The sequence below is a fragment of the Narcine bancroftii genome, chromosome 1 (assembly GCF_036971445.1).
Source record: "Narcine bancroftii isolate sNarBan1 chromosome 1, sNarBan1.hap1, whole genome shotgun sequence".
In the NCBI taxonomy this organism is placed as follows: domain Eukaryota; kingdom Metazoa; phylum Chordata; class Chondrichthyes; order Torpediniformes; family Narcinidae; genus Narcine; species Narcine bancroftii.
The window spans coordinates 311,350,502-311,422,590 of NC_091469.1; positions in this window are offsets into that span (position 1 = coordinate 311,350,502).

Below are 72,089 nucleotides of genomic sequence, written 5' to 3' on the forward strand. Positions count from 1 at the left end.
TCTGATTTCCAGCCTCTGATTCCCGGCCTCTCATTCCCGGCCTCTGATACCCGGCCACTGATTCCCGGCCTCTGATACCCCGCCTCTGATTCCCCGCCTCTGATTCCCTGCCTCTGATTCCCCTTCTCTGATTCTGCACATCTGATTCCATGCCTCTGATTCCCCGCCTCTGATTCCCCGCCTCTGATTCCCTGCCTCTGACTCCCAACCTCTGATTCCCCACCTCTGATTCCCCATATCTGATTCCCCGCCTCCGTTTCCCCGCCTCTGATTCCCCGCCTCTGTTTCCCCATATCCGATTCCACGCCTCTGATTCCCCAACTCTGATTCCCCGCCTCTGATTCCCCAGCTCTGATTCCCCGCCTCTGATTCCCCGTGTTTGTTTCCCTGCCTCTGATTCCCCGCCTCTGATTCCCCATCTCTGATTCACAACCTTTGATTCGCCACCTCTGATTCCCCATATCTGATTCCCTGCCTCTGATTCCGCGCCTCTGATTCCCCGCCTCTGATTCCCTGCCTGTGATTCCCCATCTCTGATACCGCACATCTGATTCCGTGCCTCTTATTCCCCACCTCTGATTCCCGGCCTCTGATTTCCAGCCTCTGATTCCCGGCCTCTCATTCCCGGCCTCTGATTCCCGGCCTCTGATTCAGCGCCTTTGATTCGCCACCTCTGATTCCCCATATCTGATTCCCCGCCTCTGATTCCCCGCCTCTGATTCCCCATCTCTGATTCAACGCCTTTGATTCGCCATCTCTGATTCCCCATATCTGATTCTCCGCCTCTGTTTCCCTGCCTCTGATTCCCCGCCTCTGATTCCCAATATCTCATTCCCCGCCTCTGATTCCCCATCTCTGATTCCCGGACTCTGTTTCCCCACCTCTGATTCCCGTCCACTTATTCCCCGCTTCTGATTCTGATTCTCTGCCTCTGATTCCCCATCTCTGATTCCGCACATCTGATTCCCTGCCTCTGATTCCCCACCTCTGATTCCCCATATCTGATTCCCCGCCTATGATTCCCGGCCTCTGATTCCCTGCCTCTGATTCCCCGCCTCTGATTCCCTTCCTCTGATTCCCCATCTCTGATTCCGCATATCTGATTCCCTGCCACTCATTCCCCGCCTCTGATGCCCCGCCTCTGATTCCCTGCCTCTGATTCGCAACCTCTGATTCCCCACCTCTGATTCCCTATATCTGATTCCCCGCCTCTGTTTCCCCGCCTCTGATTCCCCGCCTCTGTTTCCCCAATATCTGAGTCCCCGCCTCTGATTCCCCAACTCTGATTCCCCACCTCTGATTCCCTGTGTTTGATTCCCTGCCTCTGATTCCCCGCCTCTGATTCCCCATCTCTGATTCAGCGCCTTTGATTCGCCACCTCTGATTCCCCATATCTGATTCCCCGCCTCTGATTCCCCGCCTCTGATTCCCCATATCTCATTCCCCGCCTCTGATTTCCCATTTGTGATTCCCGGACTCAGATTCCCCACCTCTGATTCCCGGCCTCTTATTCGCGGCATCTGATTCCCGGCCTCTGATTCCCGGCCTCTGATTCTCCGCTTCTGATTCTGATTCCATGCCTCTGATACCCCATCTCTGATTCCGCACATCTGATTCCCTGCCTCTGATTCCCCACCTCTGATTCCCCATATCTGATTCCCCGCCTCTGTTTCCCCGCCTCTGATGCCCCGCATGTTTCCCCATATCTGATTCCCCTCCTCTGATAACCCAACTCAGATTCCCCGCCTCTGATTCCCCAGCTCTGATACCCCGCCTCTGCTTCCCTGCCACTTATTCCCCACCTCTGATTCCCCATATCTGATTCCACGCCTCTGTTTCCCCGCCTCTGATTCCCCTCCTCTGTTTCCCCATATCTAATTCCCTGCCTCTGATTCCCCAAATCTGATTCCCCGCCTCTGATTCCCCAGCTCTGATTCCCCGCCTCTGATTCCCCGCATCTGATTCCCCATCTCTGATTCAGCGCCTTTGATTCGCCACCTCTGATTCCCCATATCTGATTCCCAGCATCTGTTTCCCCACCTCTGATTCCCCACCTCTGATTCCCCATATCTCTTTCCCCGCCTCTGATTCCCCATCTCTGATTCCCGGACTCTGATTCCCCATCTCTGATTCCGCACATCTGATTCCCTGCCTCTGATTCCCCGCCTCTGATTCCCCATATCTCATTCCCCGCCTCTGATTCCCCATCTCTGATTCCCGGACTCTGATTCCCCATATCTGATTCCGCACATCTGATTCCCAACCTCTGATTCCCCATATCTGATTCCCTGCCTCTGATTCCCAACCACTGATTCCCCACCTCTGATTCCCCATATCTGATTCCCCGCCTCTGTTTCCCCGCCTCTGATTCCCCGCCTCTGTTTCCCCATATCTGATTCCCCACCTCTGATTCCCCATATCTGATTCCCCGCCTCTGTTTCCCCGCCTCTGATTTCCCGCCTCTGTTTCCCCATATCTGATTCACCGCCTCTGATTCCCCAACTCTGATTCCCCGCCTCTGATTCCCCAGCTATGATTCCCCGTCTCTCATTCCCCGTGTTTGATTCCCTGCCTCTGATTCCCCACCTCTGATTCCCCATCTCTGATTCACCGCCTTTGATTCGCCACCTCTGATTCCCCATATCTGATTCCCCGCCTCTGTTTCCCCGCCTCTGATTCCCCGCCTCTAATTCCCCATATCTCATTCCCCGCCTCTGATTCCCGGACTCTGATTACCCACCTCTGATTCCCGGCCTCTTATTCCCGGCCTCTGATTCCCCGCCTCTAATTCCCCGCCTCTGTTTCCCCATATCTAATTCCCTGCCTCTGATTCCCCAACTCTGATTCCCTGCCTCTGATGCCTCGCCTCTGAATCCCCACCTCTTATTCCCCGCATCTGATTCCCTGCATCTGAATCCCAACCTCTGAGTCCCTGCCTCTGATTCCCAACCTCTGATTCCCCTCCTCTGATTCCACATATCTGATTCCCCGCCTCTGTTTCCCTGCCTCTGATTCCCCGCCTCTGTTTCCCCATATCTGACTCCCCGCCTCTGATTCCCCAACTCTGATTCCCCACCTCTGATTCCCCAGCTCTGATTCCCCACCTCTGATTCCCCGTGTCTGATTCCCAGCCTCTCATTCCCCATGTCTGATTTCCTGCCTCTGATTCCCCGCCTCTGATTCACCATCTCTGATTCAGCACCTCTGATTCCCCACCTCTGATTCCCCATATCTGATTCCCCACCTAGGTTTCCCCGCCTCTGATTCCCCGCCTCTAATTCCCCATCTCTGATTCCCGGCCTCTGATTCCCGGCCTCTGATTCCCCGCCTCTGATTCCCCGCCTCTGATTCCCTGCCTCTGATTCCCCTTCTCTGATCCTGCACATCTGATTCCCTGCCTCTGATTCCCCGCCTCTGATTCCCCGCCTCTGATTCCCTGCCTCTGACTCCCAACCTCTGATTCCCCACCTCTGATTCCCCATATCTGATTCCCCGCCTCTGTTTCCCCGCCTCTGATTCCCCGCCTCTGTTTCCCCATATCTGATTCCACGCCTCTGATTCCCCAACTCTGATTCCCCGACTCTGATTCCCCAGCTCTGATTCCCCGCCTCTGATTCCCCGTGTTTGTTTCCCTGCCTCTGATTCCCCGCCTCTGATTCCCCATCTCTGATTCACAACCTTTGATTCGCCACCTCTGATTCCCCATTTCTGATTCCCCGCCTCTGTTTCCCCGCCTCTGATTCCCCGCCTCTGATTCCCCATCTCTCATTTCCCGCCTCTGATTCCCCATTTCTGATTCCCGGACTCAGATTCCCCACCTCTGATTCCCGGCCTCTTATTCCCGGCATCTGATTCCCGGCCTCTGATTCCCGGCCTCTGATTCTCCGCTTCTGATTCTGATTCCATGCCTCTGATACCCCATCTCTGATTCCGCACATCTGATTCCCTGCCTCTGATTCCCCACCTCTGATTCCCCATATCTGATTCCACGCCTCTGTTTCCCCGCCTCTGATACCCCGCCTCTGATTCCCCGCCTCTGATTCCCTGCCTCTGATTCCCCTTCTCTGATTCTGCACATCTGATTCCATGCCTCTGATTCCCCGCCTCTGATTCCCCGCCTCTGATTCCCTGCCTCTGACTCCCAACCTCTGATTCCCCACCTCTGATTCCCCATATCTGATTCCCCGCCTCCGTTTCCCCGCCTCTGATTCCCCGCCTCTGTTTCCCCATATCCGATTCCACGCCTCTGATTCCCCAACTCTGATTCCCCGCCTCTGATTCCCCAGCTCTGATTCCCCGCCTCTGATTCCCCGTGTTTGTTTCCCTGCCTCTGATTCCCCGCCTCTGATTCCCCATCTCTGATTCACAACCTTTGATTCGCCACCTCTGATTCCCCATATCTGATTCCCTGCCTCTGATTCCGCGCCTCTGATTCCCCGCCTCTGATTCCCTGCCTGTGATTCCCCATCTCTGATACCGCACATCTGATTCCGTGCCTCTTATTCCCCACCTCTGATTCCCGGCCTCTGATTTCCAGCCTCTGATTCCCGGCCTCTCATTCCCGGCCTCTGATTCCCGGCCTCTGATTCAGCGCCTTTGATTCGCCACCTCTGATTCCCCATATCTGATTCCCCGCCTCTGATTCCCCGCCTCTGATTCCCCATCTCTGATTCAACGCCTTTGATTCGCCATCTCTGATTCCCCATATCTGATTCTCCGCCTCTGTTTCCCTGCCTCTGATTCCCCGCCTCTGATTCCCAATATCTCATTCCCCGCCTCTGATTCCCCATCTCTGATTCCCGGACTCTGTTTCCCCACCTCTGATTCCCGTCCACTTATTCCCCGCTTCTGATTCTGATTCTCTGCCTCTGATTCCCCATCTCTGATTCCGCACATCTGATTCCCTGCCTCTGATTCCCCACCTCTGATTCCCCATATCTGATTCCCCGCCTATGATTCCCGGCCTCTGATTCCCTGCCTCTGATTCCCCGCCTCTGATTCCCTTCCTCTGATTCCCCATCTCTGATTCCGCATATCTGATTCCCTGCCACTCATTCCCCGCCTCTGATGCCCCGCCTCTGATTCCCTGCCTCTGATTCGCAACCTCTGATTCCCCACCTCTGATTCCCTATATCTGATTCCCCGCCTCTGTTTCCCCGCCTCTGATTCCCCGCCTCTGTTTCCCCAATATCTGAGTCCCCGCCTCTGATTCCCCAACTCTGATTCCCCACCTCTGATTCCCTGTGTTTGATTCCCTGCCTCTGATTCCCCGCCTCTGATTCCCCATCTCTGATTCAGCGCCTTTGATTCGCCACCTCTGATTCCCCATATCTGATTCCCCGCCTCTGATTCCCCGCCTCTGATTCCCCATATCTCATTCCCCGCCTCTGATTTCCCATTTGTGATTCCCGGACTCAGATTCCCCACCTCTGATTCCCGGCCTCTTATTCGCGGCATCTGATTCCCGGCCTCTGATTCCCGGCCTCTGATTCTCCGCTTCTGATTCTGATTCCATGCCTCTGATACCCCATCTCTGATTCCGCACATCTGATTCCCTGCCTCTGATTCCCCACCTCTGATTCCCCATATCTGATTCCCCGCCTCTGTTTCCCCGCCTCTGATGCCCCGCATGTTTCCCCATATCTGATTCCCCTCCTCTGATAACCCAACTCAGATTCCCCGCCTCTGATTCCCCAGCTCTGATACCCCGCCTCTGCTTCCCTGCCACTTATTCCCCACCTCTGATTCCCCATATCTGATTCCACGCCTCTGTTTCCCCGCCTCTGATTCCCCTCCTCTGTTTCCCCATATCTAATTCCCTGCCTCTGATTCCCCAAATCTGATTCCCCGCCTCTGATTCCCCAGCTCTGATTCCCCGCCTCTGATTCCCCGCATCTGATTCCCCATCTCTGATTCAGCGCCTTTGATTCGCCACCTCTGATTCCCCATATCTGATTCCCAGCATCTGTTTCCCCACCTCTGATTCCCCACCTCTGATTCCCCATATCTCTTTCCCCGCCGCTGATTCCCCATCTCTGATTCCCGGACTCTGATTCCCCATCTCTGATTCCGCACATCTGATTCCCTGCCTCTGATTCCCCGCCTCTGATTCCCCATATCTCATTCCCCGCCTCTGATTCCCCATCTCTGATTCCCGGACTCTGATTCCCCATATCTGATTCCGCACATCTGATTCCCAACCTCTGATTCCCCATATCTGATTCCCTGCCTCTGATTCCCAACCACTGATTCCCCACCTCTGATTCCCCATATCTGATTCCCCGCCTCTGTTTCCCCGCCTCTGATTCCCCGCCTCTGTTTCCCCATATCTGATTCCCCACCTCTGATTCCCCATATCTGATTCCCCGCCTCTGTTTCCCCGCCTCTGATTTCCCGCCTCTGTTTCCCCATATCTGATTCACCGCCTCTGATTCCCCAACTCTGATTCCCCGCCTCTGATTCCCCAGCTATGATTCCCCGTCTCTCATTCCCCGTGTTTGATTCCCTGCCTCTGATTCCCCACCTCTGATTCCCCATCTCTGATTCACCGCCTTTGATTCGCCACCTCTGATTCCCCATATCTGATTCCCCGCCTCTGTTTCCCCGCCTCTGATTCCCCGCCTCTAATTCCCCATATCTCATTCCCCGCCTCTGATTCCCGGACTCTGATTACCCACCTCTGATTCCCGGCCTCTTATTCCCGGCCTCTGATTCCCCGCCTCTAATTCCCCGCCTCTGTTTCCCCATATCTAATTCCCTGCCTCTGATTCCCCAACTCTGATTCCCTGCCTCTGATGCCTCGCCTCTGAATCCCCACCTCTTATTCCCCGCATCTGATTCCCTGCATCTGAATCCCAACCTCTGAGTCCCTGCCTCTGATTCCCAACCTCTGATTCCCCTCCTCTGATTCCACATATCTGATTCCCCGCCTCTGTTTCCCTGCCTCTGATTCCCCGCCTCTGTTTCCCCATATCTGACTCCCCGCCTCTGATTCCCCAACTCTGATTCCCCACCTCTGATTCCCCAGCTCTGATTCCCCACCTCTGATTCCCCGTGTCTGATTCCCAGCCTCTCATTCCCCATGTCTGATTTCCTGCCTCTGATTCCCCGCCTCTGATTCACCATCTCTGATTCAGCACCTCTGATTCCCCACCTCTGATTCCCCATATCTGATTCCCCACCTAGGTTTCCCCGCCTCTGATTCCCCGCCTCTAATTCCCCATCTCTGATTCCCGGCCTCTGATTCCCGGCCTCTGATTCCCCGCCTCTGATTCCCCGCCTCTGATTCCCTGCCTCTGATTCCCCTTCTCTGATCCTGCACATCTGATTCCCTGCCTCTGATTCCCCGCCTCTGATTCCCCGCCTCTGATTCCCTGCCTCTGACTCCCAACCTCTGATTCCCCACCTCTGATTCCCCATATCTGATTCCCCGCCTCTGTTTCCCCGCCTCTGATTCCCCGCCTCTGTTTCCCCATATCTGATTCCACGCCTCTGATTCCCCAACTCTGATTCCCCGACTCTGATTCCCCAGCTCTGATTCCCCGCCTCTGATTCCCCGTGTTTGTTTCCCTGCCTCTGATTCCCCGCCTCTGATTCCCCATCTCTGATTCACAACCTTTGATTCGCCACCTCTGATTCCCCATTTCTGATTCCCCGCCTCTGTTTCCCCGCCTCTGATTCCCCGCCTCTGATTCCCCATCTCTCATTTCCCGCCTCTGATTCCCCATTTCTGATTCCCGGACTCAGATTCCCCACCTCTGATTCCCGGCCTCTTATTCCCGGCATCTGATTCCCGGCCTCTGATTCCCGGCCTCTGATTCTCCGCTTCTGATTCTGATTCCATGCCTCTGATACCCCATCTCTGATTCCGCACATCTGATTCCCTGCCTCTGATTCCCCACCTCTGATTCCCCATATCTGATTCCACGCCTCTGTTTCCCCGCCTCTGATTCCCCTCCTCTGTTTCCCCATATCTAATACCCTGCCTCTGATTCCCCAAATCTGATTCCCCGCCTCTGATTCCCCAGCTCTGATTCCCCGCCTCTGATTCCCCGCATCTGATTCCCAGCCTCTGATTCCCCACTTCTGATTCCCTGCCTCTGATTCCCAACCTCTGATTCCCCATATCTGATTCCCCGCCTCTGTTTCCCTGCCTCTGATTCCCCGCCTCTGATTCCCAATATCTCATTCCCCGCCTCTGATTCCCCATCTCTGATTCCCAGACTCTGATTCCCCACCTCTGATTCCCGGCCTCTTATTCACCGCTTCTGATTCTGATTCTCTGCCTCTGACTCCCCATCTCTGATTCCGCACATCTGATACCCTGCCTCTGATTCCCCACCTCTGATTCCCCATATCTGATTCCCCGCCTCTGATTCCCGGCCTCTGATTCCCTGCCTCTGATTCCCCGCCTCTGATTCCCTGCCTCTGATTCCCCATCTCTGATTCCGCACATCTGATTCCCTGCCTCTCATTCCCCGCCTCTGATTCCCCGCCTCTGATTCACTGCCTCTGATTCGTAACATCTGATTCCCCACCTCTGATTCCCCATATCTGATTCCCCGCCTCTGTTTCCCCGCCTCTGATTCCCCGCCTCTGATTCCCCAACTCTGATTCCCCGCCTCTGATTCCCCGTGTTTGATTCCCTGCCTCTGATTCCCCGCCTCTGATTCCCCATCTCTGATTCAGCGCCTTTGATTCGCCACCTCTGATTCCCCATATCTGATTCCCGGCCTCTGATTCCCTGCCTCTGATTCCCCGCCTCTGATTCCCTTCCTCTGATTCCCCATCTCTGATTCCGCATATCTGATTCCCTGCCACTCATTCCCCGCCTCTGATTCCCCGCCTCTGTTTCCCCGCCTCTGATTCCCTGCCTCTGTTTCCCCAATATCTGAGTCCCCGCCTCTGATTCCCCAACTCTGATTCCCCACCTCTGATTCCCTGTGTTTGATTCCCTGCCTCTGATTCCCCGCCTCTGATTCCCCATCTCTGATTCAGCGCCTTTGATTCGCCACCTCTGATTCCCCATATCTGATTCCCCGCCTCTGTTTCCCCGCCTCTGATTCCCCGCCTCTGATTCCCCATATCTCATTCCCCGCCTCTGATTCCCCATTTCTGATTCCCGGACTCAGATTCCCCACCTCTGATTCCCGGCCTCTTATTCCCGGCATCTGATTCCCGGCCTCTGATTCCCGGCCTCTGATTCTCCGCTTCTGATTCTGATTCCATGCCTCTGATACCCCATCTCTGATTCCGCACATCTGATTCCCTGCCTCTGATTCCCCACCTCTAATTCCCCATATCTGATTCCCCGCCTCTGTTTCCCCGCCTCTGATGCCCCGCATGTTTCCCCATATCTGATTCCCCTCCTCTGATAACCCAACTCAGATTCCCCGCCTCTGATTCCCCAGCTCTGATACCCCGCCTCTGCTTCCCTGCCACTTATTCCCCACCTCTGATTCCCCATATCTGATTCCACGCCTCTGTTTCCCCGCCTCTGATTCCCCTCCTCTGTTTCCCCATATCTAATTCCCTGCCTCTGATTCCCCAAATCTGATTCCCCGCCTCTGATTCCCCAGCTCTGATTCCCCGCCTCTGATTCCCCGCATCTGATTCCCCATCTCTGATTCAGCGCCTTTGATTCGCCACCTCTGATTCCCCATATCTGATTCCCAGCATCTGTTTCCCCGCCTCTGATTCCCCACCTCTGATTCCCCATATCTCTTTTCCCGCCTCTGATTCCCCATCTCTGATTCCCGGACTCTGATTCCCCATCTCTGATTCCGCACATCTGATTCCCTGCCTCTGAATCCCCGCCTCTGATTCCCCATATCTCATTCCCCGCCTCTGATTCCCCATCTCTGATTCCCGGACTCTGATTCCCCATATCTGATTCCGCACATCTGATTCCCAACCTCTGATTCCCCATATCTGATTCCCTGCCTCTGATTCCCAACCACTGATTCCCCACCTCTGATTCCCCATATCTGATTCCCCGCCTCTGTTTCCCCGCCTCTGATTCCCCGCCTCTGTTTCCCCATATCTGATTCCCCACCTCTGATTCCCCATATCTGATTCCCCGCCTCTGTTTCCCCGCCTCTGATTTCCCGCCTCTGTTTCCCCATATCTGATTCACCGCCTCTGATTCCCCAACTCTGATTCCCCGCCTCTGATTCCCCAGCTATGATTCCCCGTCTCTCATTCCCCGTGTTTGATTCCCTGCCTCTGATTCCCCGCCTCTGATTCCCCATCTCTGATTCACCGCCTTTGATTCGCCACCTCTGATTCCCCATATCTGATTCCCCGCCTCTGTTTCCCCGCCTCTGATTCCCCGCCTCTAATTCCCCATATCTCATTCCCCGCCTCTGATTCCCGGACTCTGATTACCCACCTCTGATTCCCGGCCTCTTATTCCCGGCCTCTGATTCCCCGCCTCTAATTCCCCGCCTCTGTTTCCCCATATCTAATTCCCTGCCTCTGATTCCCCAACTCTGATTCCCTGCCTCTGATGCCTCGCCTCTGAATCCCCACCTCTTATTCCCCGCATCTGATTCCCTGCATCTGAATCCCAACCTCTGAGTCCCTGCCTCTGATTCCCAACCTCTGATTCCCCTCCTCTGATTCCACATATCTGATTCCCCGCCTCTGTTTCCCTGCCTCTGATTCCCCGCCTCTGTTTCCCCATATCTGACTCCCCGCCTCTGATTCCCCAACTCTGATTCCCCACCTCTGATTCCCCAGCTCTGATTCCCCACCTCTGATTCCCCGTGTCTGATTCCCAGCCTCTCATTCCCCATGTCTGATTTCCTGCCTCTGATTCCCCGCCTCTGATTCACCATCTCTGATTCAGCACCTCTGATTCCCCACCTCTGATTCCCCATATCTGATTCCCCACCTAGGTTTCCCCGCCTCTGATTCCCCGCCTCTAATTCCCCATCTCTGATTCCCGGCCTCTGATTCCCGGCCTCTGATTCCCCGCCTCTGATTCCCCGCCTCTGATTCCCTGCCTCTGATTCCCCTTCTCTGATCCTGCACATCTGATTCCCTGCCTCTGATTCCCCGCCTCTGATTCCCCGCCTCTGATTCCCTGCCTCTGACTCCCAACCTCTGATTCCCCACCTCTGATTCCCCATATCTGATTCCCCGCCTCTGTTTCCCCGCCTCTGATTCCCCGCCTCTGTTTCCCCATATCTGATTCCACGCCTCTGATTCCCCAACTCTGATTCCCCGACTCTGATTCCCCAGCTCTGATTCCCCGCCTCTGATTCCCCGTGTTTGTTTCCCTGCCTCTGATTCCCCGCCTCTGATTCCCCATCTCTGATTCACAACCTTTGATTCGCCACCTCTGATTCCCCATTTCTGATTCCCCGCCTCTGTTTCCCCGCCTCTGATTCCCCGCCTCTGATTCCCCATCTCTCATTTCCCGCCTCTGATTCCCCATTTCTGATTCCCGGACTCAGATTCCCCACCTCTGATTCCCGGCCTCTTATTCCCGGCATCTGATTCCCGGCCTCTGATTCCCGGCCTCTGATTCTCCGCTTCTGATTCTGATTCCATGCCTCTGATACCCCATCTCTGATTCCGCACATCTGATTCCCTGCCTCTGATTCCCCACCTCTGATTCCCCATATCTGATTCCACGCCTCTGTTTCCCCGCCTCTGATTCCCCTCCTCTGTTTCCCCATATCTAATACCCTGCCTCTGATTCCCCAAATCTGATTCCCCGCCTCTGATTCCCCAGCTCTGATTCCCCGCCTCTGATTCCCCGCATCTGATTCCCAGCCTCTGATTCCCCACTTCTGATTCCCTGCCTCTGATTCCCAACCTCTGATTCCCCATATCTGATTCCCCGCCTCTGTTTCCCTGCCTCTGATTCCCCGCCTCTGATTCCCAATATCTCATTCCCCGCCTCTGATTCCCCATCTCTGATTCCCAGACTCTGATTCCCCACCTCTGATTCCCGGCCTCTTATTCCCCGCTTCTGATTCTGATTCTCTGCCTCTGACTCCCCATCTCTGATTCCGCACATCTGATACCCTGCCTCTGATTCCCCACCTCTGATTCCCCATATCTGATTCCCCGCCTCTGATTCCCGGCCTCTGATTCCCTGCCTCTGATTCCCCGCCTCTGATTCCCTGCCTCTGATTCCCCATCTCTGATTCCGCACATCTGATTCCCTGCCTCTCATTCCCCGCCTCTGATTCCCCGCCTCTGATTCACTGCCTCTGATTCGTAACATCTGATTCCCCACCTCTGATTCCCCATATCTGATTCCCCGCCTCTGTTTCCCCGCCTCTGATTCCCCGCCTCTGATTCCCCAACTCTGATTCCCCGCCTCTGTTTCCCCATATCCGATTCCACGCCTCTGATTCCCCAACTCTGATTCCCCGCCTCTGATTCCCCAGCTCTGATTCCCCGCCTCTGATTCCCCGTGTTTGTTTCCCTGCCTCTGATTCCCCGCCTCTGATTCCCCATCTCTGATTCACAACCTTTGATTCGCCACCTCTGATTCCCCATATCTGATTCCCTGCCTCTGATTCCGCGCCTCTGATTCCCCGCCTCTGATTCCCTGCCTGTGATTCCCCATCTCTGATACCGCACATCTGATTCCGTGCCTCTTATTCCCCACCTCTGATTCCCGGCCTCTGATTTCCAGCCTCTGATTCCCGGCCTCTCATTCCCGGCCTCTGATTCCCGGCCTCTGATTCAGCGCCTTTGATTCGCCACCTCTGATTCCCCATATCTGATTCCCCGCCTCTGATTCCCCGCCTCTGATTCCCCATCTCTGATTCAACGCCTTTGATTCGCCATCTCTGATTCCCCATATCTGATTCTCCGCCTCTGTTTCCCTGCCTCTGATTCCCCGCCTCTGATTCCCAATATCTCATTCCCCGCCTCTGATTCCCCATCTCTGATTCCCGGACTCTGTTTCCCCACCTCTGATTCCCGTCCACTTATTCCCCGCTTCTGATTCTGATTCTCTGCCTCTGATTCCCCATCTCTGATTCCGCACATCTGATTCCCTGCCTCTGATTCCCCACCTCTGATTCCCCATATCTGATTCCCCGCCTATGATTCCCGGCCTCTGATTCCCTGCCTCTGATTCCCCGCCTCTGATTCCCTTCCTCTGATTCCCCATCTCTGATTCCGCATATCTGATTCCCTGCCACTCATTCCCCGCCTCTGATGCCCCGCCTCTGATTCCCTGCCTCTGATTCGCAACCTCTGATTCCCCACCTCTGATTCCCTATATCTGATTCCCCGCCTCTGTTTCCCCGCCTCTGATTCCCCGCCTCTGTTTCCCCAATATCTGAGTCCCCGCCTCTGATTCCCCAACTCTGAATCCCCACCTCTGATTCCCTGTGTTTGATTCCCTGCCTCTGATTCCCCGCCTCTGATTCCCCATCTCTGATTCAGCGCCTTTGATTCGCCACCTCTGATTCCCCATATCTGATTCCCCGCCTCTGATTCCCCGCCTCTGATTCCCCATATCTCATTCCCCGCCTCTGATTTCCCATTTGTGATTCCCGGACTCAGATTCCCCACCTCTGATTCCCGGCCTCTTATTCGCGGCATCTGATTCCCGGCCTCTGATTCCCGGCCTCTGATTCTCCGCTTCTGATTCTGATTCCATGCCTCTGATACCCCATCTCTGATTCCGCACATCTGATTCCCTGCCTCTGATTCCCCACCTCTGATTCCCCATATCTGATTCCCCGCCTCTGTTTCCCCGCCTCTGATGCCCCGCATGTTTCCCCATATCTGATTCCCCTCCTCTGATAACCCAACTCAGATTCCCCGCCTCTGATTCCCCAGCTCTGATACCCCGCCTCTGCTTCCCTGCCACTTATTCCCCACCTCTGATTCCCCATATCTGATTCCACGCCTCTGTTTCCCCGCCTCTGATTCCCCTCCTCTGTTTCCCCATATCTAATTCCCTGCCTCTGATTCCCCAAATCTGATTCCCCGCCTCTGATTCCCCAGCTCTGATTCCCCGCCTCTGATTCCCCGCATCTGATTCCCCATCTCTGATTCAGCGCCTTTGATTCGCCACCTCTGATTCCCCATATCTGATTCCCAGCATCTGTTTCCCCACCTCTGATTCCCCACCTCTGATTCCCCATATCTCTTTCCCCGCCTCTGATTCCCCATCTCTGATTCCCGGACTCTGATTCCCCATCTCTGATTCCGCACATCTGATTCCCTGCCTCTGATTCCCCGCCTCTGATTCCCCATATCTCATTCCCCGCCTCTGATTCCCCATCTCTGATTCCCGGACTCTGATTCCCCATATCTGATTCCGCACATCTGATTCCCAACCTCTGATTCCCCATATCTGATTCCCTGCCTCTGATTCCCAACCACTGATTCCCCACCTCTGATTCCCCATATCTGATTCCCCGCCTCTGTTTCCCCGCCTCTGATTCCCCGCCTCTGTTTCCCCATATCTGATTCCCCACCTCTGATTCCCCATATCTGATTCCCCGCCTCTGTTTCCCCGCCTCTGATTTCCCGCCTCTGTTTCCCCATATCTGATTCACCGCCTCTGATTCCCCAACTCTGATTCCCCGCCTCTGATTCCCCAGCTATGATTCCCCGTCTCTCATTCCCCGTGTTTGATTCCCTGCCTCTGATTCCCCACCTCTGATTCCCCATCTCTGATTCACCGCCTTTGATTCGCCACCTCTGATTCCCCATATCTGATTCCCCGCCTCTGTTTCCCCGCCTCTGATTCCCCGCCTCTAATTCCCCATATCTCATTCCCCGCCTCTGATTCCCGGACTCTGATTACCCACCTCTGATTCCCGGCCTCTTATTCCCGGCCTCTGATTCCCCGCCTCTAATTCCCCGCCTCTGTTTCCCCATATCTAATTCCCTGCCTCTGATTCCCCAACTCTGATTCCCTGCCTCTGATGCCTCGCCTCTGAATCCCCACCTCTTATTCCCCGCATCTGATTCCCTGCATCTGAATCCCAACCTCTGAGTCCCTGCCTCTGATTCCCAACCTCTGATTCCCCTCCTCTGATTCCACATATCTGATTCCCCGCCTCTGTTTCCCTGCCTCTGATTCCCCGCCTCTGTTTCCCCATATCTGACTCCCCGCCTCTGATTCCCCAACTCTGATTCCCCACCTCTGATTCCCCAGCTCTGATTCCCCACCTCTGATTCCCCGTGTCTGATTCCCAGCCTCTCATTCCCCATGTCTGATTTCCTGCCTCTGATTCCCCGCCTCTGATTCACCATCTCTGATTCAGCACCTCTGATTCCCCACCTCTGATTCCCCATATCTGATTCCCCACCTAGGTTTCCCCGCCTCTGATTCCCCGCCTCTAATTCCCCATCTCTGATTCCCGGCCTCTGATTCCCGGCCTCTGATTCCCCGCCTCTGATTCCCCGCCTCTGATTCCCTGCCTCTGATTCCCCTTCTCTGATCCTGCACATCTGATTCCCTGCCTCTGATTCCCCGCCTCTGATTCCCCGCCTCTGATTCCCTGCCTCTGACTCCCAACCTCTGATTCCCCACCTCTGATTCCCCATATCTGATTCCCCGCCTCTGTTTCCCCGCCTCTGATTCCCCGCCTCTGTTTCCCCATATCTGATTCCACGCCTCTGATTCCCCAACTCTGATTCCCCGACTCTGATTCCCCAGCTCTGATTCCCCGCCTCTGATTCCCCGTGTTTGTTTCCCTGCCTCTGATTCCCCGCCTCTGATTCCCCATCTCTGATTCACAACCTTTGATTCGCCACCTCTGATTCCCCATTTCTGATTCCCCGCCTCTGTTTCCCCGCCTCTGATTCCCCGCCTCTGATTCCCCATCTCTCATTTCCCGCCTCTGATTCCCCATTTCTGATTCCCGGACTCAGATTCCCCACCTCTGATTCCCGGCCTCTTATTCCCGGCATCTGATTCCCGGCCTCTGATTCCCGGCCTCTGATTCTCCGCTTCTGATTCTGATTCCATGCCTCTGATACCCCATCTCTGATTCCGCACATCTGATTCCCTGCCTCTGATTCCCCACCTCTGATTCCCCATATCTGATTCCACGCCTCTGTTTCCCCGCCTCTGATTCCCCTCCTCTGTTTCCCCATATCTAATACCCTGCCTCTGATTCCCCAAATCTGATTCCCCGCCTCTGATTCCCCAGCTCTGATTCCCCGCCTCTGATTCCCCGCATCTGATTCCCAGCCTCTGATTCCCCACTTCTGATTCCCTGCCTCTGATTCCCAACCTCTGATTCCCCATATCTGATTCCCCGCCTCTGTTTCCCTGCCTCTGATTCCCCGCCTCTGATTCCCAATATCTCATTCCCCGCCTCTGATTCCCCATCTCTGATTCCCAGACTCTGATTCCCCACCTCTGATTCCCGGCCTCTTATTCACCGCTTCTGATTCTGATTCTCTGCCTCTGACTCCCCATCTCTGATTCCGCACATCTGATACCCTGCCTCTGATTCCCCACCTCTGATTCCCCATATCTGATTCCCCGCCTCTGATTCCCGGCCTCTGATTCCCTGCCTCTGATTCCCCGCCTCTGATTCCCTGCCTCTGATTCCCCATCTCTGATTCCGCACATCTGATTCCCTGCCTCTCATTCCCCGCCTCTGATTCCCCGCCTCTGATTCACTGCCTCTGATTCGTAACATCTGATTCCCCACCTCTGATTCCCCATATCTGATTCCCCGCCTCTGTTTCCCCGCCTCTGATTCCCCGCCTCTGATTCCCCAACTCTGATTCCCCGCCTCTGATTCCCCGTGTTTGATTCCCTGCCTCTGATTCCCCGCCTCTGATTCCCCATCTCTGATTCAGCGCCTTTGATTCGCCACCTCTGATTCCCCATATCTGATTCCCGGCCTCTGATTCCCTGCCTCTGATTCCCCGCCTCTGATTCCCTTCCTCTGATTCCCCATCTCTGATTCCGCATATCTGATTCCCTGCCACTCATTCCCCGCCTCTGATTCCCCGCCTCTGTTTCCCCGCCTCTGATTCCCTGCCTCTGTTTCCCCAATATCTGAGTCCCCGCCTCTGATTCCCCAACTCTGATTCCCCACCTCTGATTCCCTGTGTTTGATTCCCTGCCTCTGATTCCCCGCCTCTGATTCCCCATCTCTGATTCAGCGCCTTTGATTCGCCACCTCTGATTCCCCATATCTGATTCCCCGCCTCTGTTTCCCCGCCTCTGATTCCCCGCCTCTGATTCCCCATATCTCATTCCCCGCCTCTGATTCCCCATTTCTGATTCCCGGACTCAGATTCCCCACCTCTGATTCCCGGCCTCTTATTCCCGGCATCTGATTCCCGGCCTCTGATTCCCGGCCTCTGATTCTCCGCTTCTGATTCTGATTCCATGCCTCTGATACCCCATCTCTGATTCCGCACATCTGATTCCCTGCCTCTGATTCCCCACCTCTAATTCCCCATATCTGATTCCCCGCCTCTGTTTCCCCGCCTCTGATGCCCCGCATGTTTCCCCATATCTGATTCCCCTCCTCTGATAACCCAACTCAGATTCCCCGCCTCTGATTCCCCAGCTCTGATACCCCGCCTCTGCTTCCCTGCCACTTATTCCCCACCTCTGATTCCCCATATCTGATTCCACGCCTCTGTTTCCCCGCCTCTGATTCCCCTCCTCTGTTTCCCCATATCTAATTCCCTGCCTCTGATTCCCCAAATCTGATTCCCCGCCTCTGATTCCCCAGCTCTGATTCCCCGCCTCTGATTCCCCGCATCTGATTCCCCATCTCTGATTCAGCGCCTTTGATTCGCCACCTCTGATTCCCCATATCTGATTCCCAGCATCTGTTTCCCCGCCTCTGATTCCCCACCTCTGATTCCCCATATCTCTTTTCCCGCCTCTGATTCCCCATCTCTGATTCCCGGACTCTGATTCCCCATCTCTGATTCCGCACATCTGATTCCCTGCCTCTGAATCCCCGCCTCTGATTCCCCATATCTCATTCCCCGCCTCTGATTCCCCATCTCTGATTCCCGGACTCTGATTCCCCATATCTGATTCCGCACATCTGATTCCCAACCTCTGATTCCCCATATCTGATTCCCTGCCTCTGATTCCCAACCACTGATTCCCCACCTCTGATTCCCCATATCTGATTCCCCGCCTCTGTTTCCCCGCCTCTGATTCCCCGCCTCTGTTTCCCCATATCTGATTCCCCACCTCTGATTCCCCATATCTGATTCCCCGCCTCTGTTTCCCCGCCTCTGATTTCCCGCCTCTGTTTCCCCATATCTGATTCACCGCCTCTGATTCCCCAACTCTGATTCCCCGCCTCTGATTCCCCAGCTATGATTCCCCGTCTCTCATTCCCCGTGTTTGATTCCCTGCCTCTGATTCCCCGCCTCTGATTCCCCATCTCTGATTCACCGCCTTTGATTCGCCACCTCTGATTCCCCATATCTGATTCCCCGCCTCTGTTTCCCCGCCTCTGATTCCCCGCCTCTAATTCCCCATATCTCATTCCCCGCCTCTGATTCCCGGACTCTGATTACCCACCTCTGATTCCCGGCCTCTTATTCCCGGCCTCTGATTCCCCGCCTCTAATTCCCCGCCTCTGTTTCCCCATATCTAATTCCCTGCCTCTGATTCCCCAACTCTGATTCCCTGCCTCTGATGCCTCGCCTCTGAATCCCCACCTCTTATTCCCCGCATCTGATTCCCTGCATCTGAATCCCAACCTCTGAGTCCCTGCCTCTGATTCCCAACCTCTGATTCCCCTCCTCTGATTCCACATATCTGATTCCCCGCCTCTGTTTCCCTGCCTCTGATTCCCCGCCTCTGTTTCCCCATATCTGACTCCCCGCCTCTGATTCCCCAACTCTGATTCCCCACCTCTGATTCCCCAGCTCTGATTCCCCACCTCTGATTCCCCGTGTCTGATTCCCAGCCTCTCATTCCCCATGTCTGATTTCCTGCCTCTGATTCCCCGCCTCTGATTCACCATCTCTGATTCAGCACCTCTGATTCCCCACCTCTGATTCCCCATATCTGATTCCCCACCTAGGTTTCCCCGCCTCTGATTCCCCGCCTCTAATTCCCCATCTCTGATTCCCGGCCTCTGATTCCCGGCCTCTGATTCCCCGCCTCTGATTCCCCGCCTCTGATTCCCTGCCTCTGATTCCCCTTCTCTGATCCTGCACATCTGATTCCCTGCCTCTGATTCCCCGCCTCTGATTCCCCGCCTCTGATTCCCTGCCTCTGACTCCCAACCTCTGATTCCCCACCTCTGATTCCCCATATCTGATTCCCCGCCTCTGTTTCCCCGCCTCTGATTCCCCGCCTCTGTTTCCCCATATCTGATTCCACGCCTCTGATTCCCCAACTCTGATTCCCCGACTCTGATTCCCCAGCTCTGATTCCCCGCCTCTGATTCCCCGTGTTTGTTTCCCTGCCTCTGATTCCCCGCCTCTGATTCCCCATCTCTGATTCACAACCTTTGATTCGCCACCTCTGATTCCCCATTTCTGATTCCCCGCCTCTGTTTCCCCGCCTCTGATTCCCCGCCTCTGATTCCCCATCTCTCATTTCCCGCCTCTGATTCCCCATTTCTGATTCCCGGACTCAGATTCCCCACCTCTGATTCCCGGCCTCTTATTCCCGGCATCTGATTCCCGGCCTCTGATTCCCGGCCTCTGATTCTCCGCTTCTGATTCTGATTCCATGCCTCTGATACCCCATCTCTGATTCCGCACATCTGATTCCCTGCCTCTGATTCCCCACCTCTGATTCCCCATATCTGATTCCACGCCTCTGTTTCCCCGCCTCTGATTCCCCTCCTCTGTTTCCCCATATCTAATACCCTGCCTCTGATTCCCCAAATCTGATTCCCCGCCTCTGATTCCCCAGCTCTGATTCCCCGCCTCTGATTCCCCGCATCTGATTCCCAGCCTCTGATTCCCCACTTCTGATTCCCTGCCTCTGATTCCCAACCTCTGATTCCCCATATCTGATTCCCCGCCTCTGTTTCCCTGCCTCTGATTCCCCGCCTCTGATTCCCAATATCTCATTCCCCGCCTCTGATTCCCCATCTCTGATTCCCAGACTCTGATTCCCCACCTCTGATTCCCGGCCTCTTATTCCCCGCTTCTGATTCTGATTCTCTGCCTCTGACTCCCCATCTCTGATTCCGCACATCTGATACCCTGCCTCTGATTCCCCACCTCTGATTCCCCATATCTGATTCCCCGCCTCTGATTCCCGGCCTCTGATTCCCTGCCTCTGATTCCCCGCCTCTGATTCCCTGCCTCTGATTCCCCATCTCTGATTCCGCACATCTGATTCCCTGCCTCTCATTCCCCGCCTCTGATTCCCCGCCTCTGATTCACTGCCTCTGATTCGTAACATCTGATTCCCCACCTCTGATTCCCCATATCTGATTCCCCGCCTCTGTTTCCCCGCCTCTGATTCCCCGCCTCTGATTCCCCAACTCTGATTCCCCGCCTCTGATTCCCCGTGTTTGATTCCCTGCCTCTGATTCCCCGCCTCTGATTCCCCATCTCTGATTCAGCGCCTTTGATTCGCCACCTCTGATTCCCCATATCTGATTCCCGGCCTCTGATTCCCTGCCTCTGATTCCCCGCCTCTGATTCCCTTCCTCTGATTCCCCATCTCTGATTCCGCATATCTGATTCCCTGCCACTCATTCCCCGCCTCTGATTCCCCGCCTCTGTTTCCCCGCCTCTGATTCCCTGCCTCTGTTTCCCCAATATCTGAGTCCCCGCCTCTGATTCCCCAACTCTGATTCCCCACCTCTGATTCCCTGTGTTTGATTCCCTGCCTCTGATTCCCCGCCTCTGATTCCCCATCTCTGATTCAGCGCCTTTGATTCGCCACCTCTGATTCCCCATATCTGATTCCCCGCCTCTGTTTCCCCGCCTCTGATTCCCCGCCTCTGATTCCCCATATCTCATTCCCCGCCTCTGATTCCCCATTTCTGATTCCCGGACTCAGATTCCCCACCTCTGATTCCCGGCCTCTTATTCCCGGTATCTGATTCCCGGCCTCTGATTCCCGGCCTCTGATTCTCCGCTTCTGATTCTGATTCCATGCCTCTGATACCCCATCTCTGATTCCGCACATCTGATTCCCTGCCTCTGATTCCCCACCTCTAATTCCCCATATCTGATTCCCCGCCTCTGTTTCCCCGCCTCTGATGCCCCGCATGTTTCCCCATATCTGATTCCCCTCCTCTGATAACCCAACTCAGATTCCCCGCCTCTGATTCCCCAGCTCTGATACCCCGCCTCTGATTCCCTGCCACTTATTCCCCACCTCTGATTCCCCATATCTGATTCCACGCCTCTGTTTCCCCGCCTCTGATTCCCCTCCTCTGTTTCCCCATATCTAATTCCCTGCCTCTGATTCCCCAAATCTGATTCCCCGCCTCTGATTCCCCAGCTCTGATTCCCCGCCTCTGATTCCCCGCATCTGATTCCCCATCTCTGATTCAGCGCCTTTGATTCGCCACCTCTGATTCCCCATATCTGATTCCCAGCATCTGTTTCCCCGCCTCTGATTCCCCACCTCTGATTCCCCATATCTCTTTTCCCGCCTCTGATTCCCCATCTCTGATTCCCGGACTCTGATTCCCCATCTCTGATTCCGCACATCTGATTCCCTGCCTCTGAATCCCCGCCTCTGATTCCCCATATCTCATTCCCCGCCTCTGATTCCCCATCTCTGATTCCCGGACTCTGATTCCCCATATCTGATTCCGCACATCTGATTCCCAACCTCTGATTCCCCATATCTGATTCCCTGCCTCTGATTCCCAACCACTGATTCCCCACCTCTGATTCCCCATATCTGATTCCCCGCCTCTGTTTCCCCGCCTCTGATTCCCCGCCTCTGTTTCCCCATATCTGATTCCCCACCTCTGATTCCCCATATCTGATTCCCCGCCTCTGTTTCCCCGCCTCTGATTTCCCGCCTCTGTTTCCCCATATCTGATTCACCGCCTCTGATTCCCCAACTCTGATTCCCCGCCTCTGATTCCCCAGCTATGATTCCCCGTCTCTCATTCCCCGTGTTTGATTCCCTGCCTCTGATTCCCCGCCTCTGATTCCCCATCTCTGATTCACCGCCTTTGATTCGCCACCTCTGATTCCCCATATCTGATTCCCCGCCTCTGTTTCCCCGCCTCTGATTCCCCGCCTCTAATTCCCCATATCTCATTCCCCGCCTCTGATTCCCGGACTCTGATTACCCACCTCTGATTCCCGGCCTCTTATTCCCGGCCTCTGATTCCCCGCCTCTAATTCCCCGCCTCTGTTTCCCCATATCTAATTCCCTGCCTCTGATTCCCCAACTCTGATTCCCTGCCTCAGATTCCTCGCCTCTGAATCCCCACCTCTTATTCCCCGCATCTGATTCCCTGCATCTGAATCCCAACCTCTGAGTCCCTGCCTCTGATTCCCAACCTCTGATTCCCCTCCTCTGATTCCCCATATCTGATTCCCCGCCTCTGTTTCCCTGCCTCTGATTCCCCACCTCTGTTTCCCCATATCTGATTCCCCGCCTCTGATTCCCCAACTCTGATACCCCACCTCTGATTCCCCAGCTCTGATTCCCCACCTCTGATTCCCCGTGTCTGATTCCCAGCCTCTCATTCCCCATGTCTGATTTCCTGCCTCTGATTCCCCGCCTCTGATTCACCATCTCTGATTCAGCACCTCTGATTCCCCACCTCTGATTCCCCATATCTGATTCCCCACCTAGGTTTCCCCGCCTCTGATTCCCCGCCTCTAATTCCCCATCTCTGATTCCCGGACTCTGATTCCCCACCTCTGATTCCCCATCTCTGATTCCGCACATCCGATTCCCTGCCTCTGATTCCGCGCCTCTGATTCCCCGCCTCTGATTCCCTGCCTGTGATTCCCCATCTCTGATACCGCACATCTGATTCCGTGCCTCTTATTCCCCACCTCTGATTCCCGGCCTCTGATTTCCAGCCTCTGATTCCCGGCCTCTCATTCCCGGCCTCTGATTCCCGGCCTCTGATTCAGCGCCTTTGATTCGCCACCTCTGATTCCCCATATCTGATTCCCCGCCTCTGATTCCCCGCCTCTGATTCCCCATCTCTGATTCAACGCCTTTGATTCGCCATCTCTGATTCCCCATATCTGATTCTCCGCCTCTGTTTCCCTGCCTCTGATTCCCCGCCTCTGATTCCCAATATCTCATTCCCCGCCTCTGGTTCCCCATCTCTGATTCCCGGACTCTGTTTCCCCACCTCTGATTCCCGTCCACTTATTCCCCGCTTCTGATTCTGATTCTCTGCCTCTGATTCCCCATCTCTGATTCCGCACATCTGATTCCCTGCCTCTGATTCCCCACCTCTGATTCCCCATATCTAATTCCCCGCCTATGATTCCCGGCCTCTGATTCCCTGCCTCTGATTCCCCGCCTCTGATTCCCTTCCTCTGATTCCCCATCTCTGATTCCGCATATCTGATTCCCTGCCACTCATTCCCCGCCTCTGATTCCCCGCCTCTGATTCCCTGCCTCTGATTCGCAACCTCTGATTCCCCACCTCTGATTCCCTATATCTGATTCCCCGCCTCTGTTTCCCCGCCTCTGATTCCCCGCCTCTGTTTCCCCAATATCTGAGTCCCCGCCTCTGATTCCCCAACTCTGATTCCCCACCTCTGATTCCCTGTGTTTGATTCCCTGCCTCTGATTCCCCGCCTCTGATTCCCCATCTCTGATTCAGCGCCCTTGATTCGCCACCTCTGATTCCCCATATCTGATTCCCCGCCTCTGTTTCCCCGCCTCTGATTCCCCGCCTCTGATTCCCCATATCTCATTCCCCGCCTCTGATTTCCCATTTGTGATTCCCGGACTCAGATTCCCCACCTCTGATTCCCGGCCTCTTATTCCCGGCATCTGATTCCCGGCCTCTGATTCCCGGCCTCTGATTCTCCGCTTCTGATTCTGATTCCATGCCTCTGATACCCCATCTCTGATTCCGCACATCTGATTCCCTGCCTCTGATTCCCCACCTCTGATTCCCCATATCTGATTCCCCGCCTCTGTTTCCCCGCCTCTGATGCCCCGCATGTTTCCCCATATCTGATTCCCCTCCTCTGATAACCCAACTCAGATTCCCCGCCTCTGATTCCCCAGCTCTGATACCCCGCCTCTGCTTCCCTGCCACTTATTCCCCACCTCTGATTCCCCATATCTGATTCCACGCCTCTGTTTCCCCGCCTCTGATTCCCCTCCTCTGTTTCCCCATATCTAATTACCTGCCTCTGATTCCCCAAATCTGATTCCCCGCCTCTGATTCCCCAGCTCTGATTCCCCGCCTCTGATTCCCCGCATCTGATTCCCCATCTCTGATTCAGCGCCTTTGATTCGCCACCTCTGATTCCCCATATCTGATTCCCAGCATCTGTTTCCCCGCCTCTGATTCCCCACCTCTGATTCCCCATATCTCTTTCCCCGCCTCTGATTCCCCATCTCTGATTCCCGGACTCTGATTCCCCATCTCTGATTCCGCACATCTGATTCCCTGCCTCTGATTCCCCGCCTCTGATTCCCCATATCTCATTCCCCGCCTCTGATTCCCCATCTCTGATTCCCGGACTCTGATTCCCCATATCTGATTCCGCACATCTGATTCCCAACCTCTGATTCCCCATATCTGATTCCCTGCCTCTGATTCCCAACCACTGATTCCCCACCTCTGATTCCCCATATCTGATTCCCCGCCTCTGTTTCCCCGCCTCTGATTCCCCGCCTCTGTTTCCCCATATCTGATTCCCCACCTCTGATTCCCCATATCTGATTCCCCGCCTCTGTTTCCCGGCCTCTGATTTCCCGCCTCTGTTTCCCCATATCTGATTCACCGCCTCTGATTCCCCAACTCTGATTCCCCGCCTCTGATTCCCCAGCTATGATTCCCCGTCTCTCATTCCCCGTGTTTGATTCCCTGCCTCTGATTCCCCGCCTCTGATTCCCCATCTCTGATTCACCGCCTTTGATTCGCCACCTCTGATTCCCCATATCTGATTCCCCGCCTCTGTTTCCCCGCCTCTGATTCCCCGCCTCTAATTCCCCATATCTCATTCCCCGCCTCTGATTCCCGGACTCTGATTACCCACCTCTGATTCCCGGCCTCTTATTCCCGGCCTCTGATTCCCCACCTCTAATTCCCCGCCTCTGTTTCCCCATATCTAATTCCCTGCCTCTGATTCCCCAACTCTGATTCCCTGCCTCTGATGCCTCGCCTCTGAATCCCCACCTCTTATTCCCCGCATCTGATTCCCTGCATCTGAATCCCAACCTCTGAGTCCCTGCCTCTGATTCCCAACCTCTGATTCCCCTCCTCTGATTCCACATATCTGATTCCCCGCCTCTGTTTCCCTGCCTCTGATTCCCCGCCTCTGTTTCCCCATATCTGACTCCCCGCCTCTGATTCCCCAACTCTGATTCCCCACCTCTGATTCCCCAGCTCTGATTCCCCACCTCTGATTCCCCGTGTCTGATTCCCAGCCTCTCATTCCCCATGTCTGATTTCCTGCCTCTGATTCCCCGCCTCTGATTCACCATCTCTGATTCAGCACCTCTGATTCCCCACCTCTGATTCCCCATATCTGATTCCCCACCTAGGTTTCCCCGCCTCTGATTCCCCGCCTCTAATTCCCCATCTCTGATTCCCGGCCTCTGATTCCCGGTCTCTGATTCCCCGCCTCTGATTCCCCGCCTCTGATTCCCTGCCTCTGATTCCCCTTCTCTGATCCTGCACATCTGATTCCCTGCCTCTGATTCCCCGCCTCTGATTCCCCGCCTCTGATTCCCTGCCTCTGACTCCCAACCTCTGATTCCCCACCTCTGATTCCCCATATCTGATTCCCCGCCTCTGTTTCCCCGCCTCTGATTCCCCGCCTCTGTTTCCCCATATCTGATTCCACGCCTCTGATTCCCCAACTCTGATTCCCCGACTCTGATTCCCCAGCTCTGATTCCCCGCCTCTGATTCCCCGTGTTTGTTTCCCTGCCTCTGATTCCCCGCCTCTGATTCCCCATCTCTGATTCACAACCTTTGATTCGCCACCTCTGATTCCCCATTTCTGATTCCCCGCCTCTGTTTCCCCGCCTCTGATTCCCCGCCTCTGATTCCCCATATCTCATTTCCCGCCTCTGATTCCACATTTCTGATTCCCGGACTCAGATTCCCCACCTCTGATTCCCGGCCTCTGATTCCCGGCCTCTGATTCCCGGCCTCTGATTCTCCGCTTCTGATTCTGATTCCATGCCTCTGATACCCCATCTCTGATTCCGCACATCTGATTCCCTGCCTCTGATTCCCCACCTCTGATTCCCCATATCTGATTCCACGCCTCTGTTTCCCCGCCTCTGATTCCCCTCCTCTGTTTCCCCATATCTAATACCCTGCCTCTGATTCCCCAAATCTGATTCCCCGCCTCTGATTCCCCAGCTCTGATTCCCCGCCTCTGATTCCCCGCATCTGATTCCCAGCCTCTGATTCCCCACTTCTGATTCCCTGCCTCTGATTCCCAACCTCTGATTCCCCATATCTGATTCCCCGCCTCTGTTTCCCTGCCTCTGATTCCCCGCCTCTGATTCCCAATATCTCATTCCCCGCCTCTGATTCCCCATCTCTGATTCCCAGACTCTGATTCCCCACCTCTGATTCCCGGCCTCTTATTCCCCGCTTCTGATTCTGATTCTCTGCCTCTGACTCCCCATCTCTGATTCCGCACATCTGATACCCTGCCTCTGATTCCCCACCTCTGATTCCCCATATCTGATTCCCCGCCTCTGATTCCCGGCCTCTGATTCCCTGCCTCTGATTCCCCGCCTCTGATTCCCTGCCTCTGATTCCCCATCTCTGATTCCGCACATCTGATTCCCTGCCTCTCATTCCCCGCCTCTGATTCCCCGCCTCTGATTCACTGCCTCTGATTCGTAACATCTGATTCCCCACCTCTGATTCCCCATATCTGATTCCCCGCCTCTGTTTCCCCGCCTCTGATTCCCCGCCTCTGATTCCCCAACTCTGATTCCCCGCCTCTGATTCCCCGTGTTTGATTCCCTGCCTCTGATTCCCCGCCTCTGATTCCCCATCTCTGATTCAGCGCCTTTGATTCGCCACCTCTGATTCCCCATATCTGATTCAGCGCATCTGTTTCCCCGCCTCTGATTCCCCGCCTCTGATTCCCCATATCTCATTCCCCGCCTCTGATTCCCCATCTCTGATTCCCGGACTCTGATTCCCCATCTCTGATTCCGCACATCTGATTCCCTGCCTCTGATTCCCCGCCTCTGATTCCCCGCCTCTGATTACCTGCCTCTGATTCCCAACCACTGATTCCCCACCTCTGATTCCCCATATCTGATTCCCTGCCTCTGATTCCCAACCACTGATTCCCCGCCTCTGTTTTCCGCCTCTGATTCCCCGCCTCTGTTTCCCCATATCTGATTCCCCACCTCTGATTCCCCATATCTGATTCCCCGCCTCTGTTTCCCCGCCTCTGATTCCCTGCCTCTGTTTCCCAATATCTGATTCCACGCCTCTGATTCCCCAACTCTGATTCCCCGCCTCTGGTTCCCCAGCTCTGATTCCCCGCCTCTGATTCCCCGTGTTTGATTCCCTGCCTCTGATTCCCCGCCTCTGATTCACCATCTCTGATTCACAACCTTTGATTCGCCACCTCTGATTCCCCATATCTGATTCCCCGCCTCTGTTTCCCCGCCTCTGATTCCCCACCTCTGATTCCCCATATCTCATTCCCCGCCTCTGATTCCCCATCTCTGATTCCCGGACTCTGATTCCCCACCTCTGATTCCTGGCCACTTATTCCCGGCATCTGATTCCCGGCCTCTGATTCCCGGCCTCTGATTCCCCGCTTCTGATTCTGATTCCAAGCCTCTGATTCCCCATCTCTGATTCCGCACATCTGATTCCCTGCCTCTGATTCCCCACATCTGATTCCCCATATCTGATTCCCCGCCTCTGTTTCCCCACCTCTGATCCCCCGCCTCTGTTTCCCCATATCTGATTCCCCGCCTCTGATACCCCAACTCAGATTCCCCGCCTCTTATTCCCCAGCTCTGATACCTGGCCTCTGCTTCCCTGCAACTTATTCCCCACCTCTGATTCCCCATATCTGATTCCCCGCCTCTGTTTCCCCGCTCTGATTCCCCTCCTCTGTTTCCCCATATCTAATTCCCGGCCTCTGATTCCCCAACTCTGATTCCCCGCCTCTGATTCCCCAGCTCTGATTACCCGCCTCTGATTCCCCGCATCTGATTCCCTGCCTCTGATTCCCCACCTCTGATTCCCTGCCTCTGATTCCCAACCTCTGATTCCCCATATCTGATTCCCGGAATCTGATTCCCCACCTCTGATTCACGGCCTCTTATTCCCCGCTTCTGATTCTGATTCTCTGCCTCTGATTCCCCATCTCTGATTCCGTACATCTGATTCCCTGCCTCTGATTCCCCACCTCTGATTCCCCATATCTGATTCCCCGCCTCTGATTCCCGGCCTCTGATTCCCTGCCTCTGATTCCCCGCCTCTGATTCCCCGCCTCTGATTCACCATCTCTGATTCCGCACATCTGATTCCCTGCCTCTGATTCCCCGCCTCTGATTCCCCACCTCTGATTCCCTTCCTCTGATTCGCAACCTCTGATTCCCCACCTCTGATTCCCCATATCTGATTCCCCGCCTCTGTTTCCCCGCCTCTGATTCCCCGCCTCTGTTTCCCCATATCTGATTCCCCGCCTCTCATTCCCCAACTCTGATTCCCCGCCTCTGATTCCCCGTGTTTGATTCCCTGCCTCTGATTCCCCGCCTCTGATTCCCCATCTCTGATTCAGCGCCTTTGATTCGCCACCTCTGATTCCCCATTTCTGATTCCCCGCAACTGCTTCCCCGCCTCTGATTCCCCACCTCTGATTCCCCATATCTCATTACCCGCCTCTGATTCCCCATCTCTGATTCCCGGACTCTGATTCCCCATCTCTGATTCCGCACATCTGATTCCCTGCCTCTGATTCCCCGCCTCTGATTCCCCGCCTCTGATACCTGCCTCTGATTCCCAAGCACTGATTCCCCACCTCTGATTCCCCATATCCGATTCCCTGCCTCTGATTCCCAACCACTGATTCCCCACCTCTGATTCCCCATATCTGATTCCCCGCCTGTGTATCCCGCCTCGCATTCCCCGCCTCTGTTTCCCCATATCTGATTCCCCACCTCTGATTCCCCATATCTGATTCCCCGCCTCTGTTTCCCCGCCTCTGATTCCCCGCCTCTGTTTCCCCATATCTGATTCCCCGCCTCTGTTCCCCGCCTCTGTTTCCCCATATCTGAATCCCCGCCTCTGATTCCCCAACTCTGATTCCACGCCTCTGATTCCCCAGCTATGATTCCCCGTCTCTCATTCCCCGTGTTTGATTCCCAACCTCTGATTCCCCACCTCTGATTCCCCATATCTGATTCCCCACCTCTGTTTCCCCGCCTCTGATTTCCCACCTCTGTTTCCCCATATCTGATTCCCCGCCTCTGATTCCCCAACTCTGATTCCCCGCCTCTGATTCCCAATATCTCATTCCCCGCCTCTGATTCCCCATCTCTGATTCCCGGACTCTGATTCCCCACCTCTGATTCCGCACATCTGATTCCCTGCCTCTGATTCCCCACCTCTGATTCCCCATATCTGATTCCCCGCCTCTGATTCCCGACCTCTGATTCCCTGCCTCTGATTCCCCGCCTCTGATTCCCCGCCTCTGTTTCCCCATATCTGATTCCACGCCTCTGATTCCCCAACTCTGATTCCCCGCCTCTGATTCCCCAGCTCTGATTCCCCGCCTCTGATTCCCCGTGTTTGTTTCCCTGCCTCTGATTCCCCGCCTCTGATTCCCCATCTCTGATTCACAACCTTTGATTCGCCACCTCTGATTCCCCATATCTGATTCCCCACCTCTGTTTCCCCGCCTCTGATTCCCCACCTCTGTTTCCCCATATCTGATTCCCCGCCTCTGATTCCCCAACTCTGATTCCCAGCCTCTGATTCCCCGCCTCTGATTCCCCATCTCTGATTCAATGCCTTTGATTCGCCATCTCTGATTCCCCATATCTGATTCTCCGCCTCTGTTTCCCTGCCTCTGATTCCCCGCCTCTGATTCCCAATATCTCATTCCCCGCCTCTGATTCCCCATCTCTGATTCCTGGACTCTGTTTCCCCACCTCTGATTCCCGTCCTCTTATTCCCCGCTTCTGATTCTGATTCTCTGCCTCTGATTCCCCATCTCTGATTCCGCACATCTGATTCCCTGCCTCTGATTCCCCACCTCTGATTCCCCATATCTGATTCCCCGCCTCTGATTCCCGGCCTCTGATTCCCTGCCTCTGATTCCCCGCCTCTGATTCCCTGCCTCTGATTCCCCACCTCTGATTCCGCATATCTGATTCCCTGCCACTCATTCCCCGCCTCTGATTCCCCGCCTCTGATTCCCTGCCTCTGATTCGCAACCTCTGATTCCCCACCTCTGATTCCCCATATCTGATTCCCCGCCTCTGTTTCCCCGCCTCTGATTCCCCGCCTCTGTTTCCCCAATATCTGAGTCCCCGCCTCTGATTCCCCAACTCTGATTCCCCGCCTCTGATTCCCCGTGTTTGATTCCCTGCCTCTGATTCCCCGCCTCTGATTCCCCATCTCTGATTCAGCGCCTTTGATTCGCCACCTCTGATTCCCCATATCTGATTCCCAGCATCTGTTTCCCCGCCTCTGATTCCCCACCTCTGATTCCCCATATCTCATTCCCCGCCTCTGATTCCCAATCTCTGATTCCCGGACTCTGATTCCCCATCTCTGATTCCGCACATCTGATTCCCTGCCTCTTATTCCCCGCCTCTGATTCCCCATATCTCATTCCCCGCCTCTGATTCCCCATCTCTGATTCCCGGACTCTGATTCCCCATATCTGATTCCGCACATCTGATTCCCAACCTCTGATTCCCCATATCTGATTCCCTGCCTCTGATTCCCAACCACTGATTCCCCACCTCTGATTCCCCATATCTGATTCCCCGCCTCTGTTTCCCCGCCTCTGATTCCCCGCCTCTGTTTCCCCATATCTGATTCCCCACCTCTGATTCCCCATATCTGATTCCCCGCCTCTGTTTCCCCGCCTCTGATTTCCCGCCTCTGTTTCCCCATATCTGATTCACCGCCTCTGATTCCCCAACTCTGATTCCCCGCCTCTGATTCCCCAGCTATGATTCCCCGTCTCTCATTCCCCGTGTTTGATTCCCTGCCTCTGATTCCCCGCCTCTGATTCCCCATCTCTGATTCACCGCCTTTGATTCGCCACCTCTGATTCCCCATATCTGATTCCCCGCCTCTGTTTCCCCGCCTCTGATTCCCCGCCTCTAATTCGCCATATCTCATTCCCCGCCTCTGATTCCCGGACTCTGATTACCCACCTCTGATTCCCGGCCTCTTATTCCCGGCCTCTGATTCCCCGCCTCTAATTCCCCGCCTCTGTTTCCCCATATCTAATTCCCTGCCTCTGATTCCCCAACTCTGATTCCCTGCCTCTGATTCCTCGCCTCTGAATCCCCACCTCTTATTCCCCGCATCTGATTCCCTGCATCTGAATCCCAACCTCTGAGTCCCTGCCTCTGATTCCCAACCTCTGATTCCCCTCCTCTGATTCCCCATATCTGATTCCCCGCCTCTGTTTCCCTGCCTCTGATTCCCCGCCTCTGTTTCCCCATATCTGATTCCCCACCTCTGATTCCCCAACTCTGATTCCCCACCTCTGATTCCCCAGCTCTGATTCCCCACCTCTGATTCCCCGTGTCTGATTCCCAGCCTCTCATTCCCCATGTCTGATTTCCTGCCTCTGATTCCCCGCCTCTGATTCACCATCTCTGATTCAGCACCTCTGATTCCCCACCTCTGATTCCCCATATCTGATTCCCCACCTATGTTTCCCCGCCTCTGATTCCCCGCCTCTAATTCCCCATCTCTGATTCCCGGACTCTGATTCCCCACCTCTGATTCCCCATCTCTGATTCCGCACATCCGATTCCCTGCCTCTGATTCCACGCCTCTGATTCCCCGCCTCTGATTCCCTGCCTGTGATTCCCCATCTCTGATACCGCACATCTGATTCCGTGCCTCTTATTCCCCACCTCTGATTCCCGGCCTCTGATTTCCAGCCTCTGATTCCCGGCCTCTCATTCCCGGCCTCTGATTCCCGGCCTCTGATTCCCGGCCTCTGATTCCCCGCCTCTGATTCCCCGCCTCTGATTCCCTGCCTCTGATTCCCCTTCTCTGATTCTGCACATCTGATTCCATGCCTCTGATTCCCCGCCTCTGATTCCCCGCCTCTGATTCCCTGCCTCTGACTCCCAACCTCTGATTCCCCACCTCTGATTCCCCATATCTGATTCCCCGCCTCCGTTTCCCCGCCTCTGATTCCCCGCCTCTGTTTCCCCATATCCGATTCCACGCCTCTGATTCCCCAACTCTGATTCCCCGCCTCTGATTCCCCAGCTCTGATTCCCCGCCTCTGATTCCCCGTGTTTGTTTCCCTGCCTCTGATTCCCCGCCTCTGATTCCCCATCTCTGATTCACAACCTTTGATTCGCCACCTCTGATTCCCCATATCTGATTCCCCGCCTCTGTTTCCCCGCCTCTGATTCCCCGCCTCTGATTCCCCATATCTCATTCCCCGCCTCTGATTCCCCATTTCTGATTCCCGGACTCAGATTTCCCACCTCTGATTCCCGGCCTCTTATTCCCGGCATCTGATTCCCGGCCTCTGATTCCCGGCCTCAGATTCTCCGCTTCTGATTCTGATTCCATGCCTCTGATACCCCATCTCTGATTCCGCACATCTGATTCCCTGCCTCTGATTCCCCACCTCTGATTCCCCATATCTGATTCCCCGCCTCTGTTTCCCCGCCTCTGATGCCCCGCATGTTTCCCCATATCTGATTCCCCTCCTCTGATAACCCAACTCAGATTCCCCGCCTCTGATTCCCCAGCTCTGATACCCCGCCTCTGCTTCCCTGCCACTTATTCCCCACCTCTGATTCCCCATATCCGATTCCACGCCTCTGTTTCCCCGCCTCTGATTCCCCTCCTCTGTTTCCCCATATCTAATTCCCTGCCTCTGATTCCCCAAATCTGATTCCCCGCCTCTGATTCCCCAGCTCTGATTCCCCGCCTCTGATTCCCCGCATCTGATTCCCCATCTCTGATTCAGCGCCTTTGATTCCCCACCTCTGATTCCACATATCTCATTCCCCGCCTCTGATTCCCCATCTCTGATTCCCGGACTCTGATTCCCCATCTCTGATTCCGCACATCTGATTCCCTGCCTCTGATTCAGCGCCTCTGATTCCCCACCTCTGATTCCCCATATCTGATTCCCCACCTATGTTTCCCCGCCTCTGATTCCCCGCCTCTAATTCCCCATCTCTGATTCCCGGACTCTGATTCCCCACCTCTGATTCCCCATCTCTGATTCCGCACATCCGATTCCCTGCCTCTGATTCCGCACCTCTGATTCCCCGCCTCTGATTCCCTGCCTGTGATTCCCCATCTCTGATACCGCACATCTGATTCCGTGCCTCTTATTCCCCACCTCTGATTCCCGGCCTCTGATTTCCAGCCTCTGATTCCCGGCCTCTCATTCCCGGCCTCTGATTCCCGGCCTCTGATTCCCCGCCTCTGATTCCCCGCCTCTGATTCCCTGCCTCTGATTCCCCTTCTCTGATTCTGCACATCTGATTCCCTGCCTCTGATTCCCCGCCTCTGATTCCCCGCCTCTGATTCCCTGCCTCTGACTCCCAACCTCTGATTCCCCACCTCTGATTCCACATATCTGATTCCCCGCCTCTGTTTCCCGGCCTCTGATTCCCCGCCTCTGTTTCCCCATATCTGATTCCACGCCTCTGATTCCCCAACTCTGATTCCCCGACTCTGATTCCCCAGCTCTGATTCCCCGCCTCTGATTCCCCGTGTTTGTTTCCCTGCCTCTGATTCCCCGCCTCTGATTCCCCATCTCTGATTCACAACCTTTGATTCGCCACCTCTGATTCCCCATATCTGATTCCCCGCCTCTGTTTCCCCGCCTCTGATTCCCCGCCTCTGATTCCCCATATCTCATTCCCCGCCTCTGATTCCCCATTTCTGATTCCCGGACTCAGATTCCCCACCTCTGATTCCCGGCCTCTTATTCCCGGCATCTGATTCCCGGCCTCTGATTCCCGGCCTCTGATTCCCGGCCTCTGATTCTCCGCTTCTGATTCTGATTCCATGCCTCTGATACCCCATCTCTGATTCCGCACATCTGATTCCCTGCCTCTGATTCCCCACCTCTGATTCCCCATATCTGATTCCCCGCCTCTGTTTCCCCGCCTCTGATGCCCTGCATGTTTCCCCATATCTGATTCCCCTCCTCTGATAACCCAACTCAGATTCCCCGCCTCTGATTCCCCAGCTCTGATACCCCGCCTCTGCTTCCCTGCCACTTATTCCCCACCTCTGATTCCCCATATCTGATTCAACGCCTCTGTTTCCCCGCCTCTGATTCCCCTCCTCTGTTTCCCCATATCTAATACCCTGCCTCTGATTCCCCAAATCTGATTCCCCGCCTCTGATTCCCCAGCTCTGATTCCCCGCCTCTGATTCCCCGCATCTGATTCCCAGCCTCTGATTCCCCACTTCTGATTCCCTGCCTCTGATTCCCAACCTCTGATTCCCCATATCTGATTCCCCGCCTCTGTTTCCCTGCCTCTGATTCCCCGCCTCTGATTCCCAATATCTCATTCCCCGCCTCTGATTCCCCATCTCTGATTCCCGGACTCTGATTCCCCACCTCTGATTCACGGCCTCTTATTCCCCGCTTCTGATTCTGATTCTCTGCCTCTGACTCCCCATCTCTGATTCTGCACATCTGATACCCTGCCTCTGATTCCCCACCTCTGATTCCCCATATCTGATTCCCCGCCTCTGATTCCCGGCCTCTGATTCCCTGCCTCTGATTCCCCGCCTCTGATTCCCTGCCTCTGATTCCCCATCTCTGATTCCGCACATCTGATTCCCTGCCTCTCATTCCCCGCCTCTGATTCCCCGCCTCTGATTCACTGCCTCTGATTCGTAACATCTGATTCCCCACCTCTGATTCCCCATATCTGATACCCCGCCTCTGTTTCCCCGCCTCTGATTCCCCGCCTCTGATTCCCCAACTCTGATTCCCCGCCTCTGATTCCCCGTGTTTGATTCCCTGCCTCTGATTCCCCGCCTCTGATTCCCCATCTCTGATTCAGCGCCTTTGATTCGCCACCTCTGATTCCCCATATCTGATTCACCGCATCTGTTTCCCCGCCTCTGATTCCCCGCCTCTGATTCCCCATATCTCATTCCCCGCCTCTGATTCCCCATCTCTGATTCCCGGACTCTGATTCCCCATCTCTGATTCCGCACATCTGATTCCCTGCCTCTGATTCCCCGCCTCTGATTCCCCGCCTCTGATTACCTGCCTCTGATTCCCAACCACTGATTCCCCACCTCTTATTCCCCATATCTGATTCCCTGCCTCTGATTCCCAACCACTGATTCCCCGCCTCTGTTTTCCGCCTCTGATTCCCCGCCTCTGTTTCCCCATATCTGATTCCCCACCTCTGATTCCCCATATCTGATTCCCCGCCTCTGTTTCCCCGCCTCTGATTCCCTGCCTCTGTTTCCCCATATCTGATTCCACGCCTCTGATTCCCCAACTCTGATTCCCCGCCTCTGGTTCCCCAGCTCTGATTCCCCGCCTCTGATTCCCCGTGTTTGATTCCCTGCCTCTGATTCCCCGCCTCTGATTCACCATCTCTGATTCACACCCTTTGATTCGCCACCTCTGATTCCCCATATCTGATTCCCCGCCTCTGTTTCCCCGCCTCTGATTCCCCACCTCTGATTCCCCATATCTCATTCCCCGCCTCTGATTCCCCATCTCTGATTCCCGGACTCTGATTCCCCACCTCTGATTCCTGGCCTCTTATTCCCGGCATCTGATTCCCGGCCTCTGATTCCCGGCCTCTGATTCCCCGCTTCTGATTCTGATTCCAAGCCTCTGATTCCCCATCTCTGATTCCGCACATCTGATTCCCTGCCTCTGATTCCCCACATCTGATTCCCCATATCTGATTCCCCGCCTCTGTTTCCCCACCTCTGATTCCCGCCTCTGTTTCCCCATATCTGATTCCCCGCCTCTGATACCCCAACTCAGATTCCCCGCCTCTTATTCCCCAGCTCTGATACCTGGCCTCTGCTTCCCTGCAACTTATTCCCCACCTCTGATTCCCCATATCTGATTCCCCGCCTCTGTTTCCCCGCTCTGATTCCCCTCCTCTGTTTCCCCATATCTAATTCCCGGCCTCTGATTCCCCAACTCTGATTCCCCGCCTCTGATTCCCCAGCTCTGATTCCCCGCCTCTGATTCCCCGCATCTGATTCCCTGCCTCTGATTCCCCACCTCTGATTCCCTGCCTCTGATTCCCAACCTCTGATTCCCCATATCTGATTCCCCGCCTCTGTTTCCCTGCTTCTGATTCCCCGCCTCTGATTCCCAATATCTCATTCCCTGCCTCTGATTCCCCATCTCTGATTCCCGGAATCTGATTCCCCACCTCTGATTCCCGGCCTCTTGTTCCCCGCTTCTGATTCTGATTCTCTGCCTCTGATTCCCCATCTCTGATTCCGTACATCTGATTCCCTGCCTCTGATTCCCCACCTCTGATTCCCCATATCTGATTCCCCGCCTCTGATTCCCGGCCTCTGATTCCCTGCCTCTGATTCCCCGCCTCTGATTCCCCGCCTCTGATTCACCATCTCTGATTCCGCACATCTGATACCCTGCCTCTGATTCCCCGCCTCTGACTCCCCACCTCTGATTCCCTTCCTCTGATTCGCAACCTCTGATTCCCCACCTCTGATTCCCCATATCTGATTCCCCGCCTCTGTTTCCCCGCCTCTGATTCCCCGCCTCTGTTTCCCCATATCTGATTCCCCGCCTCTCATTCCCCAACTCTGATTCCCCGCCTCTGATTCCCCGTGTTTGATTCCCTGCCTCTGATTCCCCGCCTCTGATTCCCCATCTCTGATTCAGCGCCTTTGATTCGCCACCTCTGATTCCCCATTTCTGATTCCCCGCAACTGCTTCCCCGCCTCTGATTCCCCGCCTCTGATTCCCCATATCTCATTCCCCGCCTCTGATTCCCCATCTCTAATTCCCGGACTCTGATTCCCCATCTCTGATTCCGCACATCTGATTCCCTGCCTCTGATTCCCCGCCTCTGATTCCCCGCCTCTGATTACCTGCCTCTGATTCCCAACCACTGATTCCCCACCTCTGATTCCCCATATCCGATTCCCTGCCTCTGATTCCCAACCACTGATTCCCCACCTCTGATTCCCCATATCTGATTCCCCGCCTGTGTTTCCCGCCTCGTATTCCCCGCCTCTGTTTCCCCATATCTGATTCCCCACCTCTGATTCCCCATATCTGATTCCCCGCCTCTGTTTCCCCGCCTCTGATTCCCCGCCTCTGATTCCCCATATCTGATTCCCCGCCTCTGTTCCCCGCCTCTGTTTCCCCATATCTGATTCCCCGCCTCTGATTCCCCAACTCTGATTTCCCGCCTCTGATTCCCCAGCTATGATTCCCCGTCTCTCATTCCCCGTGTTTGATTCCCAACCTCTGATTCCCCACCTCTGATTCCCCATATCTGATTCCCCACCTCTGTTTCCCCGCCTCTGATTTCCCACCTCTGTTTCCCCATATCTGATTCCCCGCCTCTGATTCCCCAACTCTGATTCCCCGCCTCTGATTCCCAATATCTCATTCCCGCCTCTGATTCCCCATCTCTGATTCCCGGACTCTGATTCCCCACCTCTGATTCCGCACATCTGATTCCCTGCCTCTGATTCCCCACCTCTGATTCCCCATATCTGATTCCCCGCCTCTGATTCCCGACCTCTGATTCACTGCCTCTGATTCCCCGCCTCTGTTTCCCCGCCTCTGATTCCCTGCCTCTGTTTCCCCATATCTGATTCCACGCCTCTGATTCCCCAACTCTGATTCCCCGCCTCTGGTTCCCCAGCTCTGATTCCCCGCCTCTGATTCCCCGTGTTTGATTCCCTGCCTCTGATTCCCCGCCTCTGATTCACCATCTCTGATTCACACCCTTTGATTCGCCACCTCTGATTCCCCATATCTGATTCCCCGCCTCTGTTTCCCCGCCTCTGATTCCCCACCTCTGATTCCCCATATCTCATTCCCCGCCTCTGATTCCCCATCTCTGATTCCCGGACTCTGATTCCCCACCTCTGATTCCTGGCCTCTTATTCCCGGCATCTGATTCCCGGCCTCTGATTCCCGGCCTCTGATTCCCCGCTTCTGATTCTGATTCCAAGCCTCTGATTCCCCATCTCTGATTCCGCACATCTGATTCCCTGCCTCTGATTCCCCACATCTGATTCCCCATATCTGATTCCCCGCCTCTGCTTCCCCACCTCTGATTCCCGCCTCTGTTTCCCCATATCTGATTCCCCGCCTCTGATACCCCAACTCAGATTCCCCGCCTCTTATTCCCCAGCTCTGATACCTGGCCTCTGCTTCCCTGCAACTTATTCCCCACCTCTGATTCCCCATATCTGATTCCCCGCCTCTGTTTCCCCGCTCTGATTCCCCTCCTCTGTTTCCCCATATCTAATTCCCGGCCTCTGATTCCCCAACTCTGATTCCCCGCCTCTGATTCCCCAGCTCTGATTCCCCGCCTCTGATTCCCCGCATCTGATTCCCTGCCTCTGATTCCCCACCTCTGATTCCCTGCCTCTGATTCCCAACCTCTGATTCCCCATATCTGATTCCCCGCCTCTGTTTCCCTGCTTCTGATTCCCCGCCTCTGATTCCCAATATCTCATTCCCTGCCTCTGATTCCCCATCTCTGATTCCCGGAATCTGATTCCCCACCTCTGATTCCCGGCCTCTTGTTCCCCGCTTCTGATTCTGATTCTCTGCCTCTGATTCCCCATCTCTGATTCCGTACATCTGATTCCCTGCCTCTGATTCCCCACCTCTGATTCCCCATATCTGATTCCCCGCCTCTGATTCCCGGCCTCTGATTCCCTGCCTCTGATTCCCCGCCTCTGATTCCCCGCCTCTGATTCACCATCTCTGATTCCGCACATCTGATACCCTGCCTCTGATTCCCCGCCTCTGACTCCCCACCTCTGATTCCCTTCCTCTGATTCGCAACCTCTGATTCCCCACCTCTGATTCCCCATATCTGATTCCCCGCCTCTGTTTCCCCGCCTCTGATTCCCCGCCTCTGTTTCCCCATATCTGATTCCCCGCCTCTCATTCCCCAACTCTGATTCCCCGCCTCTGATTCCCCGTGTTTGATTCCCTGCCTCTGATTCCCCGCCTCTGATTCCCCATCTCTGATTCAGCGCCTTTGATTCGCCACCTCTGATTCCCCATTTCTGATTCCCCGCAACTGCTTCCCCGCCTCTGATTCCCCGCCTCTGATTCCCCATATCTCATTCCCCGCCTCTGATTCCCCATCTCTAATTCCCGGACTCTGATTCCCCATCTCTGATTCCGCACATCTGATTCCCTGCCTCTGATTCCCCGCCTCTGATTCCCCGCCTCTGATTACCTGCCTCTGATTCCCAACCACTGATTCCCCACCTCTGATTCCCCATATCCGATTCCCTGCCTCTGATTCCCAACCACTGATTCCCCACCTCTGATTCCCCATATCTGATTCCCCGCCTGTGTTTCCCGCCTCGTATTCCCCGCCTCTGTTTCCCCATATCTGATTCCCCACCTCTGATTCCCCATATCTGATTCCCCGCCTCTGTTTCCCCGCCTCTGATTCCCCGCCTCTGATTCCCCATATCTGATTCCCCGCCTCTGTTCCCCGCCTCTGTTTCCCCATATCTGATTCCCCGCCTCTGATTCCCCAACTCTGATTTCCCGCCTCTGATTCCCCAGCTATGATTACCCGTCTCTCATTCCCCGTGTTTGATTCCCAACCTCTGATTCCCCACCTCTGATTCCCCATATCTGATTCCCCACCTCTGTTTCCCCGCCTCTGATTTCCCACCTCTGTTTCCCCATATCTGATTCCCCGCCTCTGATTCCCCAACTCTGATTCCCCGCCTCTGATTCCCAATATCTCATTCCCGCCTCTGATTCCCCATCTCTGATTCCCGGACTCTGATTCCCCACCTCTGATTCCGCACATCTGATTCCCTGCCTCTGATTCCCCACCTCTGATTCCCCATATCTGATTCCCCGCCTCTGATTCCCGACCTCTGATTCACTGCCTCTGATTCCCCGCCTCTGATTCCCCGCCTCTGTTTCCCCATATCTGATTCCACGCCTCTGATTCCCCAACTCTGATTCCCCGCCTCTGATTCCCCAGCTCTGATTCCCCGCCTCTGATTCCCCGTGTTTGTTTCCCTGCCTCTGATTCCCCGCCTCTGATTCCCCATCTCTGATTCACAACCTTTGATTCGCCACCTCTGATTCCCCATATCTGATTCCCCACCTCTGTTTCCCCGCCTCTGATTCCCCACCTCTGTTTCCCCATATCTGATTCCCCGCCTCTGATTCCCCAACTCTGATTCCCCGCCTCTGATTCCCCGCCTCTGATTCCCCATCTCTGATTCAACGCCTTTGATTCGCCATCTCTGATTCCCCATATCTGATTCTCCGCCTCTGTTTCCCTGCCTCTGATTCCCCGCCTCTGATTCCCAATATCTCATTCCCCGCCTCTGATTCCCCATCTCTGATTCCCGGACTCTGTTTCCCCACCTCTGATTCCCGTCCTCTTATTCGCCGCTTCTGATTCTGATTCTCTGCCTCTGATTCCCCATCTCTGATTCCGCACATCTGATTCCCTGCCTCTGATTCCCCACCTCTGATTCCCCATATCTGATTCCCCGCCTATGATTCCCGGCCTCTGATTCCCTGCCTCTGATTCCCCGCCTCTGATTCCCTTCCTCTGATTCCCCATCTCTGATTCCGCATATCTGATTCCCTGCCACTCATTCCCCGCCTCTGATTCCCCGCCTCTGTTTCCCCGCCTCTGATTCCCCGCCTCTGTTTCCCCAATATCTGAGTCCCCGCCTCTGATTCCCCAACTCTGATTCCCCACCTCTGATTCCCTGTGTTTGATTCCCTGCCTCTGATTCCCCGCCTCTGATTCCCCATCTCTGATTCAGCGCCTTTGATTCGCCACCTCTGATTCCCCATATCTGATTCCCGGCCTCTGATTCCCTGCCTCTGATTCCCCGCCTCTGATTCCCTTCCTCTGATTCCCCATCTCTGATTCCGCATATCTGATTCCCTGCCACTCATTCCCCGCCTCTGATTCCCCGCCTCTGTTTCCCCGCCTCTGATTCCCCGCCTCTGTTTCCCCAATATCTGAGTCCCCGCCTCTGATTCCCCAACTCTGATTCCCCACCTCTGATTCCCTGTGTTTGATTCCCTGCCTCTGATTCCCCGCCTCTGATTCCCCATCTCTGATTCAGCGCCTTTGATTCGCCACCTCTGATTCCCCATATCTGATTCCCCGCCTCTGTTTCCCCGCCTCTGATTCCCCGCCTCTGATTCCCCATATCTCATTCCCCGCCTCTGATTCCCCATTTCTGATTCCCGGACTCAGATTCCCCACCTCTGATTCCCGGCCTCTTATTCCCGGCATCTGATTCCCGGCCTCTGATTCCCGGCCTCTGATTCTCCGCTTCTGATTCTGATTCCATGCCTCTGATACCCCATCTCTGATTCCGCACATCTGATTCCCTGCCTCTGATTCCCCACCTCTGATTCCCCATATCTGATTCCCCGCCTCTGTTTCCCCGCCTCTGATGCCCCGCATGTTTCCCCATATCTGATTCCCCTCCTCTGATAACCCAACTCAGATTCCCCGCCTCTGATTCCCCAGCTCTGATACCCCGCCTCTGCTTCCCTGTCACTTATTCCCCACCTCTGATTCCCCATATCTGATTCCACGCCTCTGTTTCCCCGCCTCTGATTCCCCTCCTCTGTTTCCCCATATCTAATTCCCTGCCTCTGATTCCCCAAATCTGATTCCCCGCCTCTGATTCCCCAGCTCTGATTCCCCGCCTCTGATTCCCCGCATCTGATTCCCCATCTCTGATTCAGCGCCTTTGATTCGCCACCTCTGATTCCCCATATCTGATTCCCAGCATCTGTTTCCCCGCCTCTGATTCCCCACCTCTGATTCCCCATATCTCTTTCCCCGCCTCTGATTCCCCTTCTCTGATTCCCGGACTCTGATTCCCCATCTCTGATTCCGCACATCTGATTCCCTGCCTCTGAATCCCCGCCTCTGATTCCCCATATCTCATTCCCCGCCTCTGATTCCCCATCTCTGATTCCCGGACTCTGATTCCCCATATCTGATTCCGCACATCTGATTCCCAACCTCTGATTCCCCATATCTGATTCCCTGCCTCTGATTCCCAACCACTGATTCCCCACCTCTGATTCCCCATATCTGATTCCCCGCCTCTGTTTCCCCGCCTCTGATTCCCCGCCTCTGTTTCCCCATATCTGATTCCCCACCTCTGATTCCCCATATCTGATTCCCCGCCTCTGTTTCCCCGCCTCTGATTTCCCGCCTCTGTTTCCCCATATCTGATTCACCGCCTCTGATTCCCCAACTCTGATTCCCCGCCTCTGATTCCCCAGCTATGATTCCCCGTCTCTCATTCCCCGTGTTTGATTCCCTGCCTCTGATTCCCCGCCTCTGATTCCCCATCTCTGATTCACCGCCTTTGATTCGCCACCTCTGATTCCCCATATCTGATTCCCCGCCTCTGTTTCCCCGCCTCTGATTCCCCGCCTCTAATTCCCCATATCTCATTCCCCGCCTCTGATTCCCGGACTCTGATTACCCACCTCTGATTCCCGGCCTCTTATTCCCGGCCTCTGATTCCCCGCCTCTAATTCCCCGCCTCTGTTTCCCCATATCTAATTCCCTGCCTCTGATTCCCCAACTCTGATTCCCTGCCTCTGATTCCTCGCCTCTGAATCCCCACCTCTTATTCCCCGCATCTGATTCCCTGCATCTGAATCCCAACCTCTGAGTCCCTGCCTCTGATTCCCAACCTCTGATTCCCCTCCTCTGATTCCCCATATCTGATTCCCCGCCTCTGTTTCCCTGCCTCTGATTCCCCGCCTCTGTTTCCCCATATCTGATTCCCCGCCTCTGATTCCCCAACTCTGATACCCCACCTCTGATTCCCCAGCTCTGATTCCCCACCTCTGATTCCCCGTGTCTGATTCCCAGCCTCTCATTCCCCATGTCTGATTTCCTGCCTCTGATTCCCCGCCTCTGATTCACCATCTCTGATTCAGCACCTCTGATTCCCCACCTCTGATTCCCCATATCTGATTCCGCACATCCGATTCCCTGCCTCTGATTCCGCGCCTCTGATTCCCCGCCTCTGATTCCCTGCCTGTGATTCCCCATCTCTGATACCGCACATCTGATTCCGTGCCTCTTATTCCCCACCTCTGATTCCCGGCCTCTGATTTCCAGCCTCTGATTCCCGGCCTCTCATTCCCGGCCTCTGATTCCCGGCCTCTGATTCAGCGCCTTTGATTCGCCACCTCTGATTCCCCATATCTGATTCCCCGCCTCTGATTCCCCGCCTCTGATTCCCCATCTCTGATTCAACGCCTTTGATTCGCCATCTCTGATTCCCCATATCTGATTCTCCGCCTCTGTTTCCCTGCCTCTGATTCCCCGCCTCTGATTCCCAATATCTCATTCCCCGCCTCTGATTCCCCATCTCTGATTCCCGGACTCTGTTTCCCCACCTCTGATTCCCGTCATCTTATTCCCCGCTTCTGATTCTGATTCTCTGCCTCTGATTCCCCATCTCTGATTCCGCACATCTGATTCCCTGCCTCTGATTCCCCACCTCTGATTCCCCATATCTGATTCCCCGCCTATGATTCCCGGCCTCTGATTCCCTGCCTCTGATTCCCCGCCTCTGATTCCCTTCCTCTGATTCCCCATCTCTGATTCCGCATATCTGATTCCCTGCCACTCATTCCCCGCCTCTGATTCCCCGCCTCTGATTCCCTGCCTCTGATTCGCAACCTCTGATTCCCCACCTCTGATTCCCTATATCTGATTCCCCGCCTCTGTTTCCCCGCCTCTGATTCCCCGCCTCTGTTTCCCCGCCTCTGATTCCCCGCCTCTGTTTCCCCAATATCTGAGTCCCCGCCTCTGATTCCCCAACTCTGATTCCCCACCTCTGATTCCCTGTGTTTGATTCCCTGCCTCTGATTCCCCGCCTCTGATTCCCCATCTCTGATTCAGCGCCTTTGATTCGCCACCTCTGATTCCCCATATCCGATTCCCGGCCTCTGATTCCCTGCCTCTGATTCCCCGCCTCTGATTCCCTTCCTCTGATTCCCCATCTCTGATTCCGCATATCTGATTCCCTGCCACTCATTCCCCGCCTCTGATTCCCCGCCTCTGTTTCCCCGCCTCTGATTCCCCGCCTCTGTTTCCCCAATATCTGAGTCCCCGCCTCTGATTCCCCAACTCTGATTCCCCACCTCTGATTCCCTGTGTTTGATTCCCTGCCTCTGATTCCCCGCCTCTGATTCCCCATCTCTGATTCAGCGCCTTTGATTCGCCACCTCTGATTCCCCATATCTGATTCCCCGCCTCTGTTTCCCCGCCTCTGATTCCCCGCCTCTGATTCCCCATATCTCATTCCCCGCCTCTGATTCCCCATTTCTGATTCCCGGACTCAGATTCCCCACCTCTGATTCCCGGCCTCTTATTCCCGGCATCTGATTCCCGGCCACTGATTCCCGGCCTCTGATTCTCCGCTTCTGATTCTGATTCCATGCCTCTGATACCCCATCTCTGATTCCGCACATCTGATTCCCTGCCTCTGATTCCCCACCTCTGATTCCCCATATCTGATTCCCCGCCTCTGTTTCCCCGCCTCTGATGCCCCGCATGTTTCCCCATATCTGATTCCCCTCCTCTGATAACCCAACTCAGATTCCCCGCCTCTGATTCCCCAGCTCTGATACCCCGCCTCTGCTTCCCTGCCACTTATTCCCCACCTCTGATTCCCCATATCTGATTCCACGCCTCTGTTTCCCCGCCTCTGATTCCCCTCCTCTGTTTCCCCATATCTAATTCCCTGCCTCCGATTCCCCAAATCTGATTCCCCGCCTCTGATTCCCCAGCTCTGATTCCCCGCCTCTGATTCCCCGCATCTGATTCCCCATCTCTGATTCAGCGCCTTTGATTCGCCACCTCTGATTCCCCATATCTGATTCCCAGCATCTGTTTCCCCGCCTCTGATTCCCCACCTCTGATTCCCCATATCTCTTTCCCCGCCTCTGATTCCCCATCTCTGATTCCCGGACTCTGATTCCCCATCTCTGATTCCGCACATCTGATTCCCTGCCTCTGAATCCCCGCCTCTGATTCCCCATATCTCATTCCCCGCCTCTGATTCCCCATCTCTGATTCCCGGACTCTGATTCCCCATATCTGATTCCGCACATCTGATTCCCAACCTCTGATTCCCCATATCTGATTCCCTGCCTCTGATTCCCAACCACTGATTCCCCACCTCTGATTCCCCATATCTGATTCCCCGCCTCTGTTTCCCCGCCTCTGATTCCCCGCCTCTGTTTCCCCATATCTGATTCCCCACCTCTGATTCCCCATATCTGATTCCCCGCCTCTGTTTCCCCGCCTCTGATTTCCCGCCTCTGTTTCCCCATATCTGATTCACCGCCTCTGATTCCCCAACTCTGATTCCCCGCCTCTGATTCCCCAGCTATGATTCCCCGTCTCTCATTCCCCGTGTTTGATTCCCTGCCTCTGATTCCCCGCCTCTGATTCCCCATCTCTGATTCACCGCCTTTGATTCGCCACCTCTGATTCCCCATATCTGATTCCCCGCCTCTGTTTCCCCGCCTCTGATTCCCCGCCTCTAATTCCCCATATCTCATTCCCCGCCTCTGATTCCCGGACTCTGATTACCCACCTCTGATTCCCGGCCTCTTATTCCCGGCCTCTGATTCCCCGCCTCTAATTCCCCGCCTCTGTTTCCCCATATCTAATTCCCTGCCTCTGATTCCCCAACTCTGATTCCCTGCCTCTGATTCCTCGCCTCTGAATCCCCACCTCTTATTCCCCGCATCTGATTCCCTGCATCTGAATCCCAACCTCTGAGTCCCTGCCTCTGATTCCCAACCTCTGATTCCCCTCCTCTGATTCCCCATATCTGATTCCCCGCCTCTGTTTCCCTGCCTCTGATTCCCCGCCTCTGTTTCCCCATATCTGATTCCCCGCCTCTGATTCCCCAACTCTGATACCCCACCTCTGATTCCCCAGCTCTGATTCCCCACCTCTGATTCCCCGTGTCTGATTCCCAGCCTCTCATTCCCCATGTCTGATTTCCTGCCTCTGATTCCCCGCCTCTGATTCACCATCTCTGATTCAGCACCTCTGATTCCCCACCTCTGATTCCCCATATCTGATTCCCCACCTAGGTTTCCCCGGCTCTGATTCCCCGCCTCTAATTCCCCATCTCTGATTCCCGGACTCTGATTCCCCACCTCTGATTCCCCATCTCTGATTCCGCACATCCGATTCCCTGCCTCTGATTCCGCGCCTCTGATTCCCCGCCTCTGATTCCCTGCCTGTGATTCCCCATCTCTGATACCGCACATCTGATTCCGTGCCTCTTATTCCCCACCTCTGATTCCCGGCCTCTGATTTCCAGCCTCTGATTCCCGGCCTCTCATTCCCGGCCTCTGATTCCCGGCCTCTGATTCAGCGCCTTTGATTCGCCACCTCTGATTCCCCATATCTGATTCCCCGCCTCTGATTCCCCGCCTCTGATTCCCCATCTCTGATTCAACGCCTTTGATTCGCCATCTCTGATTCCCCATATCTGATTCTCCGCCTCTGTTTCCCTGCCTCTGATTCCCCGCCTCTGATTCCCAATATCTCATTCCCCGCCTCTGATTCCCCATCTCTGATTCCCGGACTCTGTTTCCCCACCTCTGATTCCCGTCATCTTATTCCCCGCTTCTGATTCTGATTCTCTGCCTCTGATTCCCCATCTCTGATTCCGCACATCTGATTCCCTGCCTCTGATTCCCCACCTCTGATTCCCCATATCTGATTCCCCGCCTATGATTCCCGGCCTCTGATTCCCTGCCTCTGATTCCCCGCCTCTGATTCCCTTCCTCTGATTCCCCATCTCTGATTCCGCATATCTGATTCCCTGCCACTCATTCCCCGCCTCTGATTCCCCGCCTCTGATTCCCTGCCTCTGATTCGCAACCTCTGATTCCCCACCTCTGATTCCCTATATCTGATTCCCCGCCTCTGTTTCCCCGCCTCTGATTCCCCGCCTCTGTTTCCCCAATATCTGAGTCCCCGCCTCTGATTCCCCAACTCTGATTCCCCACCTCTGATTCCCTGTGTTTGATTCCCTGCCTCTGATTCCCCGCCTCTGATTCCCCATCTCTGATTCAGCGCCTTTGATTCGCCACCTCTGATTCCACATATCTGATTCCCCGCCTCTGTTTCCCCGCCTCTGATTCCCCGCCTCTGATTCCCCATATCTCATTCCCCGCCTCTGATTCCCCATTTCTGATTCCCGGACTCAGATTCCCCACCTCTGATTCCCGGCCTCTTATTCCCGGCATCTGATTCCCGGCCTCTGATTCCCGGCCTCTGATTCTCCGCTTCTGATTCTGATTCCATGCCTCTGATACCCCATCTCTGATTCCGCACATCTGATTCCCTGCCTCTGATTCCCCACCTCTGATTCCCCATATCTGATTCCCCGCCTCTGTTTCCCCGCCTCTGATGCCCCGCATGTTTCCCCATATCTGATTCCCCTCCTCTGATAACCCAACTCAGATTCCCCGCCTCTGATTCCCCAGCTCTGATACCCCGCCTCTGCTTCCCTGCCACTTATTCCCCACCTCTGATTCCCCATATCTGATTCCACGCCTCTGTTTCCCCGCCTCTGATTCCCCTCCTCTGTTTCCCCATATCTAATTCCCTGCCTCTGATTCCCCAAATCTGATTCCCCGCCTCTGATTCCCCAGCTCTGATTCCCCGCCTCTGATTCCCCGCATCTGATTCCCCATCTCTGATTCAGCGCCTTTGATTCGCCACCTCTGATTCCCCATATCTGATTCCCAGCATCTGTTTCCGCGCCTCTGATTCCCCACCTCTGATTCCCCATATCTCTTTCCCCGCCTCTGATTCCCCATCTCTGATTCCCGGACTCTGATTCCCCATCTCTGATTCCGCACATCTGATTCCCTGCCTCTGATTCCCCGCCTCTGATTCCCCATATCTCATTCCCCGCCTCTGATTCCCCATCTCTGATTCCCGGACTCTGATTCCCCATATCTGATTCCGCACATCTGATTCCCAACCTCTGATTCCCCATATCTGATTCCCTGCCTCTGATTCCCAACCACTGATTCCCCACCTCTGATTCCCCATATCTGATTCCCCGCCTCTGTTTCCCCGCCTCTGATACCCCGCCTCTGTTTCCCCATATCTGATTCCCCACCTCTGATTCCCCATATCTGATTCCCCGCCTCTGTTTCCCCGCCTCTGATTTCCCGCCTCTGTTTCCCCATATCTGATTCAGCGCCTCTGATTCCCCAACTCTGATTCCCCGCCTCTGATTCCCCAGCTATGATTCCCCGTCTCTCATTCCCCGTGTTTGATTCCCTGCCTCTGATTCCCCGCCTCTGATTCCCCATCTCTGATTCACCGCCTTTGATTCGCCACCTCTGATTCCCCATATCTGATTCCCCGCCTCTGTTTCCCCGCCTCTGATTCCCCGCCTCTAATTCCCCATATCTCATTCCCCGCCTCTGATTCCCGGACTCTGATTACCCACCTCTGATTCCCGGCCTCTTATTCCCGGCCTCTGATTCCCCGCCTCTAATTCCCCGCCTCTGTTTCCCCATATCTAATTCCCTGCCTCTGATTCCCCAACTCTGATTCCCTGCCTCTGATTCCTCGCCTCTGAATCCCCACCTCTTATTCCCCGCATCTGATTCCCTGCATCTGAATCCCAACCTCTGAGTCCCTGCCTCTGATTCCCAACCTCTGATTCCCCTCCTCTGATTCCCCATATCTGATTCCCCGCCTCTGTTTCCCTGCCTCTGATTCCCCGCCTCTGTTTCCCCATATCTGATTCCCCGCCTCTGATTCCCCAACTCTGATTCCCCACCTCTGATTCCCCAGCTCTGATTCCCCACCTCTGATTCCCCGTGTCTGATTCCCAGCCTCTCATTCCCCATGTCTGATTTCCTGCCTCTGATTCCCCGCCTCTGATTCACCATCTCTGATTCAGCACCTCTGATTCCCCACCTCTGATTCCCCATATCTGATTCCCCACCTAGGTTTCCCCGCCTCTGATTCCCCGCCTCTAATTCCCCATCTCTGATTCCCGGACTCTGATTCCCCACCTCTGATTCCCCATCTCTGATTCCGCACATCCGATTCCCTGCCTCTGATTCCGCGCCTCTGATTCCCCGCCTCTGATTCCCTGCCTGTGATTCCCCATCTCTGATACCGCACATCTGATTCCGTGCCTCTTATTCCCCACCTCTGATTCCCGGCCTCTGATTTCCAGCCTCTGATTCCCGGCCTCTCATTCCCGGCCTCTGATTCCCGGCCTCTGATTCCCGGCCTCTGATTCCCCGCCTCTGATTCCCCGCCTCTGATTCCCTGCCTCTGATTCCCCTTCTCTGATTCTGCACATCTGATTCCCTGCCTCTGATTCCCCGCCTCTGATTCCCCGCCTCTGATTCCCTGCCTCTGACTCCCAACCTCTGATTCCCCACCTCTGATTCCCCATATCTGATTCCCCGCCTCTGTTTCCCCGCCTCTGATTCCCCGCCTCTGTTTCCCCATATCTGATTCCACGCCTCTGATTCCCCAACTCTGATTCCCCGCCTCTGATTCCCCAGCTCTGATTCCCCGCCTCTGATTCCCCGTGTTTGTTTCCCTGCCTCTGATTCCCCGCCTCTGATTCCCCATCTCTGATTCACAACCTTTGATTCGCCACCTCTGATTCCCCATATCTGATTCCCCGCCTCTGTTTCCCCGCCTCTGATTCCCCGCCTCTGATTCCCCATATCTCATTCCCCGCCTCTGATTCCTCATTTTTGATTCCCGGACTCAGATTCCCCACCTCTGATTCCCGGCCTCTTATTCCCGGCATCTGATTCCCGGCCTCTGATTCCCGGCCTCTGATTCTCCGCTTCTGATTCTGATTCCATGCCTCTGATACCCCATCTCTGATTCCGCACATCTGATTCCCTGCCTCTGATTCCCCACCTCTGATTCCCCATATCTGATTCCCCGCCTCTGTTTCCCCGCCTCTGATGCCCCGCATGTTTCCCCATATCTGATTCCCCTCCTCTGATAACCCAACTCAGATTCCCCGCCTCTGATTCCCCAGCTCTTATACCCCGCCTCTGCTTCCCTGCCACTTATTCCCACCTCTGATTCCCCATATCTGATTCCACGCCTCTGTTTCCCCGCCTCTGATTCCCCTCCTCTGTTTCCCCATATCTAATTCCCTGCCTCTGATTCCCCAAATCTGATTCCCCGCCTCTGATTCCCCAGCTCTGATTCCCCGCCTCTGATTCCCCGCATCTGATTCCCAGCCTCTGATTCCCCACTTCTGATTCCCTGCCTCTGATTCCCAACCTCTGATTCCCCATATCTGATTCCCCGCCTCTGTTTCCCTGCCTCTGATTCCCCGCCTCTGATTCCCAATATCTCATTCCCCGCCTCTGATTCCCCATCTCTGATTCCCGGACTCTGATTCCCCACCTCTGATTCCCGGCCTCTTATTCCCCGCTTCTGATTCTGATTCTCTGCCTCTGACTCCCCATCTCTGATTCCGCACATCTGATACCCTGCCTCTGATTCCCCACCTCTGATTCCCCATATCTGATTCCCCGCCTCTGATTCCCGGCCTCTGATTCCCTGCCTCTGATTCCCCGCCTCTGATTCCCTGCCTCTGATTCCCCATCTCTGATTCCGCACATCTGATTCCCTGCCTCTGATTCCCCGCCTCTGATTCCCCGCCTCTGATTCACTGCCTCTGATTCGTAACATCTGATTCCCCACCTCTGATTCCCCATATCTGATTCCCCGCCTCTGTTTCCCCGCCTCTGATTCCCCGCCTCTGATTCCCCAACTCTGATTCCCCGCCTCTGATTCCCCGTGTTTGATTCCCTGCCTCTGATTCCCCGCCTCTGATTCCCCATCTCTGATTCAGCGCCTTTGATTCGCCACCTCTGATTCCCCATATCTGATTCACCGCATCTGTTTCCCCACCTCTGATTCCCCGCCTCTGATTCCCCATATCTCATTCCCCGCCTCTGATTCCCCATCTCTGATTCCCGGACTCTGATTCCCCATCTCTGATTCCGCACATCTGATTCCCTGCCTCTGATTCCCCGCCTCTGATTCCCCGCCTCTGATTACCTGCCTCTGATTCCCAACCACTGATTCCCCAACTCTGATTCCCCATATCTGATTCCCTGCCTCTGATTCCCAACCACTGATTCCCCGCCTCTGTTTTCCACCTCTGATTCCCCACCTCTGTTTCCCCATATCTGATTCCCCACCTCTGATTCCCCATATCTGATTCCCCGCCTCTGTTTCCCCGCCTCTGATTCCCTGCCTCTGTTTCCCCATATCTGATTCCACGCCTCTGATTCCTCAACTCTGATTCCCCGCCTCTGGTTCCCCAGCTCTGATTCCCCGCCTCTGATTCCCCGTGTTTGATTCCCTGCCTCTGATTCCCCGCCTCTGATTCACCATCTCTGATTCACAACCTTTGATTCGCCACCTCTGATTCCCCATATCTGATTCCCCGCCTCTGTTTCCCCGCCTCTGATTCCCCACCTCTGATTCCCCATATCTCATTCCCCGCCTCTGATTCCCCATCTCTGATTCCCGGACTCTGATTCCCCACCTCTGATTCCTGGCCTCTTATTCCCGGCATCTGATTCCCGGCCTCTGATTCCCGGCCTCTGATTCCCCGCTTCTGATTCTGATTCCAAGCCTCTGATTCCCCATCTCTGATTCCGCACATCTGATTCCCTGCCTCTGATTCCCCACATCTGATTCCCCATATCTGATTCCCCGCCTCTGTTTCCCCACCTCTGATCCCCCGCCTCTGTTTCCCCATATCTGATTTCCCGCCTCTGATACCCCAACTCAGATTCCCCGCCTCTTATTCCCCAGCTCTGATACCTGGCCTCTGCTTCCCTGCAACTTATTCCCCACCTCTGATTCCCCATATCTGATTCCCCGCCTCTGTTTCCCCGCTCTGATTCCCCTCCTCTGTTTCCCCATATCTAATTCCCGGCCTCTGATTCCCCAACTCTGATTCCCCGCCTCTGATTCCCCAGCTCTGATTCCCCGCCTCTGATTCCCCGCATCTGATTCCCTGCCTCTGATTCCCCACCTCTGATTCCCTGCCTCTGATTCCCAACCTCTGATTCCCCATATCTGATTCCCCGCCTCTGTTTCCCTGCTTCTGATTCCCCGCCTCTGATTCCCAATATCTCATTCCCTGTATCTGATTCCCCGCCTCTGTTTCCCCGCCTCTGATTCCCCGCCTCTGTTTCCCCATATCTAATTCCCCGCCTCTGTTCCCCGCCTCTGTTTCCCCATATCTGATTCCCCGCCTCTGATTCCCCAACTCTGATTCCCCGCCTCTGATTCCCCAGCTATGATTCCCCGTCTCTCATTCCCCGTGTTTGATTCCCAACCTCTGATTCCCCACCTCTGATTCCCCATATCTGATTCCCCACCTCTGTTTCCCCGCCTCTGATTTCCCACCTCTGTTTCCCCATATCTGATTCCCCGCCCCTGATTCCCCAACTCTGATTCCCCGCCTCTGATTCCCCGCCTCTGATTCCCCATCTCTGATTCAACGCCTTTGATTCGCCATCTCTGATTCCCCATATCTGATTCTCCGCCTCTGTTTCCCTGCCTCTGATTCCCCGCCTCTGATTCCCAATATCTCATTCCCCGCCTCTGATTCCCCATCTCTGATTCCCGGACTCTGATTCCCCACCTCTGATTCCGCACATCTGATTCCCTGCCTCTGATTCCCCACCTCTGATTCCCCATATCTGATTCCCCGCCTCTGATTCCCGACCTCTGATTCCCTGCCTCTGATTCCCCGCCTCTGATTCCCCGCCTCTGTTTCCCCATATCTGATTCCACGCCTCTGATTCCCCAACTCTGATTCCCCGCCTCTGATTCCCCAGCTCTGATTCCCCACCTCTGATTCCCCGTGTTTGTTTCCCTGCCTCTGATTCCCCGCCTCTGATTCCCCATCTCTGATTCACAACCTTTGATTCGCCACCTCTGATTCCCCATATCTGATTCCCCACCTCTGTTTCACCGCCTCTGATTCCCCACCTCTGTTTCCCCATATCTGATTCCACGCCTCTGATTCCCCAACTCTGATTCCCCGCCTCTGATTCCCCAGCTCTGATTCCCCACCTCTGATTCCCCGTGTTTGTTTCCCTGCCTCTGATTCCCCGCCTCTGATTCCCCATCTCTGATTCACAACCTTTGATTCGCCACCTCTGATTCCCCATATCTGATTCCCCACCTCTGTTTCACCGCCTCTGATTCCCCACCTCTGTTTCCCCATATCTGATTCCCCACCTCTGTTTCCCCATATCTGATTCCCCACCTCTGTTTCACCGCCTCTGATTCCCCACCTCTGTTTCCCCATCTCTGATTCAACGCCTTTGATTCGCCATCTCTGATTCCCCATATCTGATTCTCCGCCTCTGTTTCCCTGCCTCTGATTCCCCGCCTCTGATTCCCAATATCTCATTCCCCGCCTCTGATTCCCCATCTCTGATTCCCGGACTCTGTTTCCCCACCTCTGATTCCCGGCCTCTTATTCCCCGCTTCTGATTCTGATTCTCTGCCTCTGATTCCCCATCTCTGATTCCGCACATCTGATTCCCTGCCTCTGATTCCCCACCTTTGATTCCCAATATCTGATTCCCCGCCTCTGATTCCCGGCCTCTGATTCCCTGCCTCTGATTCCCCGCCTCTGATTCCCTGCCTCTGATTCCCCATCTCTGATTCCGCATATCTGATTCCCTGCCACTCATTCCCCGCCTCTGATTCCCCGCCTCTGATTCCCTGCCTCTGATTCCCCATATCTGATTCCCCGCCTCTGTTTCCCCGCCTCTGATTCCCCGCCTCTGTTTCCCCAATATCTGAGTCCCCGCCTCTGATTCCCCAACTCTGATTCCCCGCCTCTGATTCCCCGTGTTTGATTCCCTGCCTCTGATTCCCCGCCTCTGATTCCCCATATCTCATTCCCCGCCTCTGATTCCCCATCTCTGATTCCCGGACTCTGAATCCCCATCTCTGATTCCGCACATCTGATTCCCGGCCTCTGATTCCCCGCCTCTGATTCCCCGCCTCTGATTACCTGCCTCTGATTCCCAACCACTGATTCCCCACCTCTGATTCCCCATATCAGATTCCCTGCCTCTGATTCCCAACCACTGATTCCCCACCTCTGATTCCCCATATCTGATTCCCCGCCTGTGTTTCCCGCCTCGTATTCCCCGCCTCTGTTTCCCCATATCTGATTCCCCACCTCTGATTCCCCATATCTGATTCCCCGCCTCTGTTTCCCCGCCTCTGATTCCCCGCCTCTGTTTCCCCATATCTGATTCCCCGCCTCTGTTTCCCGCCTCTGTTTCCCCATATCTGATTCCCCGCCTCTGATTCCCCAGCTCTGATTCCCCGCCTCTGATTCCCCAGCTATGATTTCCCGTCTCTCATTCCCCGTGTTTGATTCCCAACCTCTGATTCCCCACCTCTGATTCCCCATATCTGATTCCCCACCTCTGTTTCCCCGCCTCTGATTCCCCACCTCTGTTTCCCCATATCTGATTCCCCGCCTCTGATTCCCCAACTCTGATTCCCCGCCTCTGATTCCCCGCCTCTGATTCCCCATCTCTGATTCAACGCCTTTGATTCGCCATCTCTGATTCCCCATATCTGATTCTCCGCCTCTGTTTCCCTGCCTCTGATTCCCCGCCTCTGATTCCCAATATCTCATTCCCCGCCTCTGATTCCCCATCTCTGATTCCCGGACCCTGATTCCCCACCTCTGATTCCGCACATCTGATTCCCTGCCTCTGATTCCCCACCTCTGATTCCCCATATCTGATTCCCCGCCTCTGATTCCCGACCTCTGATTCCCTGCCTCTGATTCCCCGCCTCTGATTCCCTGCCTCTGATTCCCCATCTCTGATTCCGCACATCTGATTCCCTGCCACTCATTCCCCGCCTCTGATTCCCCGCCTCTGATTCCCTGCCTCTGATTCTCAACCTCTGATTCCCCACCTCTGATTCCACATATCTGATTCCCCGCCACTGTTTCCCCGCCTCTGATTCCCCGCCTCTGTTTCCCCAATATCTGAGTCCCCGCCTCTGATTCCCCAACTCTGATTCCCCGCCTCTGATTCCCCGTGTTTGATTCCCTGCCTCTGATTCCCCGCCTCTCATTCCCCATCTCTGATTCAGCGCCTTTGATTCGCCACCTCTGATTCCCCATATCTGATTCCCAGCATCTGTTTCCCCGCCTCTGATTCCCCGCCTCTGATTCCCCATATCTCATTCCCCGCCTCTGATTCCCCATCTCTGATTCCCGGACTCTGATTCCCCATCTCTGATTCCGCACATCTGATTCCCTGCCTCTGATTCCCCGCCTCTGATTCCCCATATCTCATTCCCCGCCTCTGATTCCCCATCTCTGATTCCCGGACTCTGATTCCCCATCTCTGATTCCGCACATCTGATTCCCAACCACTGATTCCGCACCTCTGATTCCCCATATCTGATTCTCTGCCTCTGATTCCCAACCACTGATTCCCCACCTCTGATTCCCCATATCTGATTCCCCGCCTCTGTTTCCCCGCCTCTGATTCCCCGCCTCTGTTTCCCCATATCTGATTCCCCACCTCTGATTCCCCATATCTGATTCCCCGCCTCTGTTTCCCCGCCTCTGATTTCCCGCCTCTGTTTCCCCATATCTGATTCACCGCCTCTGATTCCCCAACTCTGATTCCCCGCCTCTGATTCCCCAGCTATGATTCCCCGTCTCTCATTCCCCGTGTTTGATTCCCTGCCTCTGATTCCCCGCCTCTGATTCCCCATCTCTGATTCACCGCCTTTGATTCGCCACCTCTAATTCCCCATATGTCATTCCCCGCCTCTGATTCCCGGACTCTGATTACCCACCTCTGATTCCCGGCCTCTTATTCCCGGCCTCTGATTCCCCGCTACCGATTCTGATTCCCTGCCTCTGAATCCCCATCTCTGATTCCGCACATCTGATTCCCTGCCTCTGATTCCCCACCTCTGATTCCCCATATCTGATTCCCCGCCTCTGTTTCCCTGCCTCTAATTCCCCACCTCTGTTTCCCCATATCTAATTCCCCGCCTCTGATTCCCCAACTCTGATTCCCCGCCATTGATTACCCAGCTCTGAATCCCCGCATCTTATTCCCCGCATCTGATTCCCTGCCTCTGAATCCCAACCTCTGAGTCCCTGCCTCTGATTCCCAACCTCTGATTCCCCTCCTCTGATTCCCCATATCTGATTCCCCGCCTCTGTTTCCCTGCATCTGATTCCCTGCCTCTGTTTCCCCATATCTGGTTCCCCGCCTCTGATTCCCCAACTCTGATTCCCCACCTCTGATTCCCCAGCTCTGATTCCCCACCTCTGATTCCCCGCGTCTGATTCCCAGCCTCTCATTCCCCATGTCTGATTTCCTGCCTCTGATTCCCCGACTCTGATTCACCATCTCTGATTCAGCGCCTCTGATTCCCCACCTCTGATTCCCCATATCTGATTCCCCACCTATGTTTCCCCGCCTCTGATTCCCCGCCTCTAATTCCCCATCTCTGATTCCCGGACTCTGATTCCCCACCTCTGATTCCCCATCTCTGATTCCGCACATCCGATTCCCTGCCTCTGATTCCGCGCCTCTGATTCCCCGCCTCTGATTCCCTGCCTGTGATTCCCCATCTCTGATACCGCACATCTGATTCCGTGCCTCTTATTCCCCACCTCTGATTCCCGGCCTCTGATTTCCGGCCTCTCATTCCCGGCCTCTCATTCCCGGCCTCTCATTACCGTCCTCTGATTCCCGGCCTCTGATTCCCCGCCTCTGATTCCCCGCCTCTGATTCCCTGCCTCTGATTCCCCTTCTCTGATTCTGCACATCTGATTCCCTGCCTCTGATTCCCCGCCTCTGATTCCCCGCCTCTGATTCCCTGCCTCTGACTCCCAACCTCTGATTCCCCACCTCTGATTCCCCATATCTGATTCCCCAACTCTGAATCCCCGCTTCTGATTCCCTGCCTCTGACTCCCCTTCTCTGATTCTGCACATCTGATTCCCTGCCTCTGATTCCCCGCCTCTGATTCCCCGCCTCTGATTCCCTGCCTCTGACTCCCAACCTCTGATTCCCCACCTCTGATTCCCCATATCTGATTCCCCAACTCTGATTCCCCGCCTCTTATTCCCCAGCTCTGATTCCCCACCTCTGATTCCCCGTGTTTGTTTCGCTGCCTCTGATTCCCCGCCTCTGATTCCCCATCTCTGATTCACAACCTTTGATTCGCCACCTCTGATTCCCCATATCTGATTCCCTGCCTCTGTTTCCCCGCCTCTGATTCCCCGCCTCTGATTCCCCATATCTCATTCCCCGCCTCTGATTCCCCACCTCTGATTCCCGGCCTCTTATTCCCGGCATCTGATTCCCGGCCTCTGATTCCCGGCCTCTGATTCCCCACTTCTGATTCTGATTCTCTGCCTCTGACTCCCCATCTCTGATTCCGCACATCTGATACCCTGCCTCTGATTCTCCACCTCTGATTCCCCATATCTGATTCCCCTCCTCTGATTCCCGGCCTCTGATTCCCTGCCTCTGATTCCCCGCCTCTGATTCCCTGCGACTGATTCCCCATCTATGATTCCGCACATCTGATTCCCTGCCTCTGATTCCCCGCCTCTGATTCCCCGCTTCTGATTCCCTGCCTCTGATTCGCAACATCTGATTCCCCACCTCTGATTCCCCATATCTGATTCCCCGCCTCTGTTTCCCCGCCTCCTATTCCCCGCCTCTGTTTCCCCATATCTGATTCCCCGCCTCTGATTCCCCAACTCTGATTCCCCGCCTCTGATTCCCCGTGTTTGATTCCCTGCCTCTGATTCCCCGCCTCTGATTCCCCATCTCTGATTCAGCGCCTTTGATTCGCCACCTCTGATTCCCCATATCTGATTCACCGCATCTGTTTCCCCGCCTCTGATTCCCCGCCTCTGATTCCCCATATCTCATTCCCCGCCTCTGATTCCCCATCTCTGATTCCCGGACTCTGATTCCCCATCTCTGATTCCGCACATCTGATTCCCTGCCTCTGATTCCCCGCCTCTGATTCCCCGCCTCTGATTACCTGCCTCTGATTCCCAACCACTGATTCCCCACCTCTGATTCCCCATATCTGATTCCCTGCCTCTGATTCCCAACCACTGATTCCCCACCTCTGATTCCCCATATCTGATTCCCCGCCTCTGTTTTCCGCCTCTGATTCCCCGCCTCTGTTTCCCCATATCTGATTCCCCGCCTCTGATTCCCCGCCTCTGTTTCCCCATATCTGATTCCCCGCCTCTGATTCACCAACTCTGATTCCCCGCCTCTGATTCCCCAGCTATGATTCCCCGTCTCTCATTCCCCGTGTTTGATTCCCAACCTCTGATTCGCCACCTCTGATTCCCCATATCTGATTCCCCACCTCTGTTTCCCCGCCTCTGATTCCCCACCTCTGTTTCCCCATATCTGATTCCCCGCCTCTGATTCCCCAACTCTGATTCCCCGCCTCTGATTCCCCGCCTCTGATTCCCCATCTCTGATTCAACGCCTTTGATTCGCCATCTCTGATTCCGCATATCTGATTCTACGCCTCTGTTTCCCTGCCTCTGATTCCCCGCCTCTGATTCCCAATATCTCATTCCCCGCCTCTGATTCCCCATCTCTGATTCCCGGACTCTGATTCCCCACCTCTGATTCCCGGCCTCTTATTCCCCGCTTCTGATTCTGATTCTCTGCCTCTGATTCCCCATCTCTGATTCCGCACATCTGATTCCCTGCCTCTGATTCCCCACCTCTGATTCCCCATATCTGATTCCCCGCCTCTGATTCCTGGCCTCTGATTCCCTGCCTCTGATTCCCCGCCTCTGATTCCCTGCCTCTGATTCCCCATCACTGATTCCGCACATCTGATTCCCTGCCACTCATTCCCCGCCTCTGATTCCCCGCCTCTGATTCCCTGCCTCTGATTCGCAACCTCTGATTCCCCACCTCTGATTCCCCATATCTGATTCCCCTCCTCTGTTTCCCCGCCTCTGATTCCCCGCCTCTGTTTCCCCAATATCTGAGTCCCCGCCTCTGATTCCCCAACTCTGATTCCCCGCCTCTGATTCCCCGTGTTTGATTCCCTGCCTCTGATTCTCCGCCTCTGATTCCCCATCTCTGATTCAGCGCCTTCGATTCGCCACCTCTGATTCCCCATATCTGATTCCCAGCATCTGTTTCCCCGCCTCTGATTCCCCGCCTCTCATTCGCACATCTCATTCCCTGCCTCTGATTCCCCGCCTCTGATTCCCCATATCTCATTCCCCGCCTCTGATTCCCCATCTCTGATTTCCGGACTCTGATTCCCCATCTCTGATTCCGCACATCTGATTCCCAACCACTGATTCCCCACCTCTGATTCCCCATATCTGATTCCCTGCCTCTGATTCCCAACCACTGATTCCCCACCTCTGATTCCCCATATCTGATTCCCCGCCTCTGTTTCCCCGCCTCTGATTCCCCGCCTCTGTTTCCCCATATCTGATTCCCCACCTCTGATTCCCCATATCTGATTCCCCGCCTCTGTTTCCCCGCCTCTGATTCCCCTCCTCTGTTTCCCCATATCTAATTCCCGGCCTCTGATTCCCCAACTCAGATTCCCCGCCTCTTATTCCCCAGCTCAGATACCCGGCCTCTGCTTCCCTGCAACTTATTCCCCACCTCTGATTCCCCATATCTGATTCCCCGCCTCTGTTTCCCCGCCTCTGATTCCCCACCTCTGTTTCCCCATATCTAATTCCCGGCCTCTGATTCCCCAACTCTGATTCCCCGCCTCTGATTCCCCAGCTCTGATTCCCCGCCTCTGATTCCCTGCATCTGATTCCCTGCCTCTGATTCCCCACCTCTGATTCCCTGCCTCTGATTCCCAACCTCTGATTCCCCATATCTGATTCCCCGCCTCTGTTTCCCCGCCTCTGATTCCCAATATCTCATTCCCCGCCTCTGATTCCCCATCTCTGATTCCCTGCCTCTGATTCCCAACCTCTGATTCCCCTCCTCTGATTCCCCATATCTGATTCCCCGCCTCTGTTTCCCTGCCTCTGATTCCCCGCCTATGTTTCCCCATATCTGATTCCCCGCCTCTGATTCCCCAACTCTGATTCCCCACCTCTGATTCCCCAGCTCTGATTCCCCGCCTCTGATTCCCCGTGTCTGATTCCCAGCCTCTCATTCCCCATGTCTGATTTCCTGCCTCTGATTCCCCGCCTCTGATTCACCATCTCTGATTCAGCGCCTCTGATTCCCCACCTCTGATTCCCCATATCTGATTCCCCACCTATGTTTCCCCGCCTCTGATTCCCCACCTCTGATTCCCCATCTCTGATTCCCGGACTCTGATTCCCCACCTCTGATTCCCCATCTCTGATTCCGCACATCCGATTCCCTGACTCTGATTCCGCGCCTCTGATTCCCCGCCACTGATTCCCTGCCTGTGATACCCCATCTCTGATTCCGCACATCTGATTCCGTGCCCCTTATTCCCCATCTCTGATTCCCGGCCTCTGATTTCCGGCTTCTGATTCCCGGCGTCTCATTCCCGGCCTCTCATTCCCGGCCTCTGATTCCCGGCCTCTGATTCCCCGCCTCTGATTCCCCGCCTCTGATTCCCTGCCTCTGATTCCCCATCTCTGATTCCACACATCTGATTCCCTGCCTCTGATTCCCCGCCTCTGATTCCCCGCCTCTGATTCCCTGCCTCTGACTCCCAACCTCTGATTCCCCACCTCTCATTCCCCATATCTGATTCCCCGCCTCTGTTTCCCCGCCTCTGTTTTCCCATATCTGATTCCACGCCTCTGATTCCCCAACTCTGATTCCCCGCCTCTGATTCCCCAGCTCTGATTGCCCGCCTCTGATTCCCCGTGTTTGTTTCCCTGCCTCTGGTTCCCCGCCTCTGATTCACCATCTCTGATTCACAACCTTTGATTCGCCACCTCTGATTCCCCATATCTGATTCCCCGCCTCTGTTTCCCCGCCTCTGATTCCCCACCTCTGATTCCTGGCCTCTTATTCCCGGCATCTGATTCCCGTCCTCTGATTCCCGGCCTCTGATTCCCCGCTTCTGATTCTGATTCCATGCCTCTGATTCCCCATCTCTGATTCCGCACATCTGATTCCCTGCCTCTGATTCCCCACCTCTGATTCCCCATATCTGATTCCCCGCCTCTGTTTCCCCACCTCTGATGCCCCGCCTCTGTTTCCCCATATCTGATTCCCCGCCTCTGATACCCCAACTCAGATTCCCCGCCTCTTATTCCCCAGCTCTGATACCCGGCCTCTGCTTCCCTGCAACTTATTCCCCACCTCTGATTCCCCATATCTGATTCCCCGCCTCTGTTTCCCCGCCTCTGATTCCCCTCCTCTGTTTCCCCATATCTAATTCCCGGCCTCTGATTCCCCAACTCTGATTCCCCACCTCTGATTCCCCAGCTCTGATTCCCCGCCTCTGATTTCCCGCACCTGATTCCCTGCCTCTGATTCCCCACCTCTGATTCCCTGCCTCTGATTCCCAACCTCTGATTCCCCATATCTGATTCCCCGCCTCTGTTTCCCTGCCTCTGATTCCCCGCCTCTGATTCCCAATATCTCATTCCCCGCCTCTGATTCCCCATCTCTGATTCCCGGACTCTGATTCCCCACCTCTGATTCCCGGCCTCTTATTCCCCGCTTCTGATTCTGATTCTCTGCCTCTGATTCCCCATCTCTGATTCCGCACATCTGATTCCCTGCCTCTGATTCCCCACCTCTGATTCCCCATATCTGATTCCACGCCTCTGATTCCCGGCCTCTGATTCCCTGCCTCTGATTCCCCGTCTCTGATTCTCTGCCTATGATTCCCCATCTCTGATTCCGCACATCTGATTCCCTGCCTCTGATTCCCCGCCTCTGATTCCCCGCCTCTGATTCCCTTCCACTGATTCGCAACCTCTGATTCCCCACCTCTGATTCCCCATATCTGATTCCCCGCCTCTGTTTCCCCGCCTCTGATTCCCCGCCTCTGTTTCCCCATATCTGATTCCCCGCCTCTGATTCCCCAACTCTGATTCCCCGCCTCTGATTCCCCGTGTTTGATTCCGTGCCTCTGATTCCCCGCCTCTGATTCCCCATCTCTGATTCAGCGCCTTTGATTCGCCACCTCAGATTCCCCATATCTGATTCCCCGCATCTGCTTCACCGCCTCTGATTCCCCGCCTCTGATTCCCCATATCTCATTCCCCACCTCTGATTCCCCATCTCTGATTCCCGGACTCTGATTCCCCATCTCTGATTCCGCACATCTGATTCCCTGCATCTGATTCCCCGCCTCTGATTCCCCGCCTCTGATTACCTGCCTCTGATTCCCAACCACTGATTCCCCACCTCTGATTCCCCATATCTGATTCCCTGCCTCTGATTCCCAACCACTGATTCCCCACCTCTGATTCCCCATATCTGATTCCCCGCCTGTGTTTCCCGCCTCGTATTCCCCGCCTCTGTTTCCCCATATCTGATTCCCCACCTCTGATTCCCCATATCTGATTCCCCGCCTCTGTTTCCCCGCCTCTGATTCCCCGCCTCTGTTTCCCCATATCTGATTCCCCGCCTCTGTTCCCCGCCTCTGATTCCCCATATCTCATTCCCCGCCTCTGATTCACCACCTCTGATTCCCGGCCTCTTATTCCCGGCATCTGATTCCCGGCCTCTGATTCCCGGCCTCTGATTCCCCACTTCTGATTCTGATTCTCTGCCTCTGACTCCCCATCTCTGATTCCGCACATCTGATACCCTGCCTCTGATTCTCCACCTCTGATTCCCCATATCTGATTCCCCTCCTCTGATTCCCGGCCTCTGATTCCCTGCCTCTGATTCCCCGCCTCTGATTCCCTGCGACTGATTCCCCATCTCTGATTCCGCACATCTGATTCCCTGCCTCTGATTCCCCGCCTCTGATTCCCCGCCTCTGATTCCCTGCCTCTGATTCGCAACATCTGATTCCCCACCTCTGATTCCCCATATCTGATTCCCCGCCTCTGTTTCCCCGCCTCCTATTCCCCGCCTCTGTTTCCCCATATCTGATTCCCCGCCTCTGATTCCCCAACTCTGATTCCCCGCCTCTGATTCCCCGTGTTTGATTCCCTGCCTCTGATTCCCCGCCTCTGATTCCCCATCTCTGATTCAGCGCCTTTGATTCGCCACCTCTGATTCCCCATATCTGATTCACCGCATCTGTTTCCCCGCCTCTGATTCCCCGCCTCTGATTCCCCATATCTCATTCCCCGCCTCTGATTCCCCATCTCTGATTCCCGGACTCTGATTCCCCATCTCTGATTCCGCACATCTGATTCCCTGCGTCTGATTCCCTGCGACTGATTCCCCATCTCTGATTCTGCACATCTGATTCCCTGCCTCTGATTGCCCGCCTCTGATTCCCCGCCTCTGATTCCCTGCCTCTGATTCGCAACATCTGATTCCCCACCTCTGATTCCCCATATCTGATTCCCCGCCTCTGTTTCCCCGCCTCCTACTCCCCGCCTCTGTTTCCCCATATCTGATTCCCCGCCTCTGATTCCCCAACTCTGATTCCCCGCCTCTGATTCCCCGTGTTTGATTCCCTGCCTCTGATTCCCCGCCTCTGATTCCCCATCTCTGATTCAGCGCCTTTGATTCGCCACCTCTGATTCCCCATATCTGATTCACCGCATCTGTTTCCCCGCCTCTGATTCCCCGCCTCTGATTCCCCATATCTCATTCCCCGCCTCTGATTCCCCATCTCTGATTCCCGGACTCTGATTCCCCATCTCTGATTCCGCACATCTGATTCCCTGCCTCTGATTCCCCGCCTCTGATTCCCCGCCTCTGATTACCTGCCTCTGATTCCCAACCACTGATTCCCCACCTCTGATTCCCCATATCTGATTCCCTGCCTCTGATTCCCAACCACTGATTCCCCACCTCTGATTCCCCATATCTGATTCCCCGCCTCTGTTTTCCGCCTCTGATTCCCCGCCTCTGTTTCCCCATATCTGATTCCCCGCCTCTGTTTCCCCATATCTGATTCCCCGCCTCTGATTCCCCAACTCTGATTCCCCGCCTCTGATTCCCCAGCTATGATTCCCCGTCTCTCATTCCCCGTGTTTGAATCCCAACCTCTGATTCGCCACCTCTGATTCCCCATATCTGATTCCCCACCTCTGTTTCCCCGCCTCTGATTCCCCACCTCTGTTTCCCCATATCTGATTCCCCGCCTCTGATTCCCCAACTCTGATTCCCCGCCTCTGATTCCCCGCCTCTGATTCCCCATCTCTGATTCAACGCCTTTGATTCGCCATCTCGTATTCCGCATATCTGATTCTATGCCTCTGTTTCCCTGCCTCTGATTCCCCGCCTCTGATTCCCAATATCTCATTCCCCGCCTCTGATTCCCCATCTCTGATTCCCGGACTCTGATTCCCCACCTCTGATTCCCGGCCTCTTATTCCCCGCTTCTGATTCTGATTCTCTGCCTCTGATTCCCCATCTCTGATTCCGCACATCTGATTCCCTGCCTCTGATTCCCCACCTCTGATTCCCCATATCTGATTCCCCGCCTCTGATTCCCTGCCTCTGATTCCCCGTCTCTGATTCTCTGCCTATGATTCCCCATCTCTGATTCCGCACATCTGATTCCCTGCCTCTGATTCCCCGCCTCTGATTCCCCGCCTCTGATTCCCTTCCACTGATTCGCAACCTCTGATTCCCCACCTCTGATTCCCCATATCTGATTCCCCGCCTCTGTTTCCCCGCCTCTGATTCCCCGCCTCTGTTTCCCCATATCTGATTCCCCGCCTCTGATTCCCCAACTCTGATTCCCCGCCTCTGATTCCCCGTGTTTGATTCCGTGCCTCTGATTCCCCGCCTCTGATTCCCCATCTCTGATTCAGCGCCTTTGATTCGCCACCTCAGATTCCCCATATCTGATTCCCCGCATCTGCTTCACCGCCTCTGATTCCCCGCCTCTGATTCCCCATATCTCATTCCCCACCTCTGATTCCCCATCTCTGATTCCCGGACTCTGATTCCCCATCTCTGATTCCGCACATCTGATTCCCTGCATCTGATTCCCCGCCTCTGATTCCCCGCCTCTGATTACCTGCCTCTGATTCCCAACCACTGATTCCCCACCTCTGATTCCCCATATCTGATTCCCTGCCTCTGATTCCCAACCACTGATTCCCCACCTCTGATTCCCCATATCTGATTCCCCGCCTGTGTTTCCCGCCTCGTATTCCCCGCCTCTGTTTCCCCATATCTGATTCCCCACCTCTGATTCCCCATATCTGATTCCCCGCCTCTGTTTCCCCGCCTCTGATTCCCCGCCTCTGTTTCCCCATATCTGATTCCCCGCCTCTGTTCCCCGCCTCTGATTCCCCATATCTCATTCCCCGCCTCTGATTCACCACCTCTGATTCCCGGCCTCTTATTCCCGGCATCTGATTCCCGGCCTCTGATTCCCGGCCTCTGATTCCCCACTTCTGATTCTGATTCTCTGCCTCTGACTCCCCATCTCTGATTCCGCACATCTGATACCCTGCCTCTGATTCTCCACCTCTGATTCCCCATATCTGATTCCCCTCCTCTGATTCCCGGCCTCTGATTCCCTGCCTCTGATTCCCCGCCTCTGATTCCCTGCGACTGATTCCCCATCTCTGATTCCGCACATCTGATTCCCTGCCTCTGATTCCCCGCCTCTGATTCCCCGCCTCTGATTCCCTGCCTCTGATTCGCAACATCTGATTCCCCACCTCTGATTCCCCATATCTGATTCCCCGCCTCTGTTTCCCCGCCTCCTATTCCCCGCCTCTGTTTCCCCATATCTGATTCCCCGCCTCTGATTCCCCAACTCTGATTCCCCGCCTCTGATTCCCCGTGTTTGATTCCCTGCCTCTGATTCCCCGCCTCTGATTCCCCATCTCTGATTCAGCGCCTTTGATTCGCCACCTCTGATTCCCCATATCTGATTCACCGCATCTGTTTCCCCGCCTCTGATTCCCCGCCTCTGATTCCCCATATCTCATTCCCCGCCTCTGATTCCCCATCTCTGATTCCCGGACTCTGATTCCCCATCTCTGATTCCGCACATCTGATTCCCTGCGTCTGATTCCCTGCGACTGATTCCCCATCTCTGATTCTGCACATCTGATTCCCTGCCTCTGATTGCCCGCCTCTGATTCCCCGCCTCTGATTCCCTGCCTCTGATTCGCAACATCTGATTCCCCACCTCTGATTCCCCATATCTGATTCCCCGCCTCTGTTTCCCCGCCTCCTACTCCCCGCCTCTGTTTCCCCATATCTGATTCCCCGCCTCTGATTCCCCAACTCTGATTCCCCGCCTCTGATTCCCCGTGTTTGATTCCCTGCCTCTGATTCCCCGCCTCTGATTCCCCATCTCTGATTCAGCGCCTTTGATTCGCCACCTCTGATTCCCCATATCTGATTCACCGCATCTGTTTCCCCGCCTCTGATTCCCCGCCTCTGATTCCCCATATCTCATTCCCCGCCTCTGATTCCCCATCTCTGATTCCCGGACTCTGATTCCCCATCTCTGATTCCGCACATCTGATTCCCTGCCTCTGATTCCCCGCCTCTGATTCCCCGCCTCTGATTACCTGCCTCTGATTCCCAACCACTGATTCCCCACCTCTGATTCCCCATATCTGATTCCCTGCCTCTGATTCCCAACCACTGATTCCCCACCTCTGATTCCCCATATCTGATTCCCCGCCTCTGTTTTCCGCCTCTGATTCCCCGCCTCTGTTTCCCCATATCTGATTCCCCGCCTCTGTTTCCCCATATCTGATTCCCCGCCTCTGATTCCCCAACTCTGATTCCCCGCCTCTGATTCCCCAGCTATGATTCCCCGTCTCTCATTCCCCGTGTTTGAATCCCAACCTCTGATTCGCCACCTCTGATTCCCCATATCTGATTCCCCACCTCTGTTTCCCCGCCTCTGATTCCCCACCTCTGATTCCCCATATCTGATTCCCCGCCTCTGATTCCCCAACTCTGATTCCCCGCCTCTGATTCCCCGCCTCTGATTCCCCATCTCTGATTCAACGCCTTTGATTCGCCATCTCGTATTCCGCATATCTGATTCTATGCCTCTGTTTCCCTGCCTCTGATTCCCCGCCTCTGATTCCCAATATCTCATTCCCCGCCTCTGATTCCCCATCTCTGATTCCCGGACTCTGATTCCCCACCTCTGATTCCCGGCCTCTTATTCCCCGCTTCTGATTCTGATTCTCTGCCTCTGATTCCCCATCTCTGATTCCGCACATCTGATTCCCTGCCTCTGATTCCCCACCTCTGATTCCCCATATCTGATTCCCCGCCTCTGATTCCTGGCCTCTGATTCCCTGCCTCTGATTCCCCGCCTCTGATTCCCTGCCTCTGATTCCCCATCTCTGATTCCGCACATCTGATTCCCTGCCACTCATTCCCCGCCTCTGATTCCCCATATCTCATTCCCCGCCTCTGATTCCCCATCTCTGATTCCCGGACTCTGATTCCCCATCTCTGATTCCGCACATCTGATTCCCTGCCTCTGATTCCCCGCCTCTGATTCCCCGCCTCTGATTACCTGCCTCTGATTCCCAACCACTGATTCCCCACCTCTGATTCCCCATATCTGATTCCCTGCCTCTGATTCCCAACCACTGATTCCCCACCTCTGATTCCCCATATCTGATTCCCCGCCTCTGTTTTCCGCCTCTGATTCCCCGCCTCTGTTTCCCCATATCTGATTCCCCGCCTCTGTTTCCCCATATCTGATTCCCCGCCTCTGATTCCCCAACTCTGATTCCCCGCCTCTGATTCCCCAGCTATGATTCCCCGTCTCTCATTCCCCGTGTTTGAATCCCAACCTCTGATTCGCCACCTCTGATTCCCCATATCTGATTCCCCACCTCTGTTTCCCCGCCTCTGATTCCCCACCTCTGATTCCCCATATCTGATTCCCCGCCTCTGATTCCCCAACTCTGATTCCCCGCCTCTGATTCCCCGCCTCTGATTCCCCATCTCTGATTCAACGCCTTTGATTCGCCATCTCGTATTCCGCATATCTGATTCTATGCCTCTGTTTCCCTGCCTCTGATTCCCCGCCTCTGATTCCCAATATCTCATTCCCCGCCTCTGATTCCCCATCTCTGATTCCCGGACTCTGATTCCCCACCTCTGATTCCCGGCCTCTTATTCCCCGCTTCTGATTCTGATTCTCTGCCTCTGATTCCCCATCTCTGATTCCGCACATCTGATTCCCTGCCTCTGATTCCCCACCTCTGATTCCCCATATCTGATTCCCCGCCTCTGATTCCTGGCCTCTGATTCCCTGCCTCTGATTCCCCGCCTCTGATTCCGCGCCTCTGATTCCCCGCCTCTGATTCCCTGCCTGTGATTCCCCATCTCTGATACCGCACATCTGATTCCGTGCCTCTTATTCCCCACCTCTGATTCCCGGCCTCTGATTTCCGGCCTCTGATTCCCGGCCTCTCATTCCCGGCCTCTCATTACCGTCCTCTGATTCCCGGCCTCTGATTCCCCGCCTCTGATTCCCCATATCTGATTCCCCAACTCTGATTCCCCGCCTCTGATTCTGCACATCTGATTCCCTGCCTCTGATTCCCCGCCTCTGATTCCCCGCCTCTGATTCCCTGCCTCTGACTCCCAACCTCTGATTCCCCACCTCTGATTCCCCATATCTGATTCCCCAACTCTGATTCCCCGCCTCTGATTCCCTGCCTCTGATTCCGCGCCTCTGATTCCCCGCCTCTGATTCCCTGCCTGTGATTCCCCATCTCTGATACCGCACATCTGATTCCGTGCCTCTTATTCCCCACCTCTGATTCCCGGCCTCTGATTTCCGGCCTCTGATTCCCGGCCTCTCATTCCCGGCCTCTCATTACCGTCCTCTGATTCCCGGCCTCTGATTCCCCGCCTCTGATTCCCCATATCTGATTCCCCAACTCTGATTCCCTGCCTCTGATTCGCAACCTCTGATTCCCCACCTCTGATTCCCCATATCTGATTCCCCGCCTCTGTTTCCCCGCCTCTGATTCCCCGCCTCTGTTTCCCCAATATCTGAGTCCCCGCCTCTGATTCCCCAACTCTGATTCCCCGCCTCTGATTCCCCGTGTTTGATTCCCTGCCTCTGATTCCCCGCCTCTGATTCCCCATCTCTGATTCAGCGCCTTCGATTCGCCACCTCTGATTCCCCATATCTGATTCCCAGCATCTGTTTCCCCGCCTCTGATTCCCCGCCTCTGATTCCGCACATCTGATTCCCTGCCTCTGATTCCCCGCCTCTGATTCCCCATATCTCATTCCCCGCCTCTGATTAGCCATCTCTGATTCCCGGACTCTGATTTCCCATCTCTGATTCCGCACATCTGATTCCCAACCACTGATTCCCCACCTCTGATTCCCCATATCTGATTCCCTGCCTCTGATTCCCAACCACTGATTCCCCACCTCTGATTCCCCATATCTGATTACCCGCCTCTGTTTCCCCGCCTCTGATTCCCCGCATCTGTTTCCCCATATCTGATTCCCCACCTCTGATTCCCCATATCTGATTCCCCGCCTCTGTTTCCCCGCCTCTGATTCCCCACCTCTGATTCCCTGCCTGTGATTCGCAACATCTGATTCCCCACCTCTGATTCCCCATATCTGATTCCCCGCCTCTGTTTCCCCGCCTCCTATTCCCCGCCTCTGTTTCCCCATATCTGATTCCCCGCCTCTGATTCCCCAACTCTGATTCCCCGCCTCTGATTCCCCGTGTTTGATTCCCTGCCTCTGATTCCCCGCCTCTGATTCCCCATCTCTGATTCAGCGCCTTTGATTCGCCACCTCTGATTCCCCATATCTGATTCACCGCATCTGTTTCCCCGCCTCTGATTCCCCGCCTCTGATTCCCCATATCTCATTCCCCGCCTCTGATTCCCCATCTCTGATTCCCGGACTCTGATTCCCCATCTCTGATTCCGCACATCTGATTCCCTGCCTCTGATTCCCCGCCTCTGATTCCCCGCCTCTGATTACCTGCCTCTGATTCCCAACCACTGATTCCCCACCTCTGATTCCCCATATCTGATTCCCTGCCTCTGATTCCCAACCACTGATTCCCCACCTCTGATTCCCCATATCTGATTCCCCGCCTCTGTTTTCCGCCTCTGATTCCCCGCCTCTGTTTCCCCATATCTGATTCCCCGCCTCTGATTCCCCGCCTCTGTTTCCCCATATCTGATTCCCCGCCTCTGATTCCCCAACTCTGATTCCCCGCCTCTGATTCCCCAGCTATGATTCCCCGTCTCTCATTCCCCGTGTTTGATTCCCAACCTCTGATTCGCCACATCTGATTCCCCATATCTGATTCCCCACCTCTGTTTCCCCGCCTCTGATTCCCCACCTCTGTTTCCCCATATCTGATTCCCCGCCTCTGATTCCCCAACTCTGATTCCCCGCCTCTGATTCCCCGCCTCTGATTCCCCATCTCTGATTCAACGCCTTTGATTCGCCATCTCTGATTCCGCATATCTGATTCTACGCCTCTGTTTCCCTGCCTCTGATTCCCCGCCTCTGATTCCCAATATCTCATTCCCCGCCTCTGATTCCCCATCTCTGATTCCCGGACTCTGATTCCCCACCTCTGATTCCCGGCCTCTTATTCCCCGCTTCTGATTCTGATTCTCTGCCTCTGATTCCCCATCTCTGATTCCCCATATCTGATTCCCCGCCTCTGATTCCTGGCCTCTGATTCCCTGCCTCTGATTCCCCGCCTCTGATTCCCTGCCTCTGATTCCCCATCTCTGATTCCGCACATCTGATTCCCTGCCACTCATTCCCCGCCTCTGATTCCCCGCCTCTGATTCCCTGCCTCTGATTCGCAACCTCTGATTCCCCACCTCTGATTCCCCATATCTGATTCCCCGCCTCTGTTTCCCCGCCTCTGATTCCCCGCCTCTGTTTCCCCAATATCTGAGTCCCCGCCTCTGATTCCCCAACTCTGATTCCCCGCCTCTGATTCCCCGTGTTTGATTCCCTGCCTCTGATTCCCCGCCTCTGATTCCCCATCTCTGATTCAGCGCCTTCGATTCGCCACCTCTGATTCCCCATATCTGATTCCCAGCATCTGTTTCCCCGCCTCTGATTCCCCGCCACTGATTCCGCACATCTGATTCCCTGCCTCTGATTCCCCGCCTCTGATTCCCCATATCTCATTCCCCGCCTCTGATTCCCCATCTCTGATTACCGGACTCTGATTCCCCATCTCTGATTCCGCACATCTGATTCCCAACCACTGATTCCCCACCTCTGATTCCCCATATCTGATTCCCTGCCTCTGATTCCCAACCACTGATTCCCCACCTCTGATTCCCCATATCTGATTCCCCTCCTCTGTTTCCCCATATCTAATTCCCGGCCTCTGATTCCCCAACTCAGATTCCCCGCCTCTTA